Consider the following 72,089-nt stretch of genomic DNA (forward strand, 5'->3'; position numbering starts at 1 on the left):
AGCTGTTTCCCTAAGGGATTTGACCTCCTGACTGAGTTTAGTTTTAGTGTACTGAGCTGCATCCTCTATGTCAGAATCAAAAGGTAAGGCTGGTGCACAGAAAGGAGGAACTTTAATATATGGAGTCCATAAAAAGGGGGCAGCTGCCAGAGCCAGGAAAGACAGGAAGGGTTGCCAGTCTAGATTAAGGTATCTGGCAGCTTTTTACTCAAGGGAAGTGGCCTTTTCAGGAAAAGTTAGGTCATTAGGTCCGTCCTGTGTCTGCAAGTGAACAGTTGTTAAGAGAGGGGTAAAGGAAATGGGCTGCAGGCTGAACTAGGACTGGAGCTTGTGATTCTTGCATAGGTATAGAGATGGAGTCGAGGGAGGGAGCTTGGGAATGTTGGGGTAGTGCAGCCTTGTCCCTACCTACTTCAAGGGATTTGGGACTGCCTCTAGAATCCTTTTTGAGGAACTTTTCAGTTTGAGAAACTACCTCAGCCAAGTCAGGTTGGGAATGTCTGACCTGAAGAATATCATTAATCAAATTCCAGTAATAAAATGTCTGGACAGGCACCTTTTGTGGACCAGAAGATTCATAAATATTTTTAAGACAATTTCCATCTTTCTGCCACAGTCTTACATCAATAGTGACTTCTTGTGGAAACCAGGGGCAAATATTATTAATTGAAACAAAGAAGTTAAGTAAATCCTTTTCCTTAACCCTTACTGAAGGAGTCTGGTAATTGCAATTCTGCCTCTTGTCCTTGGCAGATGCTGGTCTTATCCATCATTCCATTTCTCAGATACTGTCCTTGACATTCAGTCTCTGCAGGCAGGGTGCTCTGAGCCTGAGAAGTAGATAGCAAGCTCCCTGCAACATTGAGAAACAGACTGCAAACTTTGTGCATCCTGGAGTGAGACCTCTCATGTTTTGGCTAAGTAAAATTGCCTGCGTGAGAAACTGCTTGCACACTTTTGCCAATGTTAATTGTTAACCTGACACCCATTAAATCAGCATGTAGACTTGGTGTCCTTCCCTGTGTCACCCTGTCTCTCTCTCTGTCCAGCTGTATCGCAGGTGGTATTTAGCTGTCACTGCTGGCAGATGATATCCAGCCTCTTTAAGTGAAGAATGTATTTCAAATTTTTTTTTTTTGTAAATGATATATTTTAATAACTGCAGTATTTTTTTAATTGGCTCAAACATCATGGCTTGATTTTCTTTTTCAAAATTAATGAAATGAATACCAAGGTCTTTTGACCTCACCCAAAAGTTTGAGTAACTGATTTAAGTTTGTTGTTTGTCTGACCAAGGGTTATTTTTTTCAAATACCTGAAAAATTTTAAATGTATTATAAAATTTAACTTTGATGGTCCAGGACCAACCTCAGAGGTGTTGAGTCAAATTTTCTCATGTCTAAAAATATTAATATATGTCTAAAATATTAATATAATCAGCCAGATTTGAAAATATTATCTGTTTGTCCACAAATAAACATATACACACATAGAGACATAGCTAAGGAACATAGAAATCCGACATAGTCAACTTGGAATAATCAGAATACTCAAATACCAGGGCTTTACCAGCCTCTACTGGACACTAGTACCACAAATTCCAGAAGGAGTGGACCCCTTCATGGGTCCCCTCCACACACATAGATACCAGAAGGAGCAGAGCACCCATGGCCTTCTCTGGAGCTTTGACATGGAGAGAAGACTCCAGCAGCCCTATTATCACACAAAATAAGGTCTCCTGGACTCTTTCTCCTGGTGTCAAAAAAAAGTAGGGCTTTTATAAGCCCCCTCCCAGGGAATTGGAGCATCCCTCATATTCCGTTGAACAGACTGCAAACTCTCCAAGGTTTGCCAGACTTTGAGAGCAAACCAAAACTAGAAATGAAAACAGAAAGCCAGCACACACACACACACACACACACAAAAAAAAAAAAAATGGAGACAAAGAAAAGAACAATAGCAGTACCTGCTTTTTAAACATTTACATATTTTTTTAAAAACCTGTTTTTGTAGTATTAAAACAAAGCATGGTGTTTAGGAGTGAAATCATAAATCAAATTTATAATTTTAAAAGTAAAACCAACTTTAAAATTTACCAGTGCAAACAATCCAATTTTATTTTGGTTATTATCATTTTGTATTACTGTTATTATTATTATTATTATTATTACTATTGATTTTAATTTTCCTAATTCTCTTAATAACTGAACTTGTTTCCTTTCTAATTGGACTTTCTCTTGAAGAACAGTAATATCTTCCTGCAATGGTTATGTATCTCCTGCACAGGTGGCAGGGAAAGCCATGGGGGGAGGGGGCCGCCAGTCTGAATTATGAGACTTGGAAGTTTCTTCGTCTTACTCCCTTTCATCCTCACTATCTAGCTCTTAAATTATTTTTGGCTCTCAAATTACACAAATCTGTTTGGGCTCCTTTATGAACATTTGAAATAACCTTAGAAGTACTTTTTCTTTTTACTTACATACCTTCAACTGGGAAGAAGGGACATACTTCCTTTACAAACTAAAGTGTATAAGGGCATTTCTCCCAATTCATCCTGTTTATTTAAACACTGACATTAAAGTCCCGTAAATAACTCCCTGCTACTGCTCTGCCCAATGATTGAGCTGCCTGCCTAACTTGTCTTCCTCTGTGCAATGGGCAGTATCATGAAGCACTGTTTTTACTTAGGCATCTGGAGCTCCAAAAACCAGTGTTTCTCACTTTTGACCCTCATTTTCAAGGTCCATTTTTGGGTAACAACTGATCCATCCCACAGGCTAGTTGAACAGGAACCACCTGAATGAGGGAAATTGGGAGACAGAGATGTGAAGAATGGAGGCAAGACAGATTCCTGATGGGGTCTCAATTTACTGAATGTGCAAACAACACTTATAAAGCAAAGGGTACAAGCAATTTTTTTTTCACTGTAGCAACACATCTGTGCGACATGGCAAGGCAGATTTAACTCAAGGTTAATTAATGCCACATGCAGAATTAACTCAAGGTTATACAAAGTTTGCTGTCTGGTTCCCAAGGGTGCAGGGAGCTTCTCAGTCTCAAAGAAGTCCACCTGCAGAGACTGACTGCCAAGGACAATCTCTGAGAAATGGAACTATTAATAAGACCAGCATCTGCCAAGGCCAAGAGGCTCCCATCTTGAGGGAGTCCTTGAGACCCTGTAAAAATAAGTCATGCTTACTCCCATAATTTATCATTCTGACTTACCTCTTACTAATTTACTGCTTCAGAAGATTGCAAAACTGTTTTATGGTTTGAGATATCTCCGGCAAGATATCTTAAGAATGTTTCCTTAAGATGTCTCAAGGATGATCCAAGACTGCTGAGCAGATGTTCTCACCTAAATCTATCATCCATAACCTAGGGTCCTAGTGTGGTTTTTGGTAACTTTTCCATTAATTGGCATTGGCTCCCCCAAATGGCTTTGGCTCACTAATTGGCTTTGACTTCAGGAAATTGCTTTGAATCCAGGCATGCCCGTAGTTCCCAAGCTCAGGAAGCTAAAACAGGAGGATCACAGAAACCTTGAGAACAGCCTGGACTTCATCACAGGATTATGTTTCTAAAATGGGAAGAATTAAAGGGGGCAGGTGGTCAACGAGTCAGCGAAATGTCTCAGCAATAGCTACTTGCCCCATCTGCACAAGGCTCTGAACTCCAATAGCCCCTCTTCTTTCTACTTTCCTTTCTTTCTCCTTCTCCTTCTATACAGCCTCACACACACACACACACACACACACACACACACACACACACACAGAGAAATCTAACTATTTATGTAAAATTGCCTGTAGTTGTAGTTTTATAAAGCAAAGCATTCTGCAGGCAAATTCAGGTCACTGGAGTATAGTCAAATTAAGGTTCTCAGGATAAGCAAAGAAGTAACAAAAGTTAAAGGAATTTAGAAGAGATTTCGTAGCTGGATCCATGAATTATTTTTTATAAGATGAAATTTTCTCTAAATGGAAAATAAAATTAAGAGAAATAATTAATATTGAACTAACATTTCAAAGTTCCTTCCAGCCTAGTCAGTTTGCATCCAGAAATAACATCCTTGGTAACTAAAATGTTTTCAGTCAATTCTTTTAACTGGCCAAAGAAACCAGCAGGACTTCCATAGTCATCAGTGAACTGCATATGGTACCAAAATTGGCTAACTAGAAATGTGGGGCTTCTTTTCCCAGGTGCTGATCCTCAAAGAGGTCTAAGTGGCTCCTCACCAAACCTACTCACATGACTGGACCAGATGCTTGCCTATTCCATCTTCCAAGGCGACATCATTGTAAGTAACATGTTCTCTGCAAAACCATTTTTCAAGCTGTGTAGAAACGAGGTTCCCCTCATTGTCTAGCCTGTCTTTGCAGGAATACAATTAGGCAAATGCAAACAAGGCTGCAGGTGCTTACCCAGTGTTTGCTAAAAACAATGAGGCCATCAAGAAGTATGTCAGGGAGAAGAAAGCCACAACTGTAGTAAGTGTCAACAGCAGTAGTCAACATTTTGTCTTTAAGAATTCTTATTAGAGCCAGATGCAATGGTGCACACCTGTAATGCCAGCACTTATGAAGGAAATGGCATGAGGATCTCTGTGTGTTCCAGGACAGCCTGGTCTACAAAGTGAGTCCAGGACAACCAGAGACACTCTGTTTCAAAAGACAAACAATATAGATTTTTTTGTGTGTTTGTTTTTATATATTTTTATTAATTATTTGTTACATTTTCTTTCACTTTGTATCCCAGATGAGGGCACCTCCATCATCTCCTCCCAATCTCTCTCTCCTTTCCTCTTCTCACCCTATTCCCCTCTCCTAGTCTACTGTTAGGGGAGATCCTCTCCTGCTTCTATCTGATCCTAGGCTAGCAGTTCTCATTAGGAGTGCATCCATTGTCTTCCTCTGTGGCCTGGCAAGGCTGCACTCACCCCCAACCCCTCAGGAGTAGTGATCAGAGAGCCTGCTGGTGAGTTCAAATCTGAGAGAGTCCCTGTATCACATACTAGTGAACACACTTAGAGACTGAGTCTATGGGCTACATCTGAGCAGGGGGTTTAGGTCCCCTCCATGCATGGGCCTGCAGAGCCCACATGTAGGGAAAGGATCTTCCCCAAACATTTATCTGACAGAGGGAGGGCTTATATCCAGAATGTATGAAGAACCTAAGAAGTTAATCACCAACAAACCATGCCATCCAATTTAAAAGTGGGGTTCAGAGCTAAACAGAGAATTCTCAATAGAGGAATATCAAATGGCTCAGAAACACTTAGAGAAATCTTCAACATCCTTACTAATGAGGGAGATGCAAATTAAAAAACCCTGAGATTTTACCTTACCCCCATGAGAATGGCTAAAAAATAAAAATCTCATGTGACAACACATGCTGGAGAAGACATGGGGTAAGAGGAACCCTCCTCCATTGCTGGTGGGAATGTACACTTGTACAACCACTTGGGAAATCCATCTGGTGCTTTTTCAGGAAATTAGGACTAGTCATTCCTCAAGATCCTGCTATACCACTCCTAGGCATATAACCCTTTATTTTTTATTTTTAGTGGTGCTTGGGCTTGCATGCCTGCATGAGTTTGTGTGTGTATATGAGTATAGATGGTCACAGAAGACAGAAGTATAAAATCCAAAAGTGTTATAGCTCCCAGCAGTTCCAATATTCATACCAGGAACTGAACTATGGTTCTCCTTCACTCTAATACCAATATTTAACCAATGAGTAAGCTGTCAAGCATCATCTACATTTCAATTTTTTAGTCATATTCCATCTAATTGTTTTGTCAAAACCTGTTCATTCAGTGCTGCCTACTGAATAGAAAGACAGAAGCATGTCACAAACTTTCCCATGTCACAGCTACTGTGAAATCATAGAAAGAGAAAAACTAAAATATTTAACAAAAAATAAATTGATCAATATGTAGAGCCAAAGTCTAGATCCTCTCCTGCAAACAAATGAAGAATGACCTGAAGGGATACAGAAGACAGGGTCTCTATGAAATATTTATGAAATCAAATAAGCCCCATCTAAGATTTCCTTCAATCAGCAACATTTCTTTTGGAGGATTGTTGGCATGTCAAGTGAATACTGACTTTAAATTTTGTGAATATAGAGGCAAGCCATGTTTTGATCAAATGTTAGAAGTGTTAAGAGTGGGGCCATAGAGGTGCTGTGCCAACAACCAGAGGAATTTAGCTCTAGCCTATAAGCTTGGATTCTGCTATGCAGAGGGTGAGCTTGGGTTTCACATGCCTATAAAATATTGTACACTGTTATATAAAATATACACACTTGCCTTATAAATACACACATAGCAGGTGTCACTGTTACAGTGAAAATTCATACAATGGATGGTCTTACTCACTTCTTCCCTCTCCTGTATCGTGTTATATCAGCCCCAACTGGGGTGATTTAGACTTTCAGAATCCATCCTCAACATTATATCTCCAACTAGACATGCTTTTTCTTTACCTCTGTTTTTCTCTTGTGATATTTTTCTCAGTTTGAATGCCTTCCCCAGCTCTCTTGCCCTCCCTCAAGGACCACACTGTCCCATTTCATAAAGAACCTTCTCAGAACATTCTAAGCCCACTCCACCCCTTTGGAACAATACCCATTTTTCAGATTTTAAATGAAAAAAGCTGGCTTTTGCAGGTCCTTACATGTTTGGTGGGTTCTTCCTTTTCCAGGGTGCAGCAGAATTTATTGGGCAATTTCTACACACAGAGCAGTCCTGAAAAACTTTTGTTTCCCAAGTTGTCTCAGACTTCTCAAGTGAGCATAGAGAGCTGGGCTCTATGGAATAGCTGTCAGAGCTCCCCTTCGGGTTCCATGGACTCCTATGGGGTACCCAGAACTTCCTGGATTTACTCATGTTGAATGAGGTGTGTGTGTGTTTGTGTGTGTGCTTGTGTATGTGTGTATGTGCTCATCCTCATTGAGGTGTGTTCACATGCATGTGTACATGTGTGCTCATATGCACATGCAAATGCCTTCTGTATAGCAGGTTCTTTCTAGGTCCTTTATGAAATTGCATTTAAAACTCACCACAGTTGTCTGGGTTTAGTGATATTATGATCCCCATTCCACAGGTCAGTAACCAGAGGCTATGAACACTTACTTGCCTCAGTGTGGAGAGCTGCGTTTGCCATGACCTAAAGAGGGCTCTGGTTTCTGCCTTCCGCCATCCCATTGGTGAGTGCTCTCGGGATAAACAACTTCTTATTGGCTGTGGTGTGTCTGATGATCTGCCGTCTACCTATCCGCACTTCCCACGTGCCTTCCTGAGATTGGTTGGCTCCAGGGTACTTAGTACTGTGGAGGGCTCTCCCTGCGGTCAGAAGATAGCTCAAACCTTCCTGAATAAACTACTTGGAGAAGAGTTCATGTGCCATGCCTTCCTTGCTGGTCGAGGTGGGTGCGACACCTCAGAGTTGGTGTCTGTCCATGTGCCAGGCACAACACTTAATCACAAACATAGAGTATTTTATCTGTGTAGTATGGGTCATGCCCAACTGTCACTACCTCTCCATCTCTTTCTCCCACAGAATAGTTCTCTAATCTCAAGAAGGAGCATCTTCACCTTACTCCTTTGTCACATGTAAGCCTACAGAAATTCTGGGTTTCAACACCAGATGACTGAGAGGAAAGAAAAAAGAAACAAGAAGGACAAGACTGCTACTAAGTATAGTAGAGAAGAAGTTTTATTGTAGATAAAAGGTTAAATAGAGCCAGAGGATGTGACATCTGGGAGAGTCCACAGTGAACATGGCCAAGCTGAGCAGGGTCATTTGAGGGGGAAGGAGAAGGGAGAGCAAGAGAGGAGACAGTCATAAACCAAGAGCAGCTGCCTGGGCCAGGAGACTGACCAAGAGGTAAAAGGGCCAGAACAACCAGCCTAGAAAAAATAACTGGATTATATAGGGATGAGCAGCTGGCAGAATGGCAGGCTAGTCCCTGGGCTGAAGGTTTCAGGGTAGGGGCAGGATATGCAAGCCAGGAGGACCCTGCAACAGCTAGAAATGGAGGGATGCTTAGAGAACTTGGCTAGCCAACCTCAGCTTTGAGTGTTAACAGGTACAACACTTAGCATTTTGTCCAGGGTTTGACACCTGACACTGTGATGATTTCTTTCCCCACCTTTTGTTTTCTTTTTAACACAGTCCATTTCTTGTGCCTCTTCTCCTACATAACTTTTACTCTAGAAATTGCCTAGGATCCTAAGCCTGGCAACCAAAAGCCACTCCATTGCTTGTCCCCAGGATGCTGTGACGCCCCCACCGAAGCCCCAACAAACACACTCCTGCAGTGTGCCTCGAGGTCCCATAGTTTGCTTCTCATTGGCACTCATTTTACCTGACCCCACCCTGGAGTTTGGACTCTTCCAAATGTAGATTATGACCCCCAAACCTCCAGCACCTCCAACTCACATGTTCCTGTCTTCCCATGTAAATAAACTAACTTTCAATGCCTCTGTGCATCCCTGATGACACTTCACACAGGCTTACTCATTTCTATCCGAAGATGTATTCTGTAGGCTGTGGCAAAACCACAGTACAAGTCCAGGCATGTTACCCCGTGCCCCACTGTGGGGCTTCTTCCACATGGGCACTGACTGGGGGCTGTTTGCTTTAGGACCCTCCTTAAGGCCTAGGTGTCTACTAAGCTAGACTTCACCTCAATCGGACAAGCATATCTCAACTGTAGCCCCTAGGTCTGTACACACCAAGATTACTATGGTCCAAAATTGTTTTATTTAAAACATTATCAAGCCTGCTCTTGCATTTTTCTTTGTAATTGTTCTTTGTTCTGTGGTTTCCAAGTGTCAACTTTGTAGAGAACACCACGGTTTTGTAGTGGCAATAGGTTGCACATGCCTACATGTAAAGGAGTAGTTCTCAACCTGTGGGTCCCAACCCCTTTGAGGTAGAATGACCCTTTCATTGGACTCTCCTAAAACCATCAAAAAGCACAGGCATTTACCATAGGAAAATTGCTGTCCTGAAGTAGCAAAGAAAATAATTTTTGGTTGTGGGAGGACAGCACAACTTGAGGAAGTGTATTAAAGTGTCATGGCAGTAGGAAGGATGAGGACCTCTGCTCTAGAGGAGATTCAGGCCCCTGACTATGGAGGCCACCTGCAGTTTTTGCTTATAGGCTCACATAAGTGGAACGCTGGTTCATATCAGCCTATGGAGGCTGGCTCTGTAGACAGCACAGGCCAAAGGGGCAGGTGTTGGCTATCCAGAAAGAGACTGAGATAAGGTTTCTAGGTTCTCTTTCTGCTCTCCCACCCTCCTTGGAATGAATTAATAAACAATTGTCATTTCTCTCAGAAGCACCTGTATTTTCCCAGTGGATAAATGTGAGTCCCAGCCTTAGCATGCTACCCCTGACAACATAAAATACTTTACAGATAAAGAGTTTGTGCAATAGAAAACTGGCAATGTATCTTGGGGGTTGAGATGGAAGGAATGTGAGCAGCTGCTTCTCTTTTTTTTTTGCTCTTTACAATCTATCTCACCCCTGGAGACCTTGATTTAAATGTCGGTGGGGCTTGGTCTGGTCACCAGTGTTAACATGGAGAGCCAAGCTGGAAACTGCAGGTAAAGGCCACGTAGCTGATTTCCTAGCAACTCAAATACATAAGAATAGCACTAGCAACCACATGGATTTTAAAGAAAGCACATAGCTTTCTCAGAATGTTTAATGTGACTTACCTCATAATTCAGTACAATTTGGACTTACAGTAGTCACCTGGGAACTTCATATATGTTTATCTCTCTGCCTAACATATTTGTAGAGCTTACTTTCCAATGCAGTGAAGGAACACATAAAATAATTCATCTCAAGCAGGTTTTGGTGGCATGCCTTTGATCCTAGGCCTCTGGAGGCAGCTGCAGGTTGTTCTCTATGAATTCAAGCCAGCCTGTTCTAAAGAGAGAGTCCAGGATAGCCAGGGCTGTTATACCCAGAAACACTGTATCAAAAGCAAAGCTAAAAGAATCCAGTCTCACCCTGTACAATTGTCTAGATCTCTGTCCTCTTGGGCTGAATGGATTGGGGTGTCTGACCTAGCCAGACATCATAACAGATTGTCCTTCTATGTAAGTATGAGCCAAAATAGGTCTTCCTCAGCAGCAGTCACTCAGAGAACAGCTCCTTGTATCCTGAGGAACCACTTGTTTCTACAGTGGAGGCTCAGTACAACCCTCTCCACAAAGCAAGGCAGGGAACTTGTTCCTCCCTGGGCATGCTGTCTTCCCTGTGGCTATGCCCAGTCTCACCCCTGGCAATGCGAGCCCAGTAGCAGGTTAGATATGGCATATTTCCCCACAACCTTCTTTAAATGCTTTTTTGTCTTCAAACTTGAACATCATTCCCAGGAGAATATTCACCAGAAATCAGTAACTTTTTTGTTGGGTTTTGTTGTTGTTTTGTTTTGTTTTGAGGCAGGGATTTTCTGTGTGGCCTTGGCTATCCTGAACCCAATTTGTAGATCATCCCTAATTCACAGAGAAGAACATGCCTCTGACTCCCTGAGTGATGGGAATACAGGTACAGTCCAACATATCTGGCTTCAGTAAGTTCTATAAACCAAGATTTTGGAGATATGGGTTGTTTTTTATTTATTTTTGGTTGAATATTTTTCTATCCATTTGTTGAACATAACAATAAACTTTCTGGGCATGAATGAGATATTGTTGAGTTTGAGATAGGCTTCATTCTCTGCAACCTTCTGACTCTAAAGACATAGTAGAAGTCACATAGTCCTTTGTAGACATTTGCACTCACAAACGTGTATGCACACACACAAGACTTTATATGCCTTTTAATTCAAATTTACATGTATGACCCAATCAGGAAAATCTTCACTGTTATAAAGATCCACACATTAAAGAGGAAAAAAAGATTGAGTCTCCAAAGAGAATGTGAGTCACCAAGCCAAATTCTGGGTGGAGTGGGTAAGGAGAGCCTAGGATCTTCCCAGTGCCTGGAGTTACATCACATGGGATGCCATCATCTCTGATATCATATCAGTCTGCCCAGGTAGTAGCTAATATTACTCAGGCCACTTTCTCTCCTCCATGCTGACTACCACCTCAAATCTCACTTTCCTTGTGCCAACCCAGCAATCCATTGAGGACATGGACCAGAAAGAGAAACCCTTCTGGTTGTCACAGAACAATAATCCAGCCCTGATAAGGTGGTGTCCTTTATCTTATCTTCCATGCTATATGACTGTAATCTGGGTGAATATTCCTTTATCCGATGCAGAAAAGGGACAAGTTCCTTCACCAGGATGGCACAAGTAACCCTTCCTGAGTCACGACAACTTGTTAACAGCTGACTCTCAACCAGTGGTTCTCAACCTTCCAAATGTAGCACCCCTTTAATATAGTTCCACATGTTGCTGTGACCTGAACCATAAAATTATTTTCATAGCCATGTCATAACTGTAAATTTCCCAGTGTTATGTATTGTCATGTTAGTCTGATAGGCAGGGTATCTGATATGGGACTCCAAAGGGTTGGCAACCCACATTTGAAGAACCACTGGAAAACCAAGCAATGTGATTTCTATAATGCTCAGTTAACCCTCTGAATACCTTTGAGATGGTTGTTACACTTTTGACAGATGTGAAAAGTGAGGCACAGGTGGTTAAAGATTAATTCCAGCTAAGGGTCATCACTTCACACTGTGAGTGTGAAGATTGCATAAGGAAGAACATGAAATTTGAACATCATAATTTGACTTCATAGCTGATTTTCCTGTTGCATTTATCCCTGGACATGAATTTATTTTTTTATTGTGACACTTATGGCTAGGTGCTTTAGATACCACACAGTCCCAGGCACTTACAGACTGGTGGATCTGCAGACCCTGTCATCCTTGCACATGCTAGCAACATCATTGCTGGGAATCTTCCTTCACCTGGACAAGGCAGATGGGATAAGAGCACTATCATCTGGCTCTTTGGGAAGTGGTACCTTTCTGAATTATTGTGATGGAAATTTCCAGGTACTTTCACAGAGAGAATAGATGACTGTGTGAGCATCACCCAGTTACAACAATGATCACACATATACACATATTTAAGAGAGGAAATAGAAAGAGAGGAAAACAATGACAACAACAACAACAAAACAACTAGCCTACACCAATATATTCATTCGTTTTTTTTTGCCCAGGAAATTAACCAGTATCCGACAAAAGCAACTGAAGGGTTTGTTCTGGCTCAGAGTTTGAGGAAACAGTCTCAAATCAAGGGGAATTTACCATGGCAAGAGCGGGAAGTAGATGCTCACAGTTAGAGGGCTTAAAAGGGAGGGTGCTTGGCTAGCTTTCTACCTTCTGTGAAGTTCAGTGCTCCCGCCCAGGAACTATTATTCCCGAGATTTAAGGTTCTTCTTCCTATTTCCCTGTGCATGTGCCTTGGGGCTTGTTCCATGGCAAGTATGGAGCTCATTGAGACTTGCTATTACAAAAGGGAAAATCACTTTTATCCAATGGAGTGTCACTGTGTATATTAACCATACTCCAGGGCTGGACTCATGACTGGGAGTTTATGGTCAGGACAAAAGGAATCCCAAGGTTGTATTTCAGGTTTTGTGGGATTTTTTTTTCTCTTTATTTTTTTGTCTTACTGCCTTTTTGTTTGTTTTGATTTTCCTTTGTGTGTGTCTGTGGATTTATGAAAGAAAGAACATAATGTTATGTGGGGAAGAAAGGGGGGGGATCTGGGAGGAGTTAAGGGAACAGGAAAACATGAACACAATATATTGCATGTGGCTGTAGAGAAGGCTCAGTAGTTAAGAGCACTGGCTACTCTTCCAGAGTTCAATTCCCAGCAATCACATGGTGGCTCCCAGCTCTTTGTAGTGCAGTCTAACTCCCTCTACTGGTGGGCCTGAAAGCAAATCACTCATATGCATAAAATAAAAGAATCTTTAAAATATATATTATATGAAAAAGAATAAAGAAAAAAGGAAAAAGAAAAGGATTAGCTCTCTGAAGCAGAACACAAAATGAAGACTAGCAAGCTCCTCCTGACATTACCTGGAAAGGGTGAACATATTCAATTCCACACACTTCATTCTGGTGTGTAGTGACACAAACCTCCCAGTGGATCCATCACCAGTAACAAGATGTCATGTAAGTTAGCTAAACTACAAGCCTATAGTGAGTGCCAACTCTGCAGACACAGGTATCTTAGTGACAGAGCAAGGGCAATGTCCACAGAAGTATAGAGCTCCAGAGAACCTGGTTGTCTCTTTCCAGTTTCCTATACTCTGTCAAGGACTCCCATGCCACTTCAAGGGGTAAGTCTGACTTGATGCCTATGAGGGGTTGGGTGTTAGAGTCTTTCCATGAGATGACAAGGTACAAATATGCGAGGGTTCTAGCAAGCAACTACTGTCACAATGACACCTTAGGCAGCAATGGCTCAGAGCATCCCAACTTCCGTGTCAGCCTATGAGCACTGGCAAAAGAATCTAGTGAGCTGAGCTTACAGAGCAGGGATATGTGATAGCCTACATGTACTATCATGGATATCTTACGATTCTTTGGAAATTCCAGGGACACTCATGTTATTTTCTGAATTGTTTGAATACAAATTTGGAGTACAATACGACACTGTGAAAAAAGACTTTGACCTCAGCCCCAGAGAAAACAGAGGCAAGTGGATCTCTGTGAGCACATGTGTGGAGTCCCACAGGTAATCTCCAGAGATCCCATGTAAAGCAATCAAATAGCTGGAAGAGAGGATTTGAACATTGTCATCCCAGGAAGATATAAAGGATGAGGATGACAGAGAGCTTAAGTTTCCTAATTATTCCACTGCCTAGTGTATAAAATAGCACTGAAACACCACACTGCTCAAAAGAGGTAATTATCCTTATTAATTTTCTTAATTTACAGCATGACTTTGTGTACTCATATAATGTGCTTTGTAAATTCATTGGCATTTCAAACCTTCACTTTTCTTCAAAACATTAACATCTACCCTGGCATGCTACAAGTCCTACAAGTCCCAAAAAAATTCCAAGAAGATCCTGGCCTACAGAAGTTAACCATCAAACACAAGTGTTTCTCAAGTTCATTCCTGTGTCTAATACAATAAAATATCCCATTTTAACAAAAGAAGATGTGACAGATGACATGTGATACTATGGCCTTTGTACATTGAGCAGGTTTAAGCAAATGTCCTTCCTCTGTTAGATCACAAAAAAATTGCAAACAGAGGTCCCAGTCAGGAAAAAAAGGAAAACAAAATAAGAAAAATGGAGCTCAGTTTCTCTTGAATGGTAGATAGTCCCTGTCTCTATTAGTTTGCAGAGATCTCTGTAAAAGGTACCACAAATGATGGGGCTCTAACAAGAGTTGATATCCTCATAGTGCTGAAGGCCTATGGCAGGCCAAGATAGGTATTGGCAAGAAATGATTCCCTGGGTGGGTAGTGAAGGACAGAGATGTTCCAGAATGCCACGTTGGCTTTTGATTTCCATGTTACTGATCTAAAGGAATCTTCTCTGAATAGTGCTTTGTGTGAATTCCCTCTACATTTTTTTAATAAAATCAAAGAGACTGTGTAAACAGAAAAATTATTCAATTGTTTCAATTGTTGACTAGAAGGCTCACTGCCTCCTTCTGCTAACCTAGACATGGAAGGCTGTCAACCTCTGAGACTTACTGCTTACTCAGCTCCCCCTTTCTTGTTCTTTCTGAGATCTGGGCTGGGTGGTTCAACTCAACTGTTCTGGCTCAAACTCCTCTCAGAGCTGACTTATTCAATCTGGCTTCTCTCTCAGCCCCTGAATTGCTCTGCTTGACCTCAGTCTAACTCCAGCATTCTGCTTTTTCTTCTCATTATCTGGCTCATTCCCTCTTCACCATATTCTAGCTTGTTCTCTCTGTGAAACCTAACTATCACTGTCCAGGATAACTGTCTCCTGTCATCTCTCTCTCTCCTCTCTCTTCTATTTCTCTCTCTCTCTTTTCTCTAAGGAACTTCCCATGTCTCTCTTCTCATGAGAGTTGGGTGTGTATCCTCTTCTGTCAAATCTTTCTCTAATCATCAAAGTTTCTGTCACTCAATTAGACATCATTTTCAAAAGTGGGTGCTTTTTTTCTACAAACTACAGTTACTTTCATTGTGTGGGTTTAAACAATGAATGTATCACCACACCTGGACCTAAGCTTTTCTTTATTTGCTACTTGGCCTTGAACTCAGATCTGCTTGCCTCTGTCTCCTGGATTAAAGATGCTGTTTGTATTCCCACCTAGGAGGTGTTTGGATGCGATCTCTTGCCAGAGAAGCCATGTTTTAAATGAAAATTCCTCTGCAAGAGTGGAAAAGACTGACAGTCAGAGAATACCCCTCATGTAGAATATGATTGTGTATCAGATTGTGATGTCAAATTGCTCACAGTTTAAAGTATTCAATGGCCCAACACTACATGTATACTGATGCTCAAAAGGTAGAAAACCCAGAGGTAATACAAAATCAAGTGCACTCACTTTCCCATTGACTTTGCACTTGCAAAATATCACAATTGGGGGGCATCCATTGTGGACTGAGACAATGCAGCAACAAATGGAGTGATACACATCATCAGCAAGGTAAAGATGCCCCCTCCCACCTGGCAGAGTTGCTTCCCCTCTGTGATATCTTCCTTTAGAGTGCATTTTGGTCAAAAACATGATGCTTAGGCTTAATATCAAATGAGGTTCACTGTGCTTCACTATCTTTTCTTGAATGTCATGATGCTCTCTCCCTTCAATCAGACACTGCTCTCTAATTCACCCCAACTCTCTGGCAGCAGGGCCTCTGTTTCATGTGGCCTCATACATATTCTCTTTCTTGTACATGGAAACATCTTAAGAGGCACAAGTCTAAAATCAAGAATAAGGGAGAAAGACATTGGTTATCATTATTCACTCCCCTCCCTGTGATAAGGTATCCTAAGTAAGAAGAGGAATAGGAGAATCTAATGGAAAGAATACTAGGAAAACATCCAAAAGATTTTCACTTTTCAACCTAAGTCCCAATTCAAAAGTACTCATAGGCATGAAAAAGAAGAAAAACATGAAAAATGGGTTGTCAGCTAACTCATGAGGTCCAGTTACTATGTTAGGATCTTCATTTTAGAAGAAATTTCAAGCACAAAAGAAACATTCAGGAGGTGTAAGTCTAGGCAGAGAATTATTTCTTGTATTTCCAATGAATTGTTCTCATTTGGCATTTACATCCTCCATTTTTAAAAACCATAACTGGACAATTTCTGTTCAAAATTGTGGATGTTTGGAGGTCTCCATGATATTGACAGTCCTTCCAATCCTCCTGCATTATCCAGACACTTTTCTCACAGCAGTGTTAAGCAAGAGATTTAGCTTTTATGGGAAATTATGATTCCATATGCTGCCAAGTGACACTGCTTACCACAGTTTTCTCTCTAGTCTTGCTTTCAAGAGTACTAAAATGCCTACAAAATTTGATTAAAAGAACATAAAATTGGACTGTAGAGATGGCTCAGTAGGTAAATTGCTTGTCACACTGAATTCAGACTGAATTTAAAGCTGAATTCAGACAGTTAGTGTCCCCATAAAAATCTGGTTACAGTTTCCTGGATCTGTAAGCCCAGCACAGGGGAGAAGAAACAAAATGATCTTTAGCCACCCAGTCTAGATGAAATACTGAACTCCAGGCTCAGTGAACACAAAATACACACACTCACATCTTCTCCCTTCTTACATAATTTTAATAGACAGGGCTTCCTTAGTAAGATGGCACCTCAACCTACCTCTTACTCTGAGGTTATCACCATGGAATCGAGAGTCCCAATACTTCTGTGTCCTTCCCACACAGTCCATATCTACAAAGTATGTTAAAATGATAGAGTCTGAGTTCTTCACTAGCTGAATAATCTTGTGGAAGTCATCTAATCCTTCCAAGCTTTATTTATCTTTCTTGGTGAAGATTACATAACACCCTCTACTTCAAGGCTTGCCAGTAAAGGACCTTCAATAAATGCTGTCTTGATTCCCTTCTTGCTTTGAAATCCCATGGGTAATACTATTTAGAATGTACTAGGCATGACCCATATCCATTCTATACATGATGCCTGTTTCCTGCTATTCTTTAGTGACTCTGTCCTGAAGGCTTCAGAACAAATTCCTTGCCCTATGTATGATAATTGGAAATTCTGAACATCCATTAGATTCCACATATCACACCCCTACCTGGTGTCCCTAGTGTTTCATATAATGCAAAAATGTGAGTGAGTGCTATATCATCCTCCTGTCACACAAGAGGCAACACTCAAAAATAAGTCAGTGGACTAAGTTCATGATTGTTCTTTTCTTAGCCCAAGGACTGTACTGCTACAATATGAAATCTTATGTCAACTGGCATCATGCCTCCATGGTTAGGATCATTATGTACAGGTATGTGGGCTGTGTGCTGCATAAAGGCACTTGGTCAAAGGGTAAGTGGAGGTGAAGTCCAGCCCACATTACTTGGCTTGCTTTGTACCCATCAGGAGTTAAAAACTTGAAAAGAAGAGGTTGCTTTATCAAAGTTCAGGCCTACATAAATGTGTATTTTGTTGTGACATGAATATTAAGCCTTCAAGGTCTAGCAGAATATTTCCTCACAACACTATCTGTGATGTGTATGGTACCTGAAGTTTCACACCCCACCCCCCTTCACCTATGTTTTACTGTTAAGGAAACTGTAGATCTAGCATTTAGGTTTTATCATAACTACACTTTCTATTGCTGTGATGAAACACCATAATCAAAGAGCCACATGGGGAGGAAATGGCTTGTTTGGCATAAGCTTCCAAATACCTGTTCATCTTATCAAAGGAAGTCATAACAGGAACTCTGAAACAGAGTGAGAACCTGAACAAACACAAGAGCTGATGCACAGGCCATGGAGGGTTGCTGCTTTCTGCCTTGCTTCATATAGCTTGCTCAGTCTGCTACCTTATAGAACCAAGAACCACCAGCCCAGGGATGGCACAACCACAGATGGACTGAGCCCTGCCCCATCCATCACTAAATAAGAAAATGCCCTAAAGGCAGTACTACAACCTGATCTTATGGAGGCATTTCCTTCTTGAGAGGAGGCACCTCCTCACATGACTTTAGCTTGTCAAGTTCAGATAAAATAGCTACCACAGATAGGACAAGAGTTGATCATGGCACAGGGCCATCTAATCAGCCACTTGTATGGATGCCCAAATGGTTCATATGAGCAAATGCAGACCTTTATGTGGATGGAAACTATTAGCACATCATAGTCCCTTGCTTTGGCAGCTGCTTGGTCTGGCCACAAGGGAAAGAGGGAAGTGTAATCTTTTAGCAGGAAACCATTTTTCCTAACTCTCCGAGGATATAAAAATATATGGTAGGGACACTGTAGCTGTTTTGTAGCTGAAGAGATTCTTTGCATGGGGGAAATTTTGGGCCCAATGAAAAGGTCAGAGGGCACTGGGAGAGTCTTGAATTGATGGGCTACATTCAATCATGCAATTGCTGTCTGTCTTCTTTGCTCCTCCAAACCTCCCCACAAAAGTGTGTGTTTTTGTTTTGTTTTTTTTTTTTTTTTTTTTTTTTTTTTTTTTTTTTTTTTTGTGGAACAGCCCTTGGCTGTCGTGGAACTCACATTGTAAACTAGGCTGGCCATGTCTCCTGAGTACTGGGAATAAGGTATGTGCCACCACCCATGACTGCTGTCTGCATTGTTGAAGGGACTTGGAAAATAGAGAGTTACAAGATCATTTGGTAATAGCATAAATCCATGTGGTTTTTCTGGGAAGGTTGAGATATAGAGAAAAAAAAAAAAAAAAAAAAAAACTGGGTCAGTGAGAGAAAGTGTTCATAGAGTTCATTTAGGATGACCATGACTAGTCCCATTGCCAAGGTTGTTACAACAAAATGGACTAGAAGTAGCAGCAGGGGGCTACAGAGCATCAAGAGAAGGGAAGAGGAGAAAATAGAGGACTATCTTAAAGAAGTATATCCAGCCTGGTGTAGAAAGGATAATGGTCTCCTTTAGCCACTTTCTTCACAGCATCTTCAAGATCACTTGCAGAATTATCAGGAACAAATGGAGCTCTTGTGAGGTAAGAGATATTAGGAGAGATTATATGGAACATCTGAGTACAGGGTGAAGTTCAGTAAATAAAATATTTAACAAATAGGAGAATAATACAAGTATGAGGCTAGTAAGGATGAGAAAGTGATCCAGGGTAGAAAGTTTCCAAAAACTCAGAAATGTTTCTGCCTTCCTCTAATCTAGGTGCTGGGAAAATATCTATACAAAAACCAGAAAGCAAATATTAAATTTCCAGGTACACTGATCTCTATCACTATTTGACTCTGCCTTTGTAATACAAAATTGACCTCAGACACCATGTAAAATAAATTTCTAAGACTGTGTTCCACAACAAACTTTATTTTTATTTTTTGGCAGTGGTAAAACCAATTTTAATTCACAGCACACACTCTCAAGAGAGATAACAACAGTAACAACAAAAAAGCCAGACAAGGATTCAGAATTGACAAGAGTTTACCAAGAGTCAAAACAGATTCAAAACTGCCGTAATGCATGTTACAGAAATTACATGCTAATGTTACAGTTAAAAAAAAAAAAATTCATGTAACAGCTGAGCTATGTTGGCACAGGCTTATAATCCCAGCACTTTGAAGTCAGAGGTGGATCTCTGATGGAAGGCCAACCTGGTCTACAAAGTGTGTTCCAGAACTAGCCAAGGCTATATAGAGAAGCCCTGTCACTGAAAAAAAAAAAAAAAAAAGAAAAATCCATCTAGCAACACTGTACTGCTTTCTGGAGTCCCATTCTGTGGGTGCTTTACCTGAAGGAAACAAGTTCCTCCTTTACACATCAAAGGGCAATACTCCCAATGGAGGTAATTTAATCTCCTGGTCAAAGGAATACCCTTAGGAAGAAGCAGCTCATTTTGAACCATGCTAATGAAATAAATGTAACAATTAATTCGTTGTACTTGGAGCCTAACACAGGAGAGTTGAGTCAACCATTAATAGCCCCAATTGCTAATTATTATTCCAAGATAGAAAAAGAAGAACCAAACATAATGTGTTTGAAGAATATTTTAAATGAAAGGAGAGAAATATAGAACAGGAGTCTTTTCTATCAAATAAGATAAAACTTGTACTTAGGAATTATATTGTTGTCTTTCTCATCTTATAAGATTTGCAAATGTTATAATTCCTCCCCTATCTCAAGTCAAACTTTCCATTATTCAAAAGGTCCTATTCCTGTTATAGAAACTTAATATCCTGAGACAGTGTTTCCTTTCTCCTTCCTCCATTTTCCTGTGCACCAATTTCATTCAAATTAGAAAAATGTGTAAGATGGAGGTCAGACCCCAGGAAACAGGGAAAAGATACAATCACCACCTTTTTCAGAATAAAAAACAGTAGTATACTTTCCTCTGTGTATTCCTTCTTCATGAGCACAGCCTCATGATCAGATGTAGTTTGTTCTGCTGGAAAAAAATTATTCTGACCTGAGCTGGCTGATCTGCATTACTGTGCAATCTGCTGGTGCTTATAGCCTGTGGAAAACACAGGGCTTGGCATCCACAGACCAGTAATAAACAGACTCCTTAGCAGTCCCTCAAATGGATACCTGGGCCAGAGGTAATCCCACATTCTCGATTCTAACATATATAGTAAGATACTCAAACTAGGAAGAAAGACTTCCCTGTCTAACCCATTTCACCATTAAGATTTAAACGTGTACTCCATTTCAATAGGTTACACACACAAGGGCAGAAATTCCAGAGATGTGACCATGGTGCTTTCCTCCAAACTGCTTATCAGTAGTTCAAGAAAGATAGAGTTCTGTGTCTTCTCAATGTCTATTTTAAAAATTGTCTTATCTTTTCCTGGAGATTAAAGATCTGCATGTAATGGGAAGCCCATTTATATGTGGGACCCCATGGCTGTTACTCTGCCTATTCCTCTGCAAAACAGGCATAAGCCATGTGTAAGTAACTCATACTAGAGTTCAGCGCCTTGGATGTCCTAAGTTCACAAAGGAATGCATTCCAGTCCTTACAAATACTTCACTTATAAAAGAAATTATTATGAGTTATGTAACAGTTCCTGAGATGGGAATCTTTTAATAATAATAAAAAAAACAGTTTTACTGTATAGGCCATAGGCATATGAGTTGTGTTTTCAGACACAGCTTTCAAAACAACCCTGAAAACATAAATCAAATTCATAATATGGTAATCAAATACTAACAGAAGTTAATTTCAAAAATGTGTTATTAGAAAGCCATACACATGTTAGTGCTCAATCTCTCAGCACTGCTGTGTCCTAGCTGCTGTATCTAACACTCCAGAAGATGCTATTACTTTTACCTAAACATTTACAAACAAGAGAAATTTCCTAAAGTGGAAAGACAAGTATTTATAAACTTCTCTTCTTATGATGTAACATGGACAATACTAAGAATAAGGGATATATGAAATACCAAACTTCATTCTCATGATTTGGAAAAAAAAAAAAAAAAAAGAAACCTTAGAAGTAACTGCTAAAAGACACAACTAAATCAATCAGTGAAGTGGAGTAGCATTTACTTCTTTACCTAAGTATTCCTAAGCCCTTGCAAAATCCAGAAAAAGCTGCAGAAACCAACACAAGAGAACAAAGGTGGCACCAAAATAAGCACAACCTACTGCTTAGGACTTTTGTGGTTCATATTCAAAGTTCAGTCTGTGTTTAACATTTTTAACTTCAGACATATCAAAACCTAGAAGTATTGAGGGTCTATGGTCTTCCATTGCCTTCAAGCAAATATATCTTCTTGTTACAAAAAACAAAGCCACAATAACTTTTTCCATCTTCAAGAATAAAGATAACAATTCAACTTCTTTTCTGCTAGGATATGGTTTCTTTTGGAAATAATCTCTAAGAAACTGCTTTTTTTCCTCAGAGGAGTAGTCTTTGCATTTGGTAGGATCTAATGCTAGGACCTGGAGTAAATCATTACTGGCCTCAAGTTCCTTAGTTGCTCTTTCATTCCTTTGTCTCTTCAAAGTCACAGCAATAGTCCCTTCTTCTGGATCTGATGCTTCATTACCCAGTACACACAAGGGACCATTCTCATCCCTCTTCTGGTCTTCTGGACCCTGATGGCCATCTGGCGATTTTCTTTTGAAGGGACAGGTAGAATCAGTAACGTTTTCCTCACTGGAAAACTGCAGTTCACTGTTCTCCACAAAACTGGACCGAACTTGCAGGTCTGAGCTGTCTTTGGGTGCATGTGCACAATGCAACAAATGAAGAGTGATAGCCTCCACAGTCAAGCTTCCAGGGTAGGTCCCACCACAGTGGACACACCTAAAGGTGGGCGAACTGAGGACTGTACTTTCCATAGGAATAATATGGTGTCCTTCCTTCAAGTGTAACATGTAGGCATTGGCTAACATAAATGTTGTCAAACAGAGGGGGCATGTCAGCTCTCCTTTTCTGAGCTGAGTTACAACATTAACGTGAGACCACATCTTAACATACAAGGGCACCAGCGATGTGGAATATATGCCTGAGAGGATAGCCAGGTGGACCTCCTGTTCTCCAATCTCCTCTCTTGGCAGAGTGATGATGAAATCAAGATGGGGGAACAACAGGTTGCCATCAGCATCTAGGCTCAACTGCAAGCCCCTGTTAAGATAATCCAAAAACAGCTTCTTCCTCCCCAGGTGTTTAATTTTGCTGTGCTCCACGAGACCCTGAATGCTGTGGAAAGTACATGGGCAAAACAGGCACCCCAAGCCATGTGTGAGTAAGTGGTACATTAGCTCCTTCTCTGAGACTAGGCATTGGCAGGAGAGGCAATGCATGGGCCTCTCTCTTGTCCACTTCAGAAACGGTGCACGCACAGCCAGCTTTACTGGTTCAAGTTTCTCACTGGAGTTGAACTCACTTTGTCTGTGAGCCCCTTCTGTGTGAGCCTGGTAGACACTGGATGGGAAGTACACATTGCAAACTGGGCAGATTTTCCACTGCTTGACCTGGGTGGCAACCAGATTCATATCCACCTCAGGTGAGGAGACCTGAACAAATATGTTCTGGTCTGCATTGCTTTCCAGCCCCGGGGAGGAAGACAAGCTGGCTGGAGCACTGGAAATCGGCATACCCACACTGGGGGGTAGGAATTGGGTGGACACCTGGGATGAAACAGTCAAGACAATAGCTCCCTGAGGAATAGGCAGAGTGACAGGCATGGGGTCCAGAATGTAAAGGGGCTTCCCCTTGAACTGTGAGCCTGTTGGAAGCAGCTTCCTGAAAACAGAGCCTGACTTGAGGAGCAGGGTGTTATGTGCACTGTCAGCTCTTACTAACTGGCTGTCCGGCAGGATTCTGGTGCCAACAGACTGACTGAGCTGAAGCATACTGGGCCCAACAGATGGACCTGAGTTAACAGGCTGACCAAGCAGAGGAATACCAGTGCTCACACCCTGGTTCACAAGGACATCTGAGACCACCACAATTTGGGGAGATAACAACCCAGATGATACCACTTGACCTGTACGGAAAACCCTATCAGACATTGTCTGAGAAGAAGTAAGAACCTGTGAGGAGACTGTCTGACCTATATGGGGAACTGTGGACTGGACTGCTTGACCAGTGGGGAGAACCCCAGAAGCTGTACTATGTGCAGGAATCACAGAAGCAGAGGTCATCTGACCCTCAGGAAGGCCTGCCAATGAGACCAGCTCACCCACAGATATTGTTCCTGGTGGTATGTTCTGGAGAACCCCAAGGTTGTTTGAATAGCCAGAAGTCAGAGTACCAGGCCTGACCAGTCCACTTGTGGGCTCCACTGGCCTATTTGTAAGCTCCACTGATCTGACTGCAGGTCCTGATTTTTGACTTGTAGACCCCATGGGCTGTGTGGGTAGTAAAATCCCAGGCTGGATGGCTTTACTCACTGAGTGATTGCTCACTCCAACAAACTTATTCACAGGCCCAAGTGGCTGGCTCACAGATAGTGCAGGAGGGTCTACAAGCTTATTAGGTGAAGCCTTGCCTGAGAAAAGGTCAGTTGAGGGAGATGAAGGCCTCAGTGTGAGTTTGGTCTGACCCACAGGTAGAGGGCTAAAAGCCACATGGAAATGGACCACATACTTCTGACCTTGTCCAGATTTTCCACAGGCACTTGAAACATTCTTAAAATGTTCTGCCCTGTAATAAGAGAACATTTGCTTGAGACACACCTCTTGGGCATGAGAACCCAGCCCTTATCTGTCTCCTTCATCTTCAGCCCTCCAATCTTCTCCCCAACCCCAGCTCAGTCACACACTGCCACCCCTGCTGCAGTCCTTCCTGGGATTTTAGTCACACACAGGCCTTGCATTACCTTCTTACCCTGTGGCTTCACTTCACACCAGAGCCTCCAGCCACAGTCCTTCCCAGTCCTCAGGTCACACCTGGGCCTAGAGACACAGTCCTCCCCTGTCCTCCATCACTCAGGGGCCTGCCATCACAGCTCTCCACAGTCCTTCCCTGTCCTACAGTCACCCTAGAGCCACTGCAGCACTCTGTAGTCCTCCCCCGGCCCCGGAATCCAAACAGACCTCCTCATTCCTCCCCTGTCCTTCAGTCACACACTGGAAGCCACAGCCCTCCACAGTCCTCCCCAGGACTGAGTTCGCACACAGCCCTGCACAGTCCTCCCCCAGCCTCCAGTCACAAACAGCCCTCCACAGTCCTCTGTCCTCCATCACACACAGGCCTGCCGTCACAGACCACCACAGTCCTCCCTTGGCCTCAGGTGACCCACAGGCCTCCACAGTCCTTCCCGGGCCTCCAGTCACACACAGCCCTCCACAGCCCTCAACAGTCCTCCATAGTCCTCCCCGGCCTCCGGTCACACACAGCCGTCGACAGTCCTCCCCCAGCCTCCATTCACACACATCCCTTCACAGCCCTCTACAGCCCTCCACAGTCCTTCCCCTGCCTGTGGTCACACACAGCATTCCACAGCCCTCCACAGTCCTCCCTGGCTTCACATCACACACAGCTCTCCACAGTCCACCCCCGGCCTCCGGTCACACACAGCCTTCCACAGCCCTCCAGAGCCCTCCATAGTCCTCCCCCGGCCTCCGGTCACACACAGCCCTCCACAGCCCTCCGCAGCCCTCCACAACCCTCCACAGCCCTCTACAGTCCTCTCCTGTCCTCTGGTCACACAGTGGCCTGACATCTCAGCCTTCCCCTGTGGCCTCCAGTCACACTAGGGCCTCGTCCCTCCCCGCGTCCTCCAGTCTCACACCAACCTTCTAGTGCCCGAGACCCCAAGAAATCACTTACTCTGGGAGGCCCTCAGGCCTCTCCTCTGCCTGCTATTTGGCGTGGCTCACCACACACGAACCTTCCTGCAGGGGCTCTAGAAGACAGAGCATGAAGATGCCTTCAGAACAGCATATATAGGAAGTGACGTTTCCTCATTTGCATATTTGCACCAGGCAGCCAATGACATCAAGCGTTCTTGAGGGTCCTCCCTGGCCTCGCCTTTTCCCGTTCCGCCCACCCTTCCTCCAGGCACTGATGTCATGCTGCCTGTCAGTGTTGTCTGGTCTCCTGTCATATCTCTTCAAGGGTGGGATACAGACCTCATCCACATTCGTGGCTCCACATCCTGAGCCATACTAGGCATCCACTAAATGTCAGTTCAAGACTGAATGAAGAAGGAAACAAAAGGCTACAGCGTTGAGGGTTTCTGTTTGACAAGGTTCTAGAAGTAGAAGATTGCACTAGATACTTTGCCCAAGGATTTTCTGTGCTAGGGAAGGAAATGGTAGTGTCCCTGAGGACCCAATAGGGCCTGGTTGAGATGGGGGAGGAGCAAAGCAACATATAACTGTTGCTCCTACTCCTTACAGAAGAATGACCTTTAGGACAAAGGAGATTCAAAGAACTCAGACTGAGTGTGGTAATAGATTCCTGTGTCTGGACCCGCTGTGATTCACCGGGCTTCTAAAATGGGGTCCGGGTATGTGTGTGGAGAAAGAATGGGTAGGACACAGAGACACAAGGAGGGAGCCTAAGTCTGTTTGTCTGATCGAAGCCTTGTTCATTGGAAATTTTTACACAACTATGTAAGAGAAGGCAGGAAAAGGGGGAAGGCTAATTACTGCTGCAGAAGATAGCAAAGGTGTTTTATGGTTTGAGGAACCTCCTGCAAGTTACCTCAAGAATGTTTCCTTAAGATATCTCAAGGATGTTCCAAGACTGACGAGCAGATGTTCTCACATAAATCTATCACCCATGACCTGGGGTCCTAGTGCAGCTGTTGGTAACTTTCCGATAATGGGCATTGGCTCCACTAAATGGCTTTGGCTCACTAATTGCCTTTGGCTTTAGTAAATAGCTTTGGATCCCAGCATCTCCTCCCTTTTAAACAGTTTAAGAGTCTAGTAGGTAGGCTTTGACCTCATAAGGTCTTTTGCAGATGGTTGCCCCTGACCAGATGGGACTCTGAGGTGGAGTGATCGAGGAGGACACCTACCCGTAAAATGAGAATGGGCGGGAGAAGAAACAGAGACCAGGCAGTAATGACTCTTGTCAAGGTCTCAACTTTATTGAAACAGTTTAGGATTTTCATGTTTGGAGTACAGGTGGTAGGAGGGGTGTGTTTGACATTTTGGCCTGCTTGCTCCCTGGTGATTTTAAAAAGCAGTCAAAACATATGGGAATTTAAATGATGCAGGGCACATTTTTTTTTTATGGCCTGCTCAACAGTGTTTACTGAAATGGGGAATGCCAAACATGTGACAGCATATGCACATGAATTTCACTGGAAGGTCTGAGTGCTCTAGGAGGTGACCAAGATAAAAGGGTTGACTTCTAGAGTTCATTAACTCATGGAACTTGAAAAAAAGAGGAGCAACATTTGTAAAAGTTCTAATATAGGGAACGCTTTCATGAAGTGGAACAGAATGGCCAATATAGGCAGGCACTGTCAGTATATAGATGAAAAGGGAAATTTACTGAAATATGAAAAAAATTAACTACTGCAAAATGCTCTATAAGTGGTGCTGATTTAAAAGGAGATTGGATAGAATTAGTTTTTCCATTAATAATATAGGCAGGGACCCCATTATAGCAGCCATCTGTAAACACTAAATGTGAGTCTGATAATGGTTGAGGGGAAGTTATTTTGGAGAAGATGAGAGTGTGGGTTTTAATAATTGAAGTAACTCATTAGCAGGATAATGGTTATCAATTATCCCAGAAAAGGAAGAACAGACAATGGGCCAAATATCAGTAGTTTGCATCATCCATTCTCACTGACCTTTAGAATAGGGCAGTATTATTTTATCACAAACTTTGCCAAAAAATTGACAGCTTTGTCTGTGTCCCACAAGGATGAGTTCTGCAACCAAAGGAGTATTAGGGGCAAGAACCTCAGTGCGAGAGGTGGAGAGATGGGTCCACAACAGGCGATTATGTTGCCAAAACACCCAGAGTGCTTTTGGGATGAGATACACACGAGAAAGTGAAGGGGTTCCTTAGAGGAAATAAAATGTACCTCCCAGATTTTGGAGAGTTGTTTCCAAAACCTGAAGGGCCTCTGTCCCTGCTGGGGTAAAATATGAAGATAAGAAAGGTTAGAGTCTTTCTTGAGGATATAAAAGAGAAGTTTAGGCTCCCTGTATTGAGTTTAAGAAAAGGTCTTATCTGATTGATATTTCCTAGGAGGTTTTGAAAATCATTGAAAGTCTTAAATGGCTAGGTTTTAACTGGATATCTTGTGTTGTAATTTTTTGACGATGGAGCTCAACTCCTAAATAAAAATATGGGTCTTTTAATTGAATTTTATCTAGTGTAAGTTGTAAATCATAATCTTTTAATTTTTGTGAAAGGTTTGATAAGAATGAAGCAGCAGTGAGCCATCAGGTATAACTAAAAGGATATCATCCATATAACATACTATATAAATAGAAGGCCAAAATGTTCTAAAAGGATAAATAATCTGGGATACACACTTTTGACACAGAGTGGGACTATTACCCATGCCTTGGGGCAAAACTTTCCATTGCAAGCAAGGGATAGGCCCTTTGACGTTTGTTACTGGCAGGCTTAAAAAAAAGCACTTTTACCCTGTGGATGCAGGGGGATGGTAAAAAAGCAGTCTTTAAGATCCATACCTGTCTCATGAAAGTCAGCAGGGATGTCTACAGGGGTAGGCAGTCCTGGTTGTAAAGCACCCATGGTAAGCATAGTTTCATTAACTTCTCTTAGGTCTTGCACTAACCTCCATTTGCCAGACTTTTTCTTAACAACAAAAATAGTTTTGGTTTTTTTTTGTTTTTTGTTTTTTCTCCAAGGAGGAGGAGTAGGTTCAATGTGACCAGTGGCTAACTGTTCTGAGGCTAAAGGCCATTGGTCAACCCAAACAGCTTCATCAGATTTCCAATTGATTTTGTCTGTATGGAGTTGAGGGATGCCAAGCAACATTAGGCTAATTTTGTCATGCCTAATCCTGAATGGTCATGTTTTCAATTACCTGGATAGGTTCTTTTATTCCCGGTGAATGTTTTCATAAGCCTTGTCTGGGAAGGAAGGTCTGTCTTATTTTTAGCATTTGTTGTGTAAAAATTTCATTTGGACTACACATAGTGAGATTGAACTCGGAAAGAATATCCCAACCCCAGAGATTAGATGGTAGGCCAGACCCACACAGTATTTCCTTCCTCATCTGTCCATGTGAGGAGTTTAGAACTTTGATGGGGATTGGACTTTCATCCCATGATCCTGATGTTGGTTAAGGAAGCTGAAAGGGGCCTGGAGGGAGGCCATTTGTGTGTGTGTGTGTGTGTGTGTGTGTGTGTGTGTGTGTAATTAAGGTGGCATCAAAGATTTTTCCATACAATTTTAAATTGAGGAAGGGTAGATCCTGAGTAATAGTCTGAATCCAGTAAGCAAGGAAGGAACCAAAATTATTGCTGCCTCTAGATTTTCAAAAGATATTCTGGTTAAAATGGGTGAGGGGAAGCAGTAAAAGCTGAGCAATTCTTTGTCCCTAGTTACCAGTTAAGAGACCAGAAGTGGAAGTAGCTATAATCTTTATCTCTCCTGTACAATCATTGTCAATAACTCTGGCAGAGATATGTAGTCCCTGGAGAATTGAACTAGAGAGACCAAGAAGTAGTACAAAGGTGCCAGGAGGCAAGGGGCCAAAAATCTCCCCTATGCAACACCTGAATTCCCTGGTGTTAGGATTGTGCTGATGGAGGCACACAAGTCCAACCCTGTTCATCCTGCCTGTTGCTATGTGTAGGGAGGGATGGCCTGATTGTTTGGGAATGGGGGAAATGTTTGAGATGGCTGAACTTGAGGGGTTGATGTTAGGGGGACAAACGCAATAGCCCCAGAGGTTTCTTTCATGTTCGGGGCCAGAGACAGGGCCCTTAAGAAGTTACCCCGCTTTGGTAGGGGATTGCCTAGAGTATCCTTTTTAGAGTGACAATCTGAGGCCCAGTGTTGCGGGGACCTCAAGTAGAAGCCAGATGTTGCTCCGTTTTATTGCCCTTGCTTCCTTGGCAAAATGTCATGGTTGTTTGCAAATAAAGCAAACTTTAGGGAAGGTGCCCTGAGTTAGGCCCTAGAATGCAGCTCAAACAGCTATGCCAGTAGAATGAGCTGAGATGATGCCTGCATAGTACTTGATATAAACAGAAATGTCTTTGCCTTCAGGGTATGGCCATAAGGCAGCTTGGCAGGGAGGGTTAGTATTTTGGAAAGCCAGAGGTTTTATGAATTCACTCTCATTTTCATGTGAGCCCAGAATCCATTTTGAATTGTCAGTAAGATGGCTGATGAAATTACAATAGGGCTCCAGTGGTCCTTGGTGGATTTTAGCTAGGGAGTTTGTTAGGGCTTCCTTAGGGGGAATCTGTTTCCAAGCCTTGAGTCCTGCAGTTTGTATTTGATAAAGAAGACCAGGAAGATACTTGACTTGTTGCTTTTTGGTGTCATAGGGGCTATTAGCTCATAATTTTTGCAAGGTCCAGTGTTCGGAATCGTTGCCAAGCCACTGCATTACACCATGTGGTTTGCTTGCAAAATTCTTTAAAAGCTGCCTTGTAGAGGACAAAATCGCCCCCTGATAATACAGCAGGAATCAAAAATTACCCATCAATGGGTGTCAGCCACTTTTCATTTATGGACAGTGTGAAGGGAACAAATGGTCCATATTGTGAAACTGCATTTTTTAGTTCTTTTATATATCTAAGCCCAATGCAGCAATACTGTTGTTCATATGTTCAGTCCCTCTACCCAGCTGAGGTGGCAGAAATTTCATTTTCATCTGCAGGGGCCCCTTCACTGGAGGTAATATTCTCCTCCTCATCCTCTCCTTCAACTACAGGGCCTGAGGTGGACTGGACCACTTTGGCAGGGTGTAGGGCAGGAGCCTGTGCTCTGCTAGGAGTTACAGGAAAAACCTGCAGGGTATTAGGAACCTTGTTCTTTGTCTTGGGAGGGTGGGAGGCAGCTTCAGTTAGGAGTTGGGTAAATTCAAGATCCCATTTCCTCAGTTCTTCTTTTATTTTCATATTTCTTTTAATTAATTACAATTTATTCACTTTGTATTCCCTCATAAGCCCCTCTCTCCTCCCCTCTCTATCCTACCCTCTCACCCCCTTCTTCACACATGCCCTTCCCCAAGTCCACTGAGAGGGAAGTTCCTCCTCTCTATCCTTCTGATCTTAGTCTATCAGAGCTCATCATGAGTGAATGGATTGTCATCTTTTGAGGCCCTTTAGACTTATCTCCCCTCAGGGGGTAGTGATCAAAGACAGGGCCAATCAGATTATGTAAAAGCAGTCCCTCTTTCCATTACTATGTCACCCAATTGGACAAGAAACTGCCAATCTGTGCAATCTGGGCTACATCTGTGCAGTTGTTGTAGGTTATCTCCATACAGGTACTTGATTGGAGTATGAGTCTCTGGGAAGACCCCTGTGTTCAAACTACTGGTTCTTTTGCTCTCCTTGTGGAGTTATTGTCCTCTCCAGATCTTACTATTTCCCACTTCTTACATAAGATTCCATGAACACTCCCCAACGTTTGGCCATAAGTCTCAGCATCTGCTCTGATAGTCTGTAGAGAAGAGCCTTTCAGAGGCCCTCTGTGGCTGCTTTCTAGTTTGTTTCCTGTTTTCTTCTTCTTCTGATGTCCTTCCTCTTTGCTTTTCGGGATGAAAAGTTACCATTTTAGTCAGGGTCCTCTCTCTTGTGTAGTTTCTTTAGATATACAGATTTTAAAAGGTTCTTCCTATATGACATGACTGAATGCATAGACGTTGTGTGTCTTTCTGCTTCTGGGACAGTACAACCAGTATGATTGCAGATCCCACCATTTACCTGAAAATTTCATAATTTCCTTAATATCATTGCTGAGTAATATGCCATTGTGTAGTTGTTCCAAAAATTCTGCATCCATTCTTCAGTTGAGGGGCAACTGTCCTGTTTCCAGCTTCTGGCTATTACAAAGAAAGCTGCTAAAAACATGGTTGAGCAAATGTCCTTCTGTGTAATTAAGCCTCCTTTGGATATATGCCTAGGTGTGGTATGGCTGCCTCTTGAGGAAGCACTATTCCTCTTTGTCTGAGAAAAAGATAGATTCAATACCAGAGTGGTTTTGCAAGTTTACATTCCAATTAGCAGTGGAGGATGGTTCCCCTTTCTCCACAACCTCTCCAGCATGTGTTGTCTATTGTTTCAATTATTCATCTTGGCCATTCTGAAAAGTGTATGGTGAAATCTCATGGACTTTTTGATTTGCATTGAGCATTTCTTGAAGTGTTTCTCTGCCATTCTATATTCCTCTGCAGAAAATTCTCTGTTGATCTCTGTTCCCTAGTTTTCAATTCTATTACATGGTTTGCTTCTTTTCAGCTTCTTTATTTCTTTATATATACTGTATATTAGCGCTCTGTCAGAAAAAAATGGTTGGTGAAGATTCTTTTTGAATTTGTAGGCAGTCATTTTGTTTTGATGACAGTGTCCTTTGATTTTCAAAAGCTTTGTAGTTTCATGATATCCACTTTATTGACTGTTGATCTTAGAGCCTATACTGTTGGTGTTCTGTTCAGGAAGTTCAAATCTCTATATGCCACAAAATTTGAAAATCTAAATGAAATGGACAATTATCTTGATCAAATCAAGTTAACCAGAACTCAATGAAGACCAGGTAAATGAAATAAATAGTGTCATAAGCACCAAGGAAATAGAAGTTCTCATCAAAAGTCTCCCCATCCAAAAGAAGGTAAGGGCCAAATATTTTCAGTGCAGTATTCTACCAGAATTTCAAAGAAGACCTAACTCCAATTCTATACAAAATATTCTACAAAACAGAAACAGAAGGAGCACTACAAAACTCATTCTATGTAGCCACAGTCATTTCAGTACTTAAACTTCTCAAAGACTCAACAAAGAAAGAGTATTTCAGGCCAATCTCAGTTATGAACATTGATGTAAAAATACACAACAAAGTATTTGAAAACTGAATACAAGATAACACCAAAGATATCATCCACTATGACCAAGTAGGCTTAATCCTAGATAGGCAGGGGTGGTTCAACATAAGGAAATACATCACTGTTATCCACCATAATAACAAACTGAATGAAAAAAAAAAAAAAAACACATGATAATCTCCTTACATGTTTGAAAAGCATTTGATAAAATCAAGCATCCATTCATGTTTAAAGTCTTGGAGAGATCAGGGATAAAAGGCACATATCTAAACATAGTAAAGGAAATATACATCAAACTGAACAGAGAGAAACTTAAATCAATCCCACTGAAATCAGAGACAAAGCAAGGGTGCCCACTCTCTCCATATCTCTTCAACATAGTTCTGGAATTCCTTGCTAGAGCAATAATAGAGTTGAAGGAGTTCAAGGGGATGCAAATTAGAAAGGAAGAACTCAAATTATCACTATTTGCAGATGATATGATAGTTTACATGACTGACCCCAAAAATCCTCCCAGGGAACTCCCACAGCTGATAAACACCTTTACCAAAGTGGCTGGATAACAAATATATCAAAAAATTCAGTAGTCATCCTGTATACAAAAGATAAAATGGCTGAAAAGATATTAGGAAAACAACACCCTTCACAATAGCCACAAATGACATAACCAAGCAAGTCAAAGACTTATTTGAAAAAAAAAAAATTCAAGTCTCTGAAAAAAGAATTAGAAGAAGAGATAAGAAGATGGAAAGATCTCTCATGCTCATGGCTTGGCAGGATTGACATAGTAAAAATGGCCATCTTAGCAAAAGCAATGTACAGATTCAATGCAATTCCCATCCAATTACCAACACAGTTGTTTACAGACATGGAAAGATAAATTCTCAATGTCATATGGAATAACAAAAAACCCAGAATTGCTAAAACAATCCTTTCCAATAATAGCTCTTCTGGAGGTATCTCCATCCCTGATCTTAAGCTGTATTATAGAACAAAATTAATAAAAACTGCATTGTACTGGCATAGAAATAGGATGTTGGATCAAATGAACTGAAGAGAAGAAGCAGAAATAAACCCACACACCTGTGGGTTATGGACACCTGATCTTTGACAAAGATGCCAAAACCATACAATGGAAAAAGATAGCATCTTCAAGAAATGGTGCTGGTCAAACTGGATATCTACATGTAGAAAAATGCAAATAGATCCATACTTTTCAGACTGCACAAAACTAAACTTCCAGTGCATCAAAGACCTCAACATAAAATCAGACACATTAAATCAATTAGAAAAAAGAGTGGGTGAGGCCATAGAACTCATTGATACAGGAGACAACTACTTGCAGTTTTTTAAGATGTGTAAAATGGTCTCTTTTCTTTTGAAGTACTTTCCCTGAGGGATATAACCTCCTGAGTGAGTTTAATTTTAGTGTACTGAGCTGCATCCTCTATGTCAGAATCAAAAGGTAAGGCTGGTGCACAGAAAGGAGGAACTTTAATATATGGAGTCCATAAAAATGGGGCAGCTACCAGAGCCAGGAAAGACAGGAGGGGTTACCAGTCTAGATTAAGGTATCTGGCAGCTTTTTCCTAAAGAGAAGTGGCCTTTTCAGGGAAAGTTAGGTCCTTAGGTCCGTCCTGTGTCTGCAAGTGAACAGTTGTAAGGGAGGGGTATAGGAAATAGCCTGCAGGCTGAACTAGGACTGGAGCCTCTGGTTCTGGCATAGGTATGGAGATAGGGAGGGAACTTGGGAATGTTGGGGTAGTGCAGCCTTGTCCCTACCTACTTCAAGGGATTTGGGACTGCCTCTAGAATCCTTTTTGAGGAACTTCTCAGTTTGAGAAACTACCTCAGCCAAGTCAGGTTGGGAATGTCTGACCTGAAGAATATCATTAATCAAATTCCAGTAATAAAATGTCTGGACAGGCACTTTTGTGGACCAGAAGATTCATAATTTTTTTAAGACAATTTCCATCTTTCTGCCAGAGTCTTACGTCAATAGTGACTTCCTGTGGAAACCAGTGGCAAATACTAGTAAGTGAAACAAAGAAGTTAACTAAATCCTTTTCCTTAATCCTTACTGAAGGAGTCTAGTAATTGGAATTCTGCCTCTTGGCCTTGGCAGATGTGGGTCTTATACATAATTCCATTTCTCAGAGACTGTCCTTGGCAGTCAGTCTATGCAGGTTGGGTGCTGTGACCCTGAAAAGTAGATAACAAGCTCCCTGCAACCTTGGGAAACAGACTGCAAATTTTGTGCAACCTCGAGTGAGACCTCTCATGTTTTGGCTAAGTAAAATTGTCTGTGTGAGAAACTGCTTGCACACTTTTGCCTATGTAAATGTTAACCTGACACCCATTAAATCAGAATGTAGACTAGGTATCATTCTCTGTGTTACCCTGTCTCTCTCTCTGTCCAGCTGTATCTCAGGTGGTATTTAGCCGTCCCTGCTGGTAGGTGACATCCAGCCTCTTTAAATGAAGAATGTATTTTATACATGATATATTCATAGTTTTGTTTTAAATGATGTATTGTAATAACTGTAGTTTGTGTTTAGTTGGCTCAAACAGTATGGCTTGATTTTTACTTCTCAAAATTAATGAAATAAATACCAAGGTCTTTTGACCTCGCCCAAAGGTTCTGAAACTGATTTAAGTTTCTTGTTAGAGTGATCAAAGGTTATTTTTTCAAATACCTGAAAAAATTTAAATGTATTATAAAATTTAACTTTGACATTCCAGGAGCAAACTCAGAGGTGTTGAGTCAAACTGCCTCATGTCTAAAAATATTAATATATGTCTAAAATATTAATATCATCAGCCATATTTGAAAATATCATCTCTTTGTCCACAAATAAACATATACACACATACAGACATAGCTAAGGAACATAGAAATCCTCCATTGTCACCTTGGAGTAAACAGAATACTCAAATAGGAGGGCTTGATCAGCCTCTACCAGACACAAGTACCACAAATTCCAGAAGACCCTCTCATGGGTCCCTTCCACACACATAGATACCAGAAGGAGCAGAGCACCCATGGCCTTCTCCACAGCTTCCAAATGGAGAGCAGGCTCCAGGAGCCCTTTTATCACACAAAATACAGTCTCCCTGACCCATTTTCCTGGTGCCAAAACAAATAGGGCTTTATAAGCCCCCTCCCAGGGAATTCATATTCCCTTCACCAGATTGAAAACTCTACTAGTTTACCCAGACATCAAGAGCAATTCAAAACCAGAAACCAGAAACCAAAGCAGAAAGCCAACACACAGGCATACACACAGACACACACACACAAAAAAAAAAAAAAAAAAAAAAAAAAAACAAAACAGAGACAAAGAGAAAGAACAATTGTAGTACCTGCTTTTTAAACATTTACATATTTTTTAAAACCTGTTTTTGTAATATTGAAACAAAGCATGCTCTTTAGGAGTGAAATCATACAGCACATTTATAATTTTACTAGTAAACCAGACTTTAAAATTTACTAGTGCAAACAATCCAATTTTGGTTATTATTATTTAGTATTACTGTTATTATTATTAATATTATCATTATTACTGTTGATTTTATTTAATTTTTGTAATTCTCTTAATAACTGAATTTGTTTACTTTCTAATTGGATTTTCTCTTAAAGAACAGTAATATCTTCCTGCAGTGGTCTTGTATCTCCTGCACATGTGGCAGGGAAATCCATGGGGGAGAGGGGGTGGACAGAGGGCAAGAAAGCCAATCTGAATTATGAGACTTGGTAGTTTCTTCCTCTGACTCCCTTTCATCCTCACTATCTAGCTCTTAAATTATTTTTGGCTCTCAAATTACTCAAATCTGTTTGGGATCCTTTATAAACATTTGAAATAATCTTAGAAGTACTTTTTTTTTTTTTTCTGCTTGTTTGGGTGCTCCATTTTCTTCAAGCAATTCTTTAGCTTGTGAGATCAAAATTTTTCATTTTATCAGTCTCATGCCTAGGATCAAGCACATCTGTAATTAGATTCCACAGAGGAACAGATATAACAGGTACCTTTTCAGGACCATATTGTAATATTGTAATATTCTTGCAATATTTTCCCTACACTCTCCCACTTTTCCATATTTACATACCTTTAACTGGGAAGGTGGGACATAACTCACTTACTAACTAAAGGGTATAAGGGCATTTCTCCCTATTAGTCCTGTTTATTTTAACATTGACGTTAAAGTCCCATAAATAACTACCTGCTACTGCTCTGCCCAATGATTGAGCTGCCTGCCTAACTTGTCTTCCTCTGTGCAATGGGCAGTATCATGAAGTACTGTTTTTACTTAGGCATCTGGAGCTCCAAAAACCAGTGTTTCTCACTTTTGCCCCACTTTTTCAAGGTCCCTTTTTTGGGCACCAACTGACCCATCCCACAGGCTAGATAAACAGGAACCACCTGAAAGAAGGAAATTGGGAGACAGAGATGTGAATAATGGAGGCAAGACAGATTCCTGATCAAGTCTCAATTTACTGAATGTGCAAACAACACTAATAAAGCAAAGGGTACAAGCAAATGTTTTTCGCAGTAGCAACACATCTGAGCCACCTGGCAAGGCTTGCAGGAATTAACTCAAGGTTATACAAAGTGTGCTGTCTGGTTCCCAAGGGTGCAGGGAGCTTGCTATCTACATCTCAGTCTCAGAGAAACCCACCTGCAGAGACTGACCACCAAGGACAATCTCTGAATAAATGGAACTATTGATAAGACCCACATCTGCCAAGGCCAGGAGGCAGAATTCCAGTTACCAGACTCATTCAACTTACTACTCCCATCCTGATGAACTCCTTGAGACCCTGTAAAAATAAGACATGCTTACTCCCATAAATAATCATTCTGACTTACCTCTTACTAATTTACTGCTGCAGAAGATTGCAAAACAGTTTTATGGTTTGAGATATCTCCTGCAAGATATCGCAAGAATGTTTCCTTAAGATATCTCAAGGATGCTCCAAGAATGACAAGAAGATGTTCTCACCTAAATCTATCATCCATGACCTAAGGTCCTAGTGTGGTTTTTGGAAACTTTTCCAGTAATTGGCATTGGCTGCACTAAATGGCTTTGGCTCACTAGTTGGCTTTCGCTTCAGTAAACAGCTTTGTATCCAGGCATGCCTGTAGTTTCCACACTCAGGAAGCTACAACAGGAGGATCACAGAAAGCTTGAGAACAGCCTGGACTTCATGGCAGGATTCTGTTTCAAAAGTCGGCAGAATTAAGGGGTGCAGGTAGTCAACTATCCAGGGAAATGTCTCAGCAATACCTACTTGCCCCATCTGCACAAGGCTCTGAACACTCTCTCACAAATACAGAGAAAGAGAGAGAGAAATCTAACTATTTATGTAAAGTTACCTGTCTTTGTAGTTTTATCAAGCAAAACATTTGCAGCCAATTTCAGGTCACTGGAATATAGTAGATATAAGGTTCTCAGGATAAGCAAAGAAGTAACAAATGTTAATGGAAGTTAGAAGGGATTTCATAGCTGGATCCATAAAGTCTTTTGTATAGCATGAAATTTTCTCTAAATGGAAAATAAAATTAAGAGAAAGAATTAAGATTGAACTAACACTTCAAAGTTCCTTCCACCCTAGTCAGTTTGGATCCTGGAATAACTTCCTTGGTAAATAAAATGTTTTCAGTCAATTCTTTTAACAGGCCAAAGAAGCCAGTAGGACTTCCATAGTCATCAGTGAACCACATATGGTACCGAAATTGGCTAACTAGAAATGTGGGGCTTCTTTTCCCAGGTGCTGATCCTCAAAGAGGTCTAAGTGGCTCCTTACCAAACCTACTCATGTGACTGGACCAGATGCTTGCCTATTCCATCTTCCAAGGCAACATCATTGTAAGAAACATGTTCTCTGCAAAACCATTTTGACAAGCTGTCTAGCAACAAGGGTCCCCTCATTGTCTAGCCTGTCTTTGCAGGAATACAATTAGGCAAATGCAAACAAGGCTGCAGGTGCTTACCCAGTGTTTGCTCCAAACAAGGAATCCATCAAGAAGTATGTCAGGGAGAAGAAAGCCACAACTGTAGTAAGTGTCAACAGCAGTAGTCAACATTTTGTTTTAAGATTTCTTTTTAGAGCCAGATGAAATGGTGCACACCTGTAATGCCAGCACTTATAAAGGAAATGGCATGAGGATCTCTGTGTTTTCCAGGACAGCCTGGTCTACAAAGTGAGTCCAGGACAACCAGAGACATTCTCTTTCAAAAGACAAATAAAAAAAAGATTTTTATTTTTTGTGTGCTTTTAAATTTTTTTATTAATTATTTATTACATTTTTAATTTCGTATCCCAGCTGTGGGCCCCTCCATCATCTCCTCCCAATCTCTCTCTCTCTCTCTTCCTCTTCTCTCCTCATGCCCCTCTCCTAGTCTACTGTTAGGGGAGATCCTCCTCTTCTATCTGATCCTAGCCTAGCAGTTCTCATTAGGAGTGGATGCATTGTCTTCCTCTGTGACCTGGCAAGGCTACACTCACCCCTATCCCCCTCAGAGTCAGTGATCAGAGGGCCTTCCCATGAGTTCACATCTTAGAGAGTCCCTGTATTGCATACTAGTGAACACACTTGGAGACTGAGTCTATGGGCTACATCTGAGCAGGGGGTTTAGGTCCTCTCCATGCGTGGGCCATCAGAGCCCACAGGTAGAGAAAGGATCTTCACCGAACCTGTATCTGACAGAGGGAGGGCTTATATCCAGAATATATGAATAATTTAAGAAGTTAATCACCAACAAATCAAGTCATCCAATTTAAAAGCGGGGTTCTGGGGGAGCCAAGATGGCAGAGCCAGTAAAACAGTGTGTTTGAGGAGCAGGACACCACTTTCCATGCAGAGACCAGGAGACTGAACTCGAGGCCCCGAAACTACATTGATCGTGTTTCCCAAGTGAGGGGAGGCTCCCATGGCGGGGGAATAGGTCAGGTCCACTCACTGCTACCCAGCCAGAACCCGAAGAAATACCCAGTAACGCAGGCTTTGGGTCTCCGGCCTGGAGCCACAAGCAGGCGTGTCCCAGCCACTTTCCCAGGCTGATCCGTGGGCACAAGGGTGCCTGAGACTGGGAGTCCCAGTCGCGGGGGGACCCCACAGGGAAGCAGGGTTGTGGGACTGATTGCAGGTCACCCAGTCTCTCCCCGGAAGGTCTCTGCTGCCATCACAGCTGAGCTCCTGCCGCATGCAGAGAGCTTTGCGCTCAGCTCAGCGGTACAGACAAGCTGTGAGCCCCAGTACAACAAGGACTGGGAACCCCTGTCTGGAGAGGACCCCACAGAGTAGGAAGAAACCGTGCTGCTGGGGTCACCTAGGGAAAATCTAGCAGACTGCAGATTGCAAACAGACAGAACTGAGTCCCCCAAGACAACAGAGCAGTACTCACCCGCCACAGATTACCACAGCTGATCACTAAATTTACAGCAAGAAACCCAGAAGGAGGGCAGCTGCCCCCAGGACTTCTCCTGGTGAGAGGAGAGCCCTCTTGACTAATCAGGACAACCGTAACCACCCAGGTCTCTATGCCTGAGGTGAGCTGTAGCAACTCCTGAAAAACACCAGACATCCAGCGACTATACCCAAAGAGCTAACACCAATTCTCTTCAAACTATTCCACAAAATAGAAACAGAAGGAACATTAACAAACTCATTCTATGAAGCCACAGTCACCTTGGTACCTGAACCTCACAAAGACTCAAAAAAGAAAGAGAATTTCAGGCCAATCTCCCTTATGAACATTGATGCAAAAATACTCAACAAAATACTCACAAACCGAATACAAGAACACATCAAAGATATCATCCACCATGACCAAGTAGGCTTCATCCCAGGTATGCAGGGGTGTTTCAATATACGGAAATCCATCAATGTGATCCACCATATTAACAAATTGAAAGAAAAAAAACCACATGATAATCTCCCTAGATGCTGAAAAAGCCTTTGACAAAATCCAACATCCTTTCATGTTTAAAGTATTGGAGAGATCAGGGATACAAGGCACATATTTAAACATAGTAAAGGCGATATACAGCAAACATATAGCCAACATCAAACTGAACGGAGAGAAACTTAAAGCAATCCCACTGAAATCAGGGACAAGACAAGGCTGCCCACTCTCTCCGTATCTCTTCAACATAGTTCTGGAAGTCATTGCTAGAGAAATAAGACAGTTGAAGGATATCAAGGGGATACAAATTGGAAAGGAAGAAGTCAAATTATCACTATTTGAAGATGATATGATAGTATACGTGAGTGACCCCAAAAACTATACCAGGGAACTCCTACAGCTGATAAACACCTTCAGCAAAGTGGCCAGATACAAAATTAACTCAAAAAAATCAGTAGCCCTCCTGTATACAAAAGACAAAAGGGCTGAGAAAGAAATTAGGGAAACAACACCCTTCACAATAGCCACAAATGACATAAGGTACCTCAGAGTAACCCTAACTAAGGAAGTCAAAGACTTGTATGAAAAAATGTCAAATCTCTGAAGAAAGAACTAGAAGAAGATATGAGAAGATGGAAAGATCTCTCATGCTCATGGCTTGGTAGGATTAATATAGTAAAAATGGCCATCTTACCAAAAGCAATCTACAGATTCAATGCAATACCCATCAAATTAACAACACAATTATTTACAAACCTGGAAAGAAAAATTCTCAACTTCATCTGGAATAACAAGAAACCCAGAATTGCTAACACAATCGTCTACAATAAAAGATCTTCTGTAGGTATCTTCATCCCTGATCTTAAGTTGTACTATAGAAAACAGTATTAAAAACTGCATGTTACTGGCACAGAAACAGAATGGTGGCTCAATGGAACCGAACAGAGGACCAAGAAATAAACCCACACACTTATGGACACCTGATCTTTGACAAAGATGACAAAACCATACATTGAAAAAAAAAGATAGCATCTTCAACAAATGGTGCTGGTCCAACTGGATGTCTACATGTAGAAAAATGAAAATAGTTCCATACTTATCACCATGCACAAAACTGAAGTCCAAGTGGATCAAAGACCTCAACATAAAACCAGACACATTAAATCGGCTTGAAATAAAAGTGGGAAATACCCTAGAACTCATTGGTACAGGGGAAAACTTCCTGAACAGAACTCCCACAGCACACGCTCTAGAGGCAACAATCAATAAATGGGACCTCATGAAACTGAAAAGCTTCTGCAAAGCAAAAGACACCTTCATCAAAACAAAGTGACCTCCTACAGATTGGGAAAGAATCTTCACCAACCCTTTCTCTGACAGAGGACTCATATCCAGTATATATAAAGAACTAAAGAAGCTGAAAAGCAACAAACCAAGTAACCCACTTAAAAAAATGGGTAACAGAGCTAAACAGAGAATTCTCTGTAGAGGAATACCGAATGGCAAAGAAACACTTAAAGAAATGCTCAACCTCACTAGCCATTAGGGAAATGCAAATCAAAACAACCCTGAGATTTCACCTTACACCCATGAGAATGGCCAAGATCAAAAACTCAAGTGACAACACATGCTGGAGAGGTTGTGGAGAAAGAGGAACCCTTCTCCACTGCTGGTGGGAATTTAAACTGGTAAGACCACTCTGGAAATCAATCTGGCATTTTCTCAGACAAGTAGGAATAGTGCTTCCCCAAGATCCAGCCAAACCACTCCTAGGCATATATCCAAAAGAGGCTCAAGCACACAAAAAGGAAATTTGCTCAACCATGTTTGTAGCAGCTTTATTTGTAATAGCCAGAAGCTGGAAACAATCCAGATGCCCCTCAACTGAAGTATGGATGCAGAAATTGTGGTACATCTACACAATGCAATATTACTCAGCAATGAAAAATAAGGAAATCATGAAATTTGCAGGTACATGGTGGGTTCTGGAAAGGATCATCCTGAGTGAGTTGTCCCAGAAGCAAAAAGACACACATGGTATATACTCACTCATAGAGACATACAACATAGGACAAACCCACTAAAACCTGTGCATCTAAAGAAACTAAGCAAGAGAGAGTACCCTAACTAATATGTCCAATCCCTATCCAGAAAGGCAAAGAGGATGGACATAAGAAGAAGAAGAAAACAGGAAACAACCTAGGAACCTACCACAGAAGGCCTCTGAAAGCCTCTGCCCTACAGACTATCAAAGCAGATGCTAAGCCTGATGGGCAACTGTTGGGCAGAATGAATGGAATTTTAAGTAAGAACTGGGAAATAGTAAGAGCTGGAGAGGACAGGGTCTCCACAAGGAGAGCAAAAGAACAAGAGAATCTGAACTCAGGGACAGCTGCTTACGACCCAGAGAAGAGCATGTCTGATTGCACGTGGGTTGATGCCCCAGGTCCCGCCTCTGAGATAAAGGTATCTGAAGGGTCTGATACTCTTTGGGTGGGTGACACCTAAATGAACATCAGTACAAAGTCCCAATTTATTTCTATTATCAGAGATCAGACCTCTACTCTTGCCTGATGTTTCTAAAACAAAAAGAGAGAACTGTAATGCTGTAATGCGGCACCTAAAAGATGGAGCTGGTTTCTGCCCTCCACCTTCCCCATGGTGAGTGCTCTCTGTCATGAACAACTCCACATTTGGCTAAGGCCAAGGATTTAGCCTGCTTCCATGTATGTGGACCTATTTGCATTCCCAAGTGGCATGCTGAGGTTGGCTACCCAGAGGCTATTTAAAGTGGGCTGGCTTTACCCAGGGTCAGATGATTGTTCGAGGTTCCTGAATAAACTGCATTGAAAAAAAAATTGGAAAAAAAAGCGGGGTTCTGAGCTAAGCAAATAATTCTCAAAACAGGAATATGTAATGGCACAGAAACACTTAGAGAAATCTTCAACATCCATACTAATGAGGGAGATGCAATTTAGAAAACCCTGAGATTTTAACTTACCCCCATCAGAATGGCTAAAAAATGAAAATCTCATGTGACAACACATGCTGGAGAAGACATGGAGAAAGAGGAACTCTCCTCCATTGCTGGTGGGAATGTAAACTTGTACAACTACTTGGGAAATCAATCTGGTGCTTTCTCAGGAAATTAGGACTAGTCATTCCTCAAGATCCAGCTATACCACTCCTAGGCATATAACCCTTTATTTTTATTTTTAGTGCTGCTTGGGTGTGCATGTGTGTGTGCATGCCTGCACGAGTTTGTGTGCGTAAATGAGTACACAGAAGCCAGAGGTATAAAATCCAAAACTGTTATGACTCTCATGATTTCCAATATTCATATTAGGAACTGAAATAGGGTCCTCCTTCACTCTAATAACAATCTTTAACCAGTGACCCAGCTGTCAAGAGTCATCTACACTTCCATTCATCTTTCATATGCCATTTAATTTTATTTTATCAAAACCTGTTCAATTCAGCGCTGCCTTGAATCGAAAGACCCAAGCATGTCACAAACCTTCCCATGTCACAGCTACTGTGAAAACAAAGAAAGAGAGAAACTAAAATATTTAACAAAAAAAAAAAATGTTCTATATGTACAGCCAGAGTCTACGTTTTCTCCTGCAAACAAAAGTTGAATGAAATGAAGGGATACAGAAGACAGGGTCTCTATGAAATATTTATGAAATCAAATAAGCCCCATCTAAGATTGCGTTCAATCAGCCACAGTTGGTTTGGAAAATTGTTGGCAAGTCAAATGAATACTGACTTTAAATTCTGTGAATATAGAGACAAGCCATGTTTGGATCAAATCATAGAAGTGTTAAGAGTGGGGCCAGAGAGCTGCTGTGCCAATAACCAGAATATATTACCTCTAGCCTATAAGCTTGTATTCTGCTATGCACAGAGTGTGCTTGGGTTTCACATGGTTATAAAATATTGTACAATATTATATAAAATATACACACTTGTCTTATAAAGCTTACATAGCAGGTGACACTGTTACAGTGAAAATTAATACAATGGATGGTCTTACTGACATCTTCCCACATGTGAATACTGTTATATCAGCCCCAACTGTTGTATGTTAGACTTTCAGAATCCATCCTAAACATTTTTTCTCCAACTAGAAATGCTTCTTCACCTCTGTTTTTCTCTTGTGATATTTTTCCTCAGTTTGAATGCCTTCCCCAGCTCTCTTGCCTTCCCTCAAGGCCCACAGTGTCCCATTTCATAAAGCACATTCTCAGAACATTCTGAGCCCACACCACCCCTTTGGAACACTAGCCCATTTGTCATATTTTATATGAACACAGCTGGCATTTGCAGGTCCTGACATGTTTGGTGGGTTCCTCCTTTGCCAAGGTGCAGCAGAATTTATTGGGCAATTTTTACACACAGAGCAGTCCTGAAAGTCATTTTTTTTTGCCAAGTTGTCTCAGACTTCCCAAGTGAGCAACTGATCTCCCTATGCAGGGCTGTATGGGATAGCTGTCAGAGTTCCCTTCGCGTTCCATGGACTCTTATGGGGTACCCAGAACATCCTGGATTTACTCATGTTGAATGAGGTGTTTGTGTGTGTGTTTGTGTATGTGTGTGTGTGTGTGTATGTATGTGCTCATCCTGATTGAGGTGTGTTCACATGCATGTGTACATGTGTGCTCATATGCACATGCAAATGCCTTCTGTATAGCAGGTTCTTTCTAGGTCCTTTATGAAGTAGCATCTCATTCAAAACTCACCACAGTTGTATGGATTTAGTGCTATTATGATCCCCATTCCACAGGTCAGTAACCAGAGGCTATGAACACTTACTTGTCTCAGAGTTGGTGTCTGTCCTTGTGCCAGGCCCAACACTTAATCACGAAAATAGAGTATCTTATCTGTATAGTATGTGTCATGCCCAACTGTCACTAACTCTCCATCTCTTTCTACCACAGAATTGTTCTCTAATCTCAAGAGGGAGCATCTTCACCTTACTCCTTTGTCACATGTAAGCCTACAGAAATTCTGGGTTTCAACACCAGATGACTGAGAGGAAAGAAAAAAAGAAACAAGAAGGACAAGACTGCTACTAAGTATAGTAGAACAAGAAGGACAAGACTGCTTCTAAGTATAGTAGAGAAGAAGTTTTATTGTAGATAAAAGGTTAAATAGAGCCAGAGGATGAGACATCTGGGAGAGTCCACAGTGAACATGGCCAAGCTGAGCAGGGTCATTTGAGGGGGGAAGAGAATGGAGAACAAGAGAGGAGACAGTCATAAACCAAGAGCAGCTGCCTGGGCCAGGAGACTGAAGAAGAGATAAAAGGGCCAGAACAACCAGCCTAGAAAAAATAACTGGATTATATAGGGATGAGCAGCTGGCAGAATAGCAGGCTAGTCCCTGGGCTTTAGGTTTCAGGGTAGGGGCAGGATATGCAAGCCAGGAGTACCCTGCAACATCCTTAAATGGAGAGATGCTTGGAGCACTTGGCTAGCCAGCCTCAGCTTTGATGTATTAACAAGTACAACACTTAGCAGTTTGTCCAGTGTTTGAGACCTGACACTGTGATTATTTCTTTCCTCACTTTTTTTTTTTTTCTTTTTAACACAGTCCATTTTTGTGCCTCTTCTCCTACATAACTTTAACTCTAGAAATTGCCTAGGACCCTAAGCCTGGCAACCAAAATTCACTCCAGTTCTTATCCCCAGGATGCTGTGATGCCGCCACCAGAAGACCCAACACACACACCCCTTCTGTGTGCCTAGAGGTCTCATAGTTTACTTCTCATTGGCACTCAATTGTACCTGACCCCACCCTGGAGCTTGGACTCTTCCAACAGTAGTTTTTGACCCCAAAATCTCCAGCACCTCCAACTCCCATGTTCCTGTCTTCCCATGTAAACAAACTAACTTTCAATGCCTCTGCCCATCCCTGATGAAAATTCACCCTATGCTTACTCATTTCTATCCAAAGATTTTTTTTGTAGGCTGTGGCAAAACCACAGTATAAGTCCAGGCATGTTAGCCAAAAGCCCCAGTGTGGGACTTCTTCTTCATGGGCCCTGACTGGGGGCTGTTTTCTTTAGGACCCTCCTTAAGGCCTAGGTGTCTAGTAAGCTAGACCTCACCTCAATCAGACAAGCATATCTTAACTGTAGCCCATAGGTCTGTACACCCCAAGATTACTATGGTCCAAAATTGTTTTATTTAAAACATTATCAAGCCTGCTCTTGCATTTTTCTTTGTAACTGTTCTTTGTTCTATGGTTTCCAAGTGTCAACTTTGTAGACAACAACATGGTTTTGTAGTGGCAATAGGTTGCACATGCGTACCTGTAAAGGAGCAGTTCTCAACCTGTGGGTCTCAAACCCTTTGAGGTTGAATGACCCTTTCATGGGACTCTCCTAAGACCATCAAAAAGCACAGGTATTTGCCATTGGAAAATTACAGTTAGGAAGTAGCAAAGAAAAGAATTTTTGTTGTGGGGAGTACACCACAACTTGAGGATCTGTATTAAAGTGTCATGGCACTAGGAAGGTTGAGGATTTCTGATCTAGAGGAGAGTCAGGCCTCTGACTGTGGAGGCCACCTGCAGTTTTTGATTATAGGCTCACATAGGTGGGGCACTGGTTCACATCAGCCTGGGGAGGCAGGCTGTGTAGACAGGACAGGCCAATTGGGCAGGTGTTTGCTATCCAGAGAGAGTCTGAGATAATATTTCTATGTTCTCTTTCTGCTATCCCACCCTCCTTCGAATAAATGAATAAGAAATTGTCATTTCTCTCAGAAGCAGTTGTATTTTACCAGTGTGTGAGTCCCAGCCTTAGCATGCTAAACCTGACAACCTAAATTATTTTATAGAGAAGGAGTTTGTTCAAGAGAAAACTGGCAATGTACCTTGGGGGTGGAGTTGGGAGGAATCTGCAGAGATGCTTCTCCTCTTTTCCTGCTCTTTACAATCTATCTCACTCCTGGAGACCCTGATTTAAAAGTCAGTGGGATTTGGTCTGGTCACCAGTGTTAACATGAATAACCAAGCTGGAAACTGCAGGTAAAGGCCAGGTAGTTGATTTCCAAGAAATTCAAATAAATAAGAATAGCATTTGAACACAGGGAATTTCCCAGAGACTCATACTCCAAGCAAGGACTATTCATAGAGATAACCCAGAACCCTGTACAGATGTAGCCCAGGTCAGTTCAGAGTCCAATTGGGTTACATAGTAATGTGAAGAGGGACTACCTTGTACATAATCTGATTGGCCTGCTCTTTGATCACCTCCTTCTGGTGGGGAGCAGCCTTACCAGGCCATAGTAGAGGACAATGCAGTCACTTTTGATGTGACCTGATAGACTAAGATCAGAAAGGAGAGGAGAACCTCCACTATCAGTGGACTTGGGGAGTGGCATGCATGCAGAGGGAGGAGGGAGGGTGGTATTTGGAGGGGAGGAGGGAGGGGCTTATGGTGGGATGCAGAATAAAGTGTAATTGATGAAAAATAAAAAAAAAATACATAAAAAAAAAGAATAGCACTATCCACCACATGGATTTTAAATAAATCACATAGCTTTCTCAGAAAGTTTAATGTTACTTACCTCTAATTCACTACAATTTGGACTTACAGTTGTCACCTGGAAACTGCATATATGTTTAGCTCTCTGCCTAAAATATTTGTAGAGCTTACTTTCCAACCCCTCGGAGGATCACATAAAAAAAAATTTCATCTCAAGCAGGTTTTGGTCACATGCCTTTGATCCTAGCCCTCTGGAGTCTGAGGCAGGTGGTTCTCTATGAGTTCAAGGCCAGCCTGTTCTAAAGAGAGAGTCCAGGATAGCCAGGGCTGTTACACTCAGAAACACTGTATCAAAAGCAAAGTTAAAAGAATCCAGTCTCACCCTGCCCAATTGTCTAGATCTCTGTCCTCTTGGGCTGAATGGATTGGTATGTCTGTCCTAGCCAGACATCATAACAGATTGTCCTTCTATGTAAGTATGTGCCAAAATAGGTCTTCCTCAGGCAGCAGTCACTCAGAGAACAGCTCCCTGTATGCTGAAGAACCACTTGTTTCTACAGTGGAGGCTCAGTACAACCCTCTCCATAAAGCAAGGCAGGGAACTCCTTCCTCTCTGGGCATGCTGGCTTCCCTGTGGCTATGCCCAGTCTCACCCCATGCAATGCCAACCCAGTAGCAGGTTTGATAGGGAACATTTCCCCACAATTCTGCTTTAAATGGTTTTGTGTTCAAAGTTGAAAATCATTCCAAGGAGAATATTGACCAGAATTCTGTAAGTTGTTTGTTGGGTTTTGTCGTTGTTCTTTTGTTTTATTTTGAGGCAGAGAATTTTTGTGTGGCCTAGGTTGTCCTGAACTCAATTTGTAGATCAGTCTGGTTGTAATTAAAAGAGATACACCTGCCTCTGACTCCCAGGCCAACATATCTGGCTTCAGTAAGTTGTATTTGGGTTGTTTTTTATTTATTTTGGGTTGAATATTTTTCTATCCAATTGTTGAACATAACAATAACCTTTCTGGGCATTGTTGAGTTTGAGACAGGCTTCATTCTATGCAACCTTCTTACTCTAAAGACATAGTAGAAATCACATTGTCCTTTGTACACATTTGCACTCACAAACATATGCACACACACAAGACTCTTTATCTGCCTTTTCATTCCAATTTACAAGTATGACCCAATCAGGAAAATCTTCACTGTCATAAAGATCCACACATTAAAGAGGAAATAAAGATTGAGTCTCAAAAGAGAAAGTGAGTCATCAAGCCAAGGTCTGGGTGGAGTGGGGAAGGAAAGCCTAGGATCTTCCCAGTGTGCCTGGAGTTACATCACATGGGATGCCATCATCTCTGATATCATATATGTCTGTCCAGCAAGTAGCTAACAGTAATCAGGCCACTTTCTCTCCTCCTGTGACTCAGAATATTTTCCTGCAGTCCATCTTGACTACCACCTCAAATCTCCCTGTCCTTGTGCCAACCCAGCAAGCCATTGAGGACATGGACCAGAAAGAGAAAACCTTCTGTTTGTCACAGAACAATAATCCAGCCCTGATGTGATGGGTGTCATTTATCTTATCTTCCATGCTATATGACTATTGTCATGGTGAACATTCCTTAATCTGATGCAGAAAAGGGACAAAATTTTTCACCAGGATGGCACAAGCAACCCTTCCTTGAGTCAGGACAATTTATCTGTTAACAGCTGATTCTCAACCAGTGGTTCTCAACCTTCCAAATGTAGCACCCCTTTAATATAGTTTCTCATGTTGTGGTGACCTGAACCATAAAATTATTTTCATAGCCATGTCATAACTGTAAATTTCCCAGTGTTATGAATTGTCATGAAAATCTGATAGGCAGGGTATCTGATATGGAACCCCCAAAGGGTTTACAAACCACATTTGAAGAACCACTAGTAAACAAAGCAATGTGCTTTCTATAAAGCTAAGATAACCATTGAACACCTTTGAGATGGTTGTTACACTTTTTTTTTTTCTTTCTTTCTTTCTTTCTTTCTTTCTTTCTTTTTTTTTTTTTTTGTTATTCGCAATGCAGTTTATTCAGGAACCTTGAACAATCTTCTGACCCTGGAGAAAGCCAGCCCACTTTAAATAGCCTCTGGGTAGCCAACCCCAGCATGCCTTGTGGGCAATGCAGATAGGTCCAAATACATGGAAGCAAGCCAGATCCTCAGCCTTAGCCAAATATGGAGTTGTTTGTGACAGAGAGCACTCACCATCAGGAAGGTTGAAGGCAGAAACCACCTCCATCTTTAAGGTGGGGCATTATGCAGCTCTCTACAGTTCCCCCCTTTTGTTTTAGATGCATCAGGCAAGAGTAGAGGTGTGATCTCTGATATAAGAAATAAATTGGGCCTTTGTACCAATGTTCATTTAGGTGTCATCCACACAAAGAGCATCAGCCCCGTCTGATACCTTTTTCTTAGACCTGGGACCTCCGGCATCAACCCGTATGCAATCACACATGCTCTTCTCTGGGTCAAAAGCAGCTGCCCCTGAGTGCAGTGCTTAGCCTCGCATCCTGAGCATAGGTTGTTACACTTTTGACAGATGTGAAAAGTGAGGCACAAGTGGTTAAAGAATAACTCCAGCTAAGGCTCATCACTGCAAAAGTGAGTGTTAAGTTTGCATACTGGAGAACATGAAATTTGAATGTCATAATTTGACTTCAGAGTTGATTTTTTGTTGCATTTATCACTGGTGCATCAATTTATTTTTTATTGTGACCCCTATGACTAGGCGCTTTAGATACCACACACTCCCAGGCACTTACAGAGTGGTCGATCTGCAGACACTGTCATCCTTGCATATTCTAGCAATATCATTGCTGGGAAACTTCCTTCACCTGGACAAGACAGCTGGGGTAAGAGCACTGTCATCTGGCCCTTTGGGGAGTGGTACCTTTCTGAAGTGTTGTGATGCAAATTTCCATTTATGTACACAGAGAGAATAGATGCCTGTGTGAACATCACCCAGTTACAACAATGATCACACATATACACATTTTAAAGAGGAGAAATAGAGAGGAAAACAATGACAACAACAACAAAAAACAACTAGGCTACAGCAATATAAATATTAATTTTCTGCCCAGGAATTTAATCAAGTGTCTGACAAAAGCAACTTAAGGGTTTATTCTGGCTCAGAGTTTGAGGAAACAGTCTCAAATCAGGGGAAAGTTACCATGGCAAGAGCGGAAAGTAGATGCTCACATTGCCCACAGTTAGGAGAGCTTAAAAGGGAGGGTGCTCAGCTAGCTTTCTACCTTCTGTGAAGTTCAGGGCTCCAGCCCAGGAACTGATATTCCTGAGATTTAATGTACTTCTTCCTATTTCCTTGGGCATGTGCCTTGGGGCTTGATCAATGGCGAGTATAGAGCTCATTGTGACTTGCTTATACAAAAGGGAAAATCACTTTTATCCAATGAAGTGTCACTGTGTATATTAAGCATACTCCAGGGCTGGCCTCATGACTGGAAGTTTATGGTCAGCACAAAACGAATCCCATGGTTGTATTTCAGGTTTTGTGGGGTTTTTTTTTCTCTTTATTTTTTTTTTTTTGTCTTACTGCCTTTTTATTTGTTTTGATTTTCATTTGTGGGTGTCTCTTTATTTAAGAGAGAAAGAACATAATGTTATGTGGGGAAGAAAGAGGGGAGGATCTGGGTGTAGTTAAGGGAACAGGAAAACATGAACATGACTATGAAGATTTGGGTGTTAAAGTCTTTCCATGAGTTGACAAAGTACAAATATGTGAGGGTTCTAGCAAGCAACTACTGTCACAATGACTCCTTAGGAAGCAATAGCTCAGAGCATCCCAGCTTCCCCGTCAGCCTATGAGCACTGGGAAAAGAATCTAGGTAGCTGAGCCTACAGAGCAGGGATATGTGATAGCCTACATGTGCTTTCATGGATATTTTACATTTCTTTGGAAATTCCAGGGACAACCATGTTATTTTCTGAATTGTTTAAATACAAATTTGGAGTACAATATGGCACTGTGAAAAAAGACTTTAACCTCAGCCCCAGAGAAAACAGAGGAAAGTGGATCTCTGTGAGCACTTGTGTTAAGTCCCACATGTAATCTCTAGAGTTCCCATGTAAATCAACGGAATAGCTGGAACAGAGGATTTGAATGTTGTCATCCCAGGAAGAAATAAAGGATGAGGATGACAGAGAGCTTAAGTATCCTAATTAGACCACTGCATAGTGTATAAAATTGCACTGAAACACCACACTGCTCACAAGAGGTAATTATCCTTATTACTTTTCTTAATTTACAGCATGACTTTGTGTACTCATATAATGAGCTTTGTAAATTCATTGGCATTTCAAACCTTCAATTTTCTTTGAAACATTAACATCTACCCTGGCAAGGTACAAGTTGTACAAGTCCCAAAATAAATCCAACAAGATCCTGGCCTACAGAAGATAACCATCAAACACAAGTGTTTCTCAAGTTCATTCCTGTGTCTAATACAATAAAATATCCCATTTTAACAAAATCTTACAGATGACCTGTGATACCACCGAGTTTGTACATGGAACTCATGTGCAGGTTTAAGCAAATGTCCCTCCTCTGTAAGATACCAAAAAGTTGTAAACAGAGATCCCAGTGAGGGAAAAAAAGGAAACAAAAAAAAAAAAAAAAGAAGAAAAATGGAGCTCAGTTTCTCTTGAATGGTATAGTCACTGTCTCTATTACTTTGCAGAGATCTCTGTAAAATGTACCACATATTAGGGGGCTCTAACAAGAGTTGATATCCTCATAGTGCTGAAGGCCTCTGGCAGGCCAAGATAGGTATTGGCAAGAATTGATTCACGGGCAGGGTAATGAAGGACGGAGGTGTTCCAGGCTGCCTCCTTGGCTTATTGATTTCCATGGTACTGATCTAAAGGAATCTCCTCGGAATAGTGCTTTGTGTGAATTCCCTCTACATTTTTTTTTAATAAACTCAAAGAGACTGTGTAAACAGAAACTTAATTCAATTGTTTGAATTGTTGACGAGAAGGCTCACTGCCTCCTTCTGCTAACCTAGATATGGAAGGCTGTCAACCTCTGAGACTTACTGTTTAATAAGCTCTCCCTTTCTTCATCTTTCTGAGATCTGGGCTGGGTGGTTCAACTCAACTGTTCTGGCTCAAACTCCTCTCCTAGCTGACTGATTCAATCTGGAAATTCTATCAACCCCTGAATTGCTCTGCTTGAACTCAGACTAACTCCAGCAATCTGCTTAATCTTCTCATTATCTGGCTCATTCCTTCTTCACCTCAGTCTAGCTTGTTCTCTCTCTGAAACCTAACTATCACTGTCCCAGGAAAACTGTCTCCTGTCATCTCTCTCTCTCCTCTCTCTTCTCTTTCTCTCTCCTCTCTCTCTCTTTTCTCAAGGATCTTACATTTCCTCTCTTCTCATGAGAGTTGGGCGTATCCTCTTCTGTCAAATCTTTCTCTAATCATCAATGTTGCTGTCACTCAATTGGATATCATTTTCAAAGGTGGGTACTTTTTTTCTACAAACTACAGTCCCTTTCATTGTTTGGGATTGAACAATGAATGTATCACCATACCTGGACCTAAGCTTTCTTTGTTTGCTACTTGGCCTTGAACTCAGATCTGCTTGCCTCTGTCTCCTGGATTAAAGATGCTGTTTGTATTCCAGCCTAGGTGGTGTTTGGGTGTGATCTCTTGCCAGAGAAGCCATGTTTTGAATGAAAATTCCTCTGCCAGAGTGGAATAGACTGACAGTCAGAGAATACCACTCATGTAGAATATGATTGTCTATCGGTTTGTGATGTCTAATGGGTCACAATTTAAAGTATTCAATGGCCCAAAACTACATGGGTACAGATGCTCAAAAGGCAGAAAACCCAGAGGTAATACAAAATCAAGTGCACTCACTTTCCCATTGACTTTGCACTTGCAAAATATCACAATTGGGGGCATCCATTGTGGACAGAGACAATGCAGCAACAAATGGAGTGATACACATCATTGACAAGGTAAAGATGCCCCCTCCCACCTGGCAGAGTTGCTTCCCCTCTGTGATGTCTTCCTTTAGAGTGCATTTTGGTCAAATGCAAAATGCATAGCCTTAATATCAAATGAGGCTCACTGTGCTACACTATCTTTGCTAGTATGTCATGATGCTCTCTCCATTCAATCAGACACTGCTCTCTAATTCACCCCACCTCTCTGACAGCAGGGACTCTGTTTCATGTTGCCTCCAACATATTCTCTCTCTTGTACATGGAAACATCTTAAGAGGCACAAGTCTAAAATCAAGAATAAGGGGGAAAGGCATTGGTTATCATTATTCACTCCCCTCCCTGTGATAAGATATCCTATGAAAGAATAGGAATAGAAGAATCTAATGGAAAGAAAACAAGGAAAACATCCTGAAGATTTTCTTTTCACCTAAGTTTCAATTCAAAAGTACTCATAGGCATGAAAAGAAGAAAAACGTGGAAAATGGATTGTCAGCTAAATCATGAGTTCCAGTTAGTATGTTAAGATCTTCATTTTAGAAGAAATTTCCAGCACACAGGAAACATTCAGGAGGTTAAGTCTAGAGAGAGAATTATTTCCTTGTATTTTCAATATATTGTTCTCATTTCGCATATAAATTATCAATTTTTAAAAACCATAACTGGACAATTTCTGTTAAGATTGTGGATGTTTGGAGGTCTCCATGATATTGACAGTCCTTCCAATCCTCCTACATTATCCAGACACTTTTCTCATAGCAGTGTTAAGCAAGAGATTTAGCTTTTATGGGAAATTTTGATTCCATATAATGCCAAGTGACACTGCTGACCACAGTTTTACTTCTAGTCTTACTTTTCAGAGTACTAAAATTCCTATAAAATATGATTAAAAGAATATAAAATTGGACTATGGAGATGGCTCAGTTGGTAAATTGCTTGTCACACTGAATTCAGACTGAAGTCAGAGCTGAATGCAGACTGTTGGTGTCCACATAAAAAGCTGGTTACAGTTTCTTGGATCTGTAACCCCAACACAGGGGAGAAGAAACAAAATGATCTTTAGCCAGCCAGTCTAAATGAAATGCTGAACTCCAGGCTCAGTGAACACAAAATATACACACTCACCTCTTCTCCCTTCTTACATACTTTGAATAGACAGGGCTTCCTTAGTAAGATGGCACCTCAACCCACCTCTTACTCTGAGCTTATCACCATGGAATAGTGAGTCCCAACATGTCAGAGTCCTTCCCACACAGTCCATATATACAAAGTATGTTAAAATGATAGAGTATGAGTTATTCACTAGCTGAATAATGTTCTGGAAATCATCTAATCCCTCCAAGCTTCATTTATCTTTCTTGGTGAAGATTAAATAACACTCTCTACTTCAAGGCTTGCCAGTAAAGGGCCTTCAATAAATACTGGCTTGATTCCCTTCTTGCTTTGAAATCCCATGGGAAATTCTGTTTATAATGTACTTGGCAAGACCACTATCCATCTCCTCACTGCTCTCCTATCTGTGATTCCTATGGAATCTGAAGTTTCCCACCCAACCCCCCTTCACCTATGTTTTACTGTTAAGCAAACTGTAAGTCTAGCTTTTAGGTTGTATCATAACTACACTTTCTTTTGCTGTGATGAAACACCATAATCAAAGAGCCACTTCGGGAGGAAAGGGCTTATTTGGCATAAGCTTCCAAATCCCTGTTCATCTAAATAAGAAAATGCCCTAAAGGCAGGAAAACATGTTTCCTAACTCTGAGAGGATAAAAACATGCAGGGTAGGGAGACTGTAGCTCTTTGGTAGTTGAAGAGAGTCTTTGTCATGGGGGACATTCTGAGACCAATGAAAAGGTCATACAGCAATGGGAGAGTCTTGAATTGATGGGCTGCATCCAATCATGCAATTTCTGTCTGTCTTCCTTCCTCTTCCAAACCTCCCCATGAAAGTGTTTTTTTATTTTTTTATTTTTATTTTTTTATTTTTTTGTGGAACAGCCCTTGGCTGTCCTGGAACTCACTTTGTAAACTAGGCTGGCCATGTCTCCTGAGTACTGGGAATAAGGTATGTGCCACCACACCTGACTGCTGTCTGCATTCTTGAAGAGACTTGGAAAATAGAGAGTTAAGAAATCATTTGTTAACAGCATAAAACCATGTGCATTCTCTGAGAAGGTTGAGATATAGGGGGGGAAAAAAACTAGGTCAGTGAGAGAAAATGGGCATAGAGTTTATTTAGGATGACCATGACTAGTTCCATTGTCAGGGTTGTTTCAACAAAATGAACTAGAAGTAGCAGCAGGGGCTACAGAGCATCAAGAGAAGGGAAGAGGAGAAAATAGAGGACTATTGTAAAGAAGTATATCCATCCTGGGGTGAAAGGGATAAAGGTCTCCTTTATCCACTCTCTTCACAGCATCTACAAGGTCACTTACAGAAGTATCAGGAACAAATGGAGCTGTTGTGAGGTAAGAGTTATTGGGAGAGATTATATGGAACATATAAATAAAGGGTGAAGTTCAGTAAGTAAAATATTTAACAGATAGGAGAATAATATAAGTATGATGCTAGTAAAGATGAGAAAGTGATCAAGGGGAGAAAGTTTCCAAAAACTCAGAAATGTTTCTGCTTTCCTCTAATCTAGGTGCTGGGAAAAAAATCTGTACAGAAACCAGAAATCGAATATTAAATTTCCAGGTCAGCTGATCTCTATCACTATTCCATTCTACCTTTGTAATATAAAATTGACCTTGGACAATATTTAAAATAAATTTCTGAGACTGTGTTCCAAAACAAAGTTTATTTTTATTTTTTTGGCAGTGGTAAAACCAATTTTAATTCACAGCAGACACTCTGAAGAGAGATAACCATAGTAACAACAAAAAAGCCAGACATGGTCTCAGAATTGACAAAAGTTTACCAAGAGTCAAAACAGATTCCAAACTGCTTGGTGCATGTTACAGAAACTACGTGCTAATGTTACAGTTAAAAAAAAAAATCCATTTAGCAGCTGAGCTAAGGTGGTACAGGCTTGTAATGCCAGGACTCTGGAGCCAGAAGTGGATCTCTGAGTGGGAGGCCAGCCTGGTCTACAAAGTTTGTTCCAGAACTAGCCAAGGCTATACGGAGAAGCCCTGTCTCTGAAAAAAAAAAAAAAAAAAACAAAAACAAAAACAAAAACAAAAAACAAAACAAAACAAAACAAAGCAAAAAAAAAACAACAACAAAAAAAGAAAAATCCATCTAGCAACACAGTACTGCTTTCCGGAACGCCATCTGTGGATGCGTTCCTCCTTTACACATCAAAGGGCAATACTCCCAGTGGAGGTAAATTAATCTCGTGGTCAAAGGAATACCCTTAGGAAGAAGGGGCTCATTTTGAACCATGCTAATGAAATAAATGTAACAATTAATTCTTTGTACTAGGAACTTAACACAGGATAGTTGAGTCAACCATTAATAGCCACAATTGCTAATTATTATTCCAAGATAGAAAAAGAAAAACCAAACATAATGTGTGTGAAGAGTATTTTAAAATAAAATGGAGAAATATAAAACATGAGTCTTTTCTATCAAATACGATAAAACTGGTACTTAGGAATTATATTGTTGTCTTCGTCATGTATCTCAAGTCAAACTTTTGTTTATTCAAATGGTCCTATTCCTGTTCTAGAAACTTAATATTAATAAACTTATTAAAAGTGATTCCTTTCTCCTTCCTCCATTTTCCTGTGCATCAATTCCATTCAAATTGGCCAAATGTGTAAGATGGAGGTCAGACCCCAGCCAATACGGAAAAGACACATTCACCACATTATTCAGAATAAAAAACAGTAGTATACCTTCCTCTGTGCATTCCTTATTCATGAGCACAGCCACATGATCAGATGTTGTTTGTTCTGCTGGAAAAAAAAGTTATTCCAGACCTACACTGTCTGATCTGCATCACTATGCAATCTGCTGTTGCTTATAGCCTGTGGAAAACACAGGGCTTGGCATCCACAGACCAGTAATAAACAGGTTCCTTAGCAGTCCCTCAAATGGATACCTGGGCCAGAGGTAATCCCACCTTCTCGACTATGACACATATAGTAAGATACTCAAAGTAGGAGAGAGAATTCCCTGTCTAACCCATTCAACTATTAAGATTGAAACTTGTACTCCATTTCAATGGGGTCCACACACAAGGGCAGAAATGCCATAGATGTGACCATGGTGCTTTCCTCCAACCTGCTTATTGGTAGTTCAAGGAAGATAGAGTTCTGTGTCTTCTCAATGTCTATTCTAAAAATTGTCTTATCTTTTACTGGAGATTAAAGATCTGCATGTAATGAGAAGCCCATTTATATGTGGGACCCCAAGGATGTTACTCTGCCCATTCCTCTCCAAAACAGGCACAAGCTATGTGTAAGTAACTCATACTAGAGTCCAGCGCCTTGCATGTCCTATGAAGTTCACAAAGGAATGCATTCCAGTCCTTACAAATACTTCACTTATAAAAGAACTTATTATGAGTTATATACCAGTTCCTGAGATGGGAATCTTTTAATAACAATAAAAAAAAAAAAAAAACATTTAGTACTGTATAGGCCATAGGCATGAGAGTTGTTTTTCAGACACAGCTTTAAAAACAACACTGGAAACATAAATCTAATTCTTAATATGGTAATCAAATACTAACAGAAGATGCTATTAATTTCACCTAACCATTTACAAACAAGCAGAAATTTCCTAGAGTGAAAAGACAAATATTTATAGACTTCTTATCATTTAACATGGACAATACTAAGAATAAGGGATATATGAAATACCAAACTTCATTCTCATAATAGGGAAAACTATTTAAGCTGTGGGCTGGCTTTCCCCAGAGTCAGATGATTGTTCAAGGTTCCTGAATAAACTGCATTGAAGAAAAAAAAAAAAACAAAACAAAAAACAAAAAACAAAACAGAAAGCTTAGAAGAAGTAACTCCTAAAAGACACAACTACATCAATCAGTGCATCTGGGGTAGCATTTACTTCTTAACCTAAGTATTCCTAAGCCCTTGCAAAATCCAGACAAGCTGCAGAAACCAACACAAGAGAGCAAATGTGGCAGCAAAATCAGCACAAACTACTGCCTAGGACTTTTGTGGTTCATACTCAAAGTTCAGTCTGTGTTTAACATTTTTAAGTTAAGACATATAAAAATCTACAAGTATTGAGGGTCTGTGGTCTTCTATTGCCTTCTATCTTCTTGTTCCAAAAAACAAAGACACAATAATATTTTCCATCTTCAAGAATAAAGATATTCTTTATTCAACTTCTTTTCTGCTAGGATATGGTTTCTTTTGGAAATAATCTCTAAGAAACTGCTTTTTTTTCCTCAGAGGAGTAGTCTTTGCATTGGGTAGGAACTAATGCTAGGACCTGGAGTAAATCATTACTGGCCTCAAGTTCCTTAGTTGTGCTCACATTCCTCGGTCTCTTCAAAGTCACAGCACTAGTCCCTTCTTCCGGATCTGATTCTTCATTACCCAGTACACACAAGGGACCTTTCCCATCCCTCCTCTGGTCTTCTGGACCCCAATGGCCATCTGGCCATTTTCTTTTGAAGGGACAGGTAGAATCAGTAACCTTTTCCTCACTGGCAAACTGTACTTCACTGTTCTCAACAAAACTGGACCAAACTGGCAGGTGTGAGCTGTCTTTGGGTGCATGTACACAATGCAACAAATGAAGAGTGATAGCCTCCACAGTCAGTCTTACAGGGTAGATTCCACCACAGTGGACACACCTAAAGGTGGGAGAACTGAGGACTGTACAGGCCGTGGGAATAATATGGTGTCCATCCTTCAAGTGTAACATGTAGACATTGGGTAACATAAATGTTGTCAAACAGAGGGGGCAGGTCAGCTCTCCTTTTCTGAGTTGAGTTACTACCTTAACCTGAGACCACATCTTAACATACTAGGGCACCAGAGATGTGGAATATGTTCCTGAGAGGATAGCCAGGTGGACCTCCTGTTCTCCAATCTCCTCTCTTGGCAGAGTGATGATGAAACCAAGATGGGGGAACAACAGGTTGCCATCAGCATCTAGGCTCAACTGGAAGCCCCTGTTAAGATAATCCAACAACAGCTTCTTCCTCCTCAGGTGTTTAATTTTGCTGTGTTCCAAGAGACCCTGAATGCTGTGGAAAGTAAATAGGCAAAACAGGTACCCCAAGCCATGTGTGAGTAAGTGGTACATTAGCTCCTCCTCTGAGACTAGGCATTTGCAGGAGAGGCAATACATGGGCCTCTTTCTTGTCCACTTCAGAAATGGTGCACACATGGCCAGCTTTACTGGTTCAACTTTCTCACTGGAGTTGAAATCACTTTGTTTGTGAGCCCCTTCCATGTGAGCCTGGTAGACACTGGATGGGAAGAACACAGTGCAAACTGGGCAGATTTTCCACTGCTTGGCCTGGTTGGCAACCAGATTCATATGCACCTCAGGTGAGGAGACCTGAACAAATATGTTCTGGTCTGCATTGCCTACCAGCCCTGGGGAGAAAGACAAGCTGGCTGGAGCACTGGAAATCGGAATACCCACACTGGAGGGTAGGAATTGGGTGGAAACCTGGGATGAAAAAGTCATGATGGTAGAGCCCTGAGGAATAGGCAGAGTAACAGGCATAGGTTCCAGCATGTAAAGGGGCTTCCTATTGACCTGTGATCCTGTTGGAAGCAGCTTCCTGAAAACAGAGCCTGACTTGAGGAACAGGGTGTTCTGTGAAGTGTCAGCTCTTACTAACTGGCTCTCTGGCAGGATAATGGTGCCAACAGACTGACTGAGCTGAAGCATACTGGGCCCAAAAGATGGACCTGAGTTAAAAGGCTGACCAAGCAGAGGAATACCAGTGCTCACACCCTGGTTCACAAGGACATCTGAGACCACCACAGTTTGGGAGGGTAGCAACCCAGATGATACCACTTGACCTGTAGGGAAAACGCTATGAGACATTGTCTGAGAACAGGTAAGAACCTGTGTGCAGACTGTCTGACCTATATGGGGAACTGTGGCCTGGACTGCTTGACCAGTGGGAAGAACTCCAGAAGCTGCACTCTGTGCAGCAATCACAGAAGCAGAGGTCATCTGACCCTCAGGAAGGCCTGCAATGAGACCAGCTCACCCACAGATATTGTTCCTGGGGGTGTGTTCTGGAGAACCCCAGCAGATAGAAGCAAGCCAGATACATACATGGAAGCAAGCCAGATCCTCAGCCTTAGCCAAATGTGGAGTTGTTTGTGACAGAGAGCAATCACCATCAGGAAGGTTGAAGGCAGAAACCAGCTCCATCTTTAAGGCACAGCATTATGCAGCTCTCTACAGTTCCCCCTTTTTGTTTTAGACGCATCAGGCAAGAGTAGAGGTCTGATTCCTGATATTAGAAATGAATTGGGACTTTGTACCAATGTTCATTTAGGTGTCATCCACCCAAAGTACATCAGACCTGTCCGATACCTTTTTCTCAGAGGCAGGACCTGGGGCATCAACCTGCATGCAATCAGACTTGCTCTTCTCTGGGTCAAAAGCACTTGACCCTGAGTGCAGTGCTTAGCCTCACATTGTGAGCGTAACATTTTAGCTTTTTATGGTATCCAACCATGCTTGGGGAGACTGTCCTGCTTCAATGGCTGTAAAAGCCTGAATGATCATGGCTGCATTATGCTGTTGTGAGACTCTAATCTTGCATATATAACACAAGCAAACCAAAGTGACCAACACCAGAAGGCCTGCAAATGCTCCCATGCTGGCCCATTCCTTCAAATGATTCATGGCTGCAGCAATCCATGGTGATAATCCTGTGGCTAGTCCTGTGTTCACTCTGGTAGAATTTACTGTGATAATGGCCACTCTCAGCTGCTCCATCATAGTATCGAATTCTCCAGTCCAATTACCTAAAATATAGCTAGACAATTGTTTAGACAAATTTGATGCACAGGAAAAATTCTCATGTTGTATGCTAGTGACACAAAGTCCAGCATACTTTAATTGACAGCCCAGTTGAGCCATTTGCCATAGGGTATCAATTTGCTCCTGCACGAAGTCAATCCTCTTATTGAACACCGTCAAGCCTCCTTTTAGTTGAGCATCAATTCTTTTTTGTACATCTAAGGCATGAGCTACATTGGCTAAAAGATTATTCAGGGTCTGAGCAGTCTGCACAGTCTGACTCATGGCTAATGCCAAGGTGGTAGCTCCAACAGCCACCAATGAGATGACAGTAACAATGGTGGCTGTAGTTCCAAGATCCCTTTTCTGTCTGAAGAGACTCATAGCCTGAGGGGCATCAATGGGCACAGGCACCCAGCTAGGCATTCGAGTAACCAGGGCATACCTAAATTCATTAGCATTCCAGCATTGGGCAAAAAAGCAAGTATCATCACCACAATTACTTGGCTCTATCTGGCTAATAATAAATAAAAATGGGGGATATAGACAAACAGGTGTGGGCTTATTGGAAATATTATGAGAAGCCTTAACCCTCTCCTTGGAACATCTTGCATCAGTTCTAGAACTCGCAGTGGTAGTGTCGGAGGTCTGAGTAGGTTCAGGAGACCATTGCCCCCAGGGGAGAGACATGCTCCATGTAAATTGAATAACTCCATGTTTTGCTCCACTTTTGAAAGTCATTTAAGGTTCTTAAATTATTTTCCTCCTTTTTTTAATTTTTCATCAATTACACTTTATTCATTCTGCATCCCCCCAAAAGCCCCTCCCTCCTCCCCTCCCAATACCACCTTCCCTCCTCCCTCTGCATGCATGCCACTCCCCAAGTCCACTGATAGGGGAGGTTCTCCTCTCCTTTCTGATCTTAGTCCATCAGTTCACATCAAAAGTGGCTGCATTGTCCTCTACTATGGCCTGGTAATGATTTGCATTTCCCTGATTGCTAATGACGATGAGCATTTCTTTAAGTGTTTCTCTGTCATTCCATATTCCTCTGTCGAGAATTCTCTGTTTAGCTCTGTTCCCCATTTTTTAATTGGATTACTTGGTTTACTGCTTTTCAGCTTCTTTAGTTCTTTGTATATACTGGATATTAGTCCTCTGTCACATAAAGGATTAGTGAAGATTCTTTCCCAATCTGTAGGCAGTTGTTTTGTTTTGATGACAGTGTCCTTTGCTTTACAGAAACTTTTCAGTTTCATGAGGTCCCATTTATTGATTGTTGCTCTTAGAGCCTATACTGTTGGTGATCTGTTCAAGAAGTTGTCTCCTGTGCCAATGAGTTCTAGGCTCTTACCCACTTTTTTTCCAATTGATTTAGGGTATCTGGTTTTATGGTGAGGTCATTGATCCACTTTGACTTTAGTTTTGTGCAGGGTGATAAATATGGATCTATTTTCATTTTTCTACATGTAGACATCCAGGTCCAGCACGATTTGTTGAAGATGCTGTCTTTTTTCCATTGAATGGTTTTGGATTCTTTGTCAAATATCGAGTATTCATAGGTGTGTGGGTTTATTTCTGGGTCTTCTATGTGGTTCCATTGATCCTCCTTTCTTTTTCTATGCCAATACCATGCAGTTTTTATTACTGTTGCCCTATAGTAGAGCTTGAGATCAGGGATGGAGATACCTCCAGATGATCTGTTGTTGTACAGGATCCTTTTGGAGATTTTGGGTTTTGTGTTTCTCCATATGAAGCTGAGAATCTTTTTTTCAAGGTCTGTAAAGAATTGAGTTGGTATTTTGATGGGAATTGCATTGAATCTGTAGATTGCTTTTGGCAGGATGGCCATTTTCACAATGTTAATCCTACCAATCCATGAGCACGGGAGATCTTTCCATCTTCTGATATCTTCTTCGATTTCTTTCTTCAGAGACTTGAAGTTTTTCTCAAACAGGTCTTTCACTTGCTTGGTTAGAGTCACACCAAGGTACTTTATGTTATTAGTGGCTATTGTGAAGGATGTTGTTTCCCTAATTTTTTTCTCAGCCTTTTTGTCTTTGGTATATAGGAGGGCTTCTGATTTTTTTTAGTTGATTTTGTATCCTGCCACTTTGCTGAAGGTGTTTATCAGCTGAAGAAGTTCTCTGGTTGAATTTTTGGGGTTGCTCATGTATACTTTCATATCATCTGCAAATAGTGACACTTTGACCTCTTCCTTTCCCATTTGTACCCCTTGATCTCCTTTAGTTGTCTTATTGCTCTGGCTAGGACTTCAAGTACTATGTTGAAGAGGTATGGAGAGAGTGGGCAGCCTTGTCTTGGTCCTGATTTCAGTGGGATTGACTTAAGTTTCTCTCCATTGAGTTTGATGTTGGCTATAGGCTGGCTGTATATTGCCTTTACTATGTTTAGATATGTGGCTTGTATCCTTGATCTCTCCAATACTTTAAACATGAATGGGTGTTGGACTTTGTGAAATGCTTTTTTGGCATCTAAGGAGATGATCATGTGTTTTTTCTCCTTCAGTTTGTTTATGTAGTGGATTACGTTGATGGATTTCCGTATGTTGAACCACCCCTGCATACCTGGGATGAAGCCTACTTGGTCATGGCGGATGATATCTTTGATATGTTCTTGATTCAGTTTGCAAGTATTTTATTGAGTATTTTTGTGTCAATGTTCTTAAGAGAGATAGGCCTGAAGTTCTCTTTTTTTGTTGGGTCTTTGTGTGGTTTAGGTATCAAAGTGACTGTGGCTTCATAGAATGAGTTTGAGAGTGTTCCTTCTGTTTCTATTTTGTGGAATAGCTTGAGGAGAATTGGAGGTAGCACTTCTTTGAAGGTCTTGTAGAATTCTGTGCTGAAGCCATCTCATCCAGGGCTTTTTTGGAGGGGAGACTGTTAAGGACTGCTTCGATTTCCTTGGGAGATATAGGGCTATTCAGTCTTTCTACCTGATTTTGACTTAGTTTTGGTAGATGGAATCTTTCAAGAAAATTATCCATTTCATTTAGATTTTCAAATTTTGTGGCATATAGGCTTTTGTAGTATGACCTAATAATTGTTTGGATTTCCTCAGTGTCTGTGGTTATGTCCCCATTTTCATTTCTGATTTTGCTGATCTGGATGGTTTCTCTCTGCTTTTTAGTTAGTTTGGCTAAGGGTTTGTCTATCTTGTTGATTTTCTCAAAGAACCAGCTTTTTGTTTCATTGATTCTTTGGATAGTTATATTTGTTTCTAATTGATTGATTTCAGCCCATAGTTGGATTTTTTCCAGCCGTCTGCTCCTCTTGGGTGTATCTGCTTCTTTTTTTCTAGGTTTTTCAGTTGGGCCATTAAGTTGTTTGTATGTGATGTTACGAATTTCTTCTTGCAGGCACTTAGTGCTATAAATTTTCCTCTGAGCACTGCTTTCAATGTATCCCACAAATTTGGTTATGTTGTGCCTTCCTTTTCATTGAATTCAAGGAAGTCTTTAATTTCTTTCTTTATTTCTTCCTTAACCCAGCTGTCATTGAGTAGTAAGTTGTTCAGTTTCCATGTGTGTGTTGGCTTTTTTTGTTTTTGTTGTTGTTGATGTCTAGCTTTAGTCCATGGTGGTCAGATAGTATACAAGGGATTGTTTCAATCCTTTTGTATCTGTTAAGGCTTGCTTTGTGACCCACTATATTGTCTATTTTGTAAAAGCTTCCATGCGGTGCTGAAAAGAAGGTGTACTCTTTTGAGATTGGGTGAAATGATCTGTAGATGTCTATTAGATCCATTTGATTTAGGGATTCTGTGAGTGCTTTTATTTCCCTATTTGGTGTCTGTCTAGTTGATCTGTCCCTTGGTGAGAGTGGAGTGTTGAAGTCTCCCACTCTTAAGGTATTAGGATCAATGTATGATTTAAGCTTTAATAATGTTTCATTTACAAATGTCCGTGCTCTTGTATTTGGAGCATAGATATTCAAGATTGCGATGTCCTCTTGGTGGATTTTTCCTTTGATGAGAATATACTGTCCCTCCTTATGTTTTTTTTATTAACTTGGGTTGAAAGTCTATTATATTACATATTAGGATGGCTACTCCAGCTTGTTTTCTGGAACCATTTGCTTGAAAAACAGTTTTCCAGCCCTTTACTCTGAGGTAGTGTTTATCTTTGTTGCATAGGTGTATTTCGTGGATGCAACAGAATGTTGGATCCTGTTTCCTTAACCATTCTGTTAGCCTGTGTCTTTTTATTGGTGAGTTGAGTCCATTGATATTGATAGATAATAGTGACCAATACATGTTAGTTCCTTTTGTAATGGAGTCGGTGATCTAACCCTGCTTCATTGCTTGTTTCTTTTCATTTTTTAGGGATATTATCTGTATGCCCTGTTTTCTTGGGTGAATTTGTTTTCATCCGATTGGAGTTTTCCTTCTAGTATCTTCTGTAGGGTTGGTTTGCTGTGTAGATATTGTGTAAATTTAGTTTTGTCATGGAATATTTTGTTTTCTCCATCTATGTTGATTGAAAGCTTTGCAGGGTATAGTAGTCTGGGTTGACATTTGTGATCTCTTAGAGTCTCCATGATACTTGCCCAGGCCCTTCTGGCTTTCATGGCTTCTGATGAGAAGTCCGGTGTGATTCTTATAGGTCTACCTTTATATGTTACTTGGTCTTTTTCCCTAGCTGCTTTTAAAATCTTTTCTTTATTCTGTAGATTTAACGTTTTGACTATGATGTGACGTGATGTGTTTCTTTTCTGGTCTAGTCTATTTGGAGTTCTGTAGGCCTCTTGTATATTTATGGACATCTCTTTCTTTAAGTTGGGAAAATTTTCTTCTATGATTTTCTTGAAAATATTTTCTGGACCTTGGAGCCTGGAGTCTTCTTTTTCGTGAATTCCTATTATTCTTAGATTTTGTCTTTTCATAGCATCCTTGATTTCTTAGATATTTTGTTATTGGAACTTTTCTGATTTTACTTTTTCTTTGAGAGAAGTATCCATTTGTGCAAGTGTGTCTTCAGCTCTAGAGATTCTCTCTTCCATCTCTTGTATTCTGTTGGTGATCTTACTTTTGTGGTTCCTGATCTTTTCTCCAAGTTCTCCAGCTCAAGGGTTTTCTCATTTTGTGTTTTCTTTATTGATTCTAATTCTGTTTTCATGCCTTGCACCATTTCTTTCATGTGTTTGAATTTGGAATCCTGTCTCTTTACAATGGCCTCTATTTATATTATCATGTCCTTTTAATATGCCACTAATTTTTCCTCTACTTGTGTATCTATTTGTTTATCTATGTTTGACAATAAGGATATTGTCTATTTATTCTTTCTTTGCCTCCAATTGACTGGCCATCTCTTTGAAAGACTTGTTCATTTCCTCCTTATGAGCCTCAAATAATTGGGCAACCATGGCTTTAAAATCATTTTCCTGTGCTTCTGCTGAATTGGAGTATCCATCGATTTTGGGGTTTGCTGGTGAAGTCATGATGTCCTGATTTATGTTGGAATTGTTCTTTCGCCTACCCCTGGCCATTGGCTTATCTGAAACATTCCCTGTTTGTTTTTGGATTCTGCAGATCAGACTGGTGCTGTCTCTCTCTGGCATCTGGACAGTTCTTCAGCAAGCTGAGAACTCTCAGCATGTGCTGAGGACTATCTGTACTTGTAAGAGGAAAGTACGCAGGAGCAAATGGGGCAAATGGAAGTGTGTGTGTGCACGCGCTTGTGGGTATCTGTGTGTATATGTGTGTATGTGTGTGTGTGTGTGTCTGTGTAAGTGTGTCTTGAGGAACAGAGTGGCCAATATAGGCATGCACTGTCTGTATATAGATGAAAAGGGAAATTTAATAAAATCTGAAAAATTTTAACTCCTGCAAAATGCTCTATAAGTGGTGCTGATTTAAAAGGAGATTGGATAGAATTTATTTTCCTTAATAGTATAGGCAGGGACCCCATTATAGGAGCCATCTGTAAACACTAAATGTGCCTCTGATAATGTTAGAGGGGAAGTAATTTTGGAGAAGATGGGAGTGTGGGTTTTAATCATTGAAGTAACTCATTAGTAGGATAATGGTTATCAATTATCCCAGAAAAGGAAGAACAGACAATGGGCCAAATATCTGTAGGTTGCATCAGCCATTCTCACTGACCTTTAGAATAGGGCAGTATTATTTTATCATGAACTTTGCCAAAAAATTGACAGCTTTGTCTGTGTTCCACAAGGATGAGTTCTGCAACCAAAGGAGTATTAGAAGCAAGAACCTTAGTGGAAGAGGTGGAGAGATGAGTCCACAACAGGGGATTATGTTGCCAAAACACCCAGTGTGTTTTTGGGATGAGGTACAGAGGATAAAGAGAAGGGGCTCCTTAGAGGAAATAAAATGTACCTCCCAGATTTTGGATAGTTCTGTCCACAACCTGAAGGGCCTCTGTCCCTGCTGTGGTTAGAAATCGAAGGGAAGAAGGTTTAGAGTCTCCCTTGAGAATATAAAAGAGAAGTTTCAGCTCCCTGTAGTGATTTTAAGTAAAGATCTTATCTGATTGATATTTCCTAGGAGCTTTTGAAAATCATTGAAAGTCTTAAATGGCTAGTTTTTAACTGGATCTTTTGTTTAGTAATTTTTTTGACAATGGAGCTCATCTTCTAAATAAAAATGTGTCTTTTAATTGAATTTTATCTAGTGCAAGTTGTAAACCATAATCTATTATTTTTTGTGAAATTTTTTGATAAGAATGAAGCCACAGTGAGCCATCAGGTACAATTAAAAGGATATACTCCATATAACATACTTTAAAAATAGAAGGGTAAAATTTTCTAAAAGGATGAATAATCTGGGATACACACTTTTGACACAGAGTGGGACTTTTAGCCATGTTTGGGGCAAAACTTTCCATTGGAAGCAAGGCATAGGCCCTTTGAAGTTTGTTACTGGCAGGCTTAGAGAAAAGCACTTTTACCCTGGGGATGCTGGGGGATGGTAAAAAAGCAGTCTTTAAGATCCATAACTGTCTTATAAAAGTCAGCAGGGATGTCTACAGGGATAGGCAGTCCTGGTTTTAAAGCACCCATGATAAGCATAGTTTCATTAACTTCTCTTAGGTCTTGCACTAACCTCCTTTTGCCAGACTTTTTTTTTTTTTTTTCAATGCAGTTTATTTAGGAACATTGAACAATCTTTGGACCCCGGAGAAAGCAAGCCCACAGCTTAAATAGCCTCTGGGTAGCCAACCCAGGCGTGCCACGGGGGCAATGCAGACAGGTCCACATACATGGAAGCAAGCCATATCCTCAGCCTTAGCCAAATGTGGAATTGTTCGTGACAGAGAGCACTCACCATCGGGAAGGTGGAAGGCAGAAACCAGCTCCATCTTTAAGGCATAGCATTCCGCAGCTCTCTACAGTTCACCCTTTTTGTTTTAGACGCATCAGGCAAGAGTAGAGGTCTGATCTCTGATATTAGAAATAAATTGGGACTTTGTACAGATGTTCATTTAGGTGTCATCCACCCAAAGAGAATCAGACCAGTCCGATACCTTTTTCTCAGAGGCTGGACCTGGGGCATCAACCCGCATGCAATCAGACATGCTCTTCTCTGGGTCCAAAGCGGCTGACCCTGAGTGCAGTGCTTAGCCTCGCATCCTGAGCGTATCATTTTAGCTTTTTATGGTATCCAACCATGCTTGGGGAGAATGTCCTGCTTCAATGGCTGTAAAGGCCTGAATTATCATGGCTGCATCACAATGTTGTGAGACTCTAATCTTTTTTTTTTTTTTTTTTCAATGCAGTTTATTTTGGAACATTGAACAATCCTCGGACCCCGGGGAAAGCCAGCCCACAGCTTAAATAGCCTCTGGGTAGCCAACCCAGGCGTGCCACAGGGGCAATGCAGATAGGTCCACATACATGGAAGCAAGCCAGATCCTCGGCCTTAGCCAAATGTGGAGTTGTTCCTGACAGAGAGCAATCACCATCGGGAAGGTGGAGGGCGGGAACCAGCTCCATCTTTAAGGCATAGCATTCTTCAGCTCTCTACAGTTCCCCCTTTTTGTTTTAGACGCATCAGGCAAGAGTAGAGGTCTGATCTCTGATATTAGAAATAAATTGGGACTTTGTACAGATGTTCATTTAGGTGTCATCCACCCAAAGAGCATCGGACCAGAGCTCTTCTCTGGGTCCAAAGCAGCTGACCCTGAGTGCAGTGCTTAGCCTCGCATCCTGAGCGTATCATTTTAGCTTTTTATGGTATCCAACCATGCTTGGGGAGAATGTCTTGCTTCAATGGCTGTAAAGGCCTGAATGATCATGCCTGCATCACACTGTTGTGAGACTCTAAACTTGCATATATACCACAGGAAAACCAAGGAGACCAACACCAGAAGGCCTGCTAACACTCCCATGCCCGCCCATTCCTTCAGATGATTCATGGCTGCAGCAATCCATGTTGATAATCCTGTGGCTAGTCCTGTGTCCACTCCGGTAGAATTTACTGTGACAATGGCCACTCTCAGCTGCTCCATCGTAGTATCGAATTCTCCAGTCCAATTACCTAAAATATAGCTCGACAATTGTTTAGACAGATTTGCAGCACAGGAAAAATTCTCATGTTGTATGCTAGTGACACAAAGTCCAGCATACTTTCATTGACAGCCAGGTTGAGAGATTTGCCATAGTGTATCAATTTGCTCCTGCAAGAGGTCAATCCTCTGATTGAACACCATCAAGCTTCCTTTTAGTTGAGCATTAATTCCTTTATGTACAACTAAGGCATGAGCTACATTGGCTAAATGATTATTCAGGGTCTGAGCAGTCTGCCCAGTATGACTCATGGCTAATGCCCTGGTGGTAGCTCCAACAGCCGTCAATGAGATGGTAGTAACAATGGTGGCTGTAGTTCCAAGATCCCTTTTCTGTCTGAAGAGAGTCATAGCGTGAGGGGCATCAATGGGCACAGGCACCCAGTGAGGCATGCGAATAACCAGGGCATACCTAAATTTACTAGCATTCCAGCATTGGGCAAAAAAGCAAGTATCATTACCACAATTACTTGGCTCTATCTGGCTAATAATGGATAAAAATGGGGGATATAGACAAACAGGTGTGGGCTTATAGGAAATATTATGAGAAGCCTTAACCCCTCGTTGGAACATCCTGCATCAGTTCTAGAACTAGCAGTATTGGTGTCCGAGGTCTGAGTAGGTTCAGGAGACCATTGCCCCCAGGGGCGAGACATGCTCCATGCCAATTGACTAACTCCATGTTTTCCTCCAATTTTGAAAGTCATTTAAGGTTCTTAAATTATTTTTCCCTTTTTTCTTAAATTTTTCATCAATTACACTTTATTCATTCTGCATCCCCCCATAAGCCCCTCCCTGCTCTCCTCCCAATCCCACTCTCCCTCCTCCCTCTGCTTGCATGCCACTCCCCAAGTCCACTAATAGGGGACGTTCTCCTCTCCTTTCTGATCTTAGTCTGTCAGTTCACATCAAAAGTGGCTGTATTGTCCTCTACTGTGGCCTGGTAAGGCTGCTCCCCCCCCCAGAGGGAGGTGATCAAAGAGCAGGCCAATCAGATTATGTCAGAGGCAGTCCCTCTTCACATTACTATGTAACCCAATTGTACTCTGAACTGCCCTGGGCTACATCTGTGCAGGGGTTCTGGGTTATCTCCATGAATAGTCCTTGGTTGGAGTATGAGTCTCTGGGAAGTTCCCTGTGTTCAAATTTTCTTGTTCTAAAGCTCTCCTTGTGGAGACCCTGTCCTCTCCAGCTCTTACTATTTCCCAGTTCTTACCTAAAATTCCGTTCACCTGCCCAACAGTTGCCCATCCGGCTCAGCATCTGCTTTGATAGTCTGAAGGGCAGAGGCTTTCAGAGGCCCTCTGTGGTAGGTTCCTAGGTTGTTTCCTGTTTTCTTCTTCTTCTGATGTCCATCCTCTTTGCCTTTCTGGATGGGGATTGGACGTTTTAGTTAGGGTCCTCTCTCTTGCTTAGTTTCTTTAGATGCACAGGTTTTAGTGGGTTTGTCCTATGTTGTATGTCTATATGAGTGAGTGTATACCATGTGTGTCTTTTTGCTTCTGGGACAACTCACTCAGGATGATCCTTTCCAGATCCCACCATTTACCTGCAAATTTCATGATTTCCTTATTTTTCATTGCTGAGTAATATTCCATTGTGTAGATGTACCACAATTTCTGCATCCATTCTTCAGTT

Source organism: Meriones unguiculatus (assembly GCF_030254825.1).
Source record: "Meriones unguiculatus strain TT.TT164.6M chromosome Y unlocalized genomic scaffold, Bangor_MerUng_6.1 ChrY_unordered_Scaffold_32, whole genome shotgun sequence".
In the NCBI taxonomy this organism is placed as follows: Eukaryota; Metazoa; Chordata; class Mammalia; order Rodentia; family Muridae; genus Meriones; species Meriones unguiculatus.